Raw genomic sequence first — 72089 nt, forward strand, 5'->3', positions numbered from 1 at the left:
GTCACTTCGACTCAAAGGCCTTCTGTTTTCCTATTGCGCTTCTTTAGGTTGCAAGCTCCTCAGGCAGGGCTTCCCTTACTATGGGTGTACACAGGACTGAGCACAGTGGAGCTCTGATTTCTATAGGCACAAATAAAACTAATCTATCTGCTTGCATCCAGGACAGAAAACTATTCAAATGTCCTCTTGCCAGTTGGAGGTGTAAACGGTTCCTGCACACCTTCCCTTTGACAACATACTGCCACACAGGCCAGTTTGCCAAGTGGATGTTTGTATTTGGGGAACTGGTGGTTTGGGGTCAGGACAATTTTCCTATGTAAGTGGCAGCCGGGACACAGCAGTAGCTAGGGGAATGCATTCCAAAGGAATGGAGCGGGAAAGTGGGGCTTCTGGTGATAAAGAGCAACAGTGTCACATCAGCAACAAGTCAAAGACTGGAGGACTCTGTTGATGCTGACCTAAAAGTCCCGCAGGCAAGAGTCTGGTCATTAACCCCAGAAAAGAATGATCAAAGCAGGCCAGTGATTCCAGTGGGGAAGACCACCCCTGGCTAATGGTACCAAAGGGCATAGAATTCCATCCGCCACAGATCACAACCCTTTGCAATAGTGCAAACAAACAAAACATGCCCTTTACTAATAATTCAAGGGGGAGGCTAAAATTCAACAAAGGAAACATTTAGCCTGGTTTAAAACATCGGGCTCCAGGCTCAACAGAGGCCTTTAACCAGGGGAGAGGTATGGCAGTCTATTTCCCTCTTTTTCTTGAGCCACTCACTGAAGGTCAGAGATAGAGAAAATCATCTGTGATGTATGTCCTTAACCAGCTCCAGTTAGTCCAGACACTCCCTCTTGTCACCCTCCTCCATGGGGGGTTCATTTTATTTGCACAGACATTTGAGTGTCATTTCTCTGCACTTAATGGACACTTAACCGATTATTTTTTTGGTAACACTTTATTTCAGATTTCCCATCATTATGAATTCATTTAGCATGGGAAGCAATAGCCCTGCTCCTAATGAATTCATCAGATATTAACATGGCTTTCACAAGTGTGTCCATAGGTGCTCAGATGCAATTTAGCATTAGTTAAGCGAGAGTTAATGGACACTAAAAGTGCCACTTATTTTCTAAGTGGTCCATTAAAAAAAAAGGAAGGCAAAAGCCTGCCAGCACGTTCTTTTCATAAGATAATGTGAGGATTTGTTCTTTGCATGTAAAACGCACTGGAGACCAAGAGTGGCTTTAAAGAAGCAAGCAAGGTAGGTGGGCATTATAGGGAGACTGTATAAAGCAAGGGAGACTTTTTACTGAAGGCAGGAGACATTGGGCAAGGAGCCACAAAGACTGAGGGCATCTGGGAGAAGATAAATTCAGGCACCCTTGAAGGAAGAGGAGAATTAGGTGCCGGAAGGAAAGAAAAGAGGCTAAGAAGGTGAGAGATGGAGAGTACCTAGAGAACGGGGGGGGGGGGGGAGAAGGTCATAATTCAGTTTGATGGAAGATATCACTGAAAACAGTCTTTAGGTAGGACTGTTAGATGGGGCTGAACAGAGAGCATCTAACCTATCTTGAACAGCAGTAACTAAAGCTATTGTTTGGCACTTCCCTTGTTCAACTAACACTAAGTATCCGTTAGTAATGACCTACCCAAAACTGTGTTGTAACTGAGAACATATTGGATCATTAAGAATGATTATGCAATCATTTAATAAAGTTTTTGACCCAACAGCAGTATACCCTGTACTGCCTCTGCAGGGTCAGAAATGCAACTGGCAAGGTCACAAAGAGCTCTTGGGCAAGCCAGAAGCAGTTACCAATGTTGCCTGGTTGTCTGACAGAAGGGACTGTGCAAGGACAGGGGGGAAACACTGGAGCAAATGACATTGTGCTTCTAGGGAAGAAGGGTGAGGATGGCATCCCTTTTGTACATCAGAGAACAAGCACTGTGTTGCCGAGGTTAGAGAAAGCCATTTGTACCAGGGTAGCCCCCCAGGATCCCCAACCAAAATGAAGATGTTACTGAGATAAGCATTGTAAGAGACATTCCCGGCCCTACAGAGCTTACAGATTGTACCAACGAAGCCGACAATGAGTGAGATGTGTTATCATCCCTATTTTACAGGCTGGAAACAGATTCCCAGAGATCAAGTGACATATCCAGGTTTTCACAAAATGTAATAGAGCTAGACATTGAACCCAAATGGCCATCCCTCCTCCACAAGCATTTGGTCACCAAAGGGAAGGTGGGCAAAAGCAAATCACAGCCCATCTGCTGGAAGGGAATGTCCAAGAACACAATGGGGAAGAAGTGCAGGATCCAGGCAGCATTAAAGAAGTCCAAAGAACTCATCTGCTACCCTCAACTACCATCTTATATGGAGAGGCGTTCCCTTGGCTCCGACCTTGAGGGTACGTCTACACAGCAGGGCTAAAGTCAAAAGCTACGCAACTTCAGTTATGTCAACTGTATAGCTGAAGTCAAAATAGCTAAACTCTGCTTTTGGAGCTGTCTACAAGGCAGAAAGTCACAGGAAAAGCACTCTTCCTTCAACTTCCCTTACACCTCATGAAATGAGGGTTACAAGAGTTGCAGTAAGAAGTTCTCCAGCTTGACATTATTCTGAAGTAAAGGCTTGTAGTGTAGGCACGCTCTTTGTTATTTCAGAATAACTGACGTTATTCCGAAATAATGCTGCTGTGTAGACGTACCCTAAGGGTATCCCAGAAAAACTCTGCTGTGTCCAGGGAAGTTGTTTGCTCTTCCGCTTTTTTTTGTGCAAGAAAAAAAACGCTCTTTCAGAAGCCCTGTCTTCCTCGCTCTACGAGGAAGAAGGGATCTTCTTAAAGAGGAGGATTTTCCTAAATTTGGCCCAGTATAAATGGCCCAAATTTCAGAAAAGACTCTTACGAGAAAAAAAAATCCAAAAAAGGTATAGTGTAGACCTAGCCTGGGTGAGCTTCAGGTTAGGAACAGCAGGCACTCCACATTGGTGAGGAAAATATAAGCTCAGAGAACATCTAAAGAAACCAAAATTAAAGGGCTTGACCCTTAGCTGCAGTTGCAATCTTCTGTCTGACCTGAAGGGCTGGGTGCAAACAAAGGTACATTTAACATCACCATTTCTTACCCCCTCAGTAAGTCTGAGGCTTGCTGGGAACATCAGAGCCTCTCTCAGCTGTGCTTGGTTACTACAAGTTTTGCCCAACACTAGATCTGTGGACCTCAGAGGTATTATGATCATGCCCACTTTTCCATGGGAACACCTTATTGTGGAGACCAAAAGAAGTGAATATGCTGGATCCACAGCAGCCCCAAATTCCCTCACACTCTAGGACACCTGAGATGGCCAGGCCCACTGACGGAATGAGACAGAGCATCGGAACCAAGGAATCTAAATCACTAGAAGTTACGGGGCAATTGGTCAGCCGGGAGGGAGTACTGCTCTCTCCAGTGAGGCTGTTACAGATTTGGAAGTGCAGCCATGAGACTTGACAGAAATTTGTTCACTAGAGTTAAAATAAACCAGAGTTAGTGCAACAGCAGCCCAAATACGGTCCCGTTTGACATGGGTCTTTTCTCTCTCCGCCCCAGCCTCCCTCCCCCACGGCCGCCAGAGCCCTTTTCTCTCACCCCTCCAATCCATCCCTCCAGCTGCCAGGAGCATTTTCTCTGCCCCTCCAGCTCTTCCACCCCACCCACCAGGGTTGTTTTCTCACCCTCCGGCCCTCTCCTGCTGGCTGCCAGAGGCCGTTTTTTCCCCCACCCACCAACCACTCTAGCACTATGGCCAAGGGTTGGGAGGGGGAAAAGGGTCTGGAGCAGGGGGACAACTTACTGATGTGCTAGCAGACAAGATAATGAAACCCAAGCCCTGATGGCCACTTCCTGGTGGTACGGCTGTTCCCAGTGGACATTCTGCAGAATAGCTCTCCCTTGTGGGCTCATTGCCCCCAGGGACCACACTCATATCATTTCCCTCACAATAGCAGCCCCTCCCTTACCATGTTATAGAAAACTGTCCTTTTCCTGGAGCTTCTGGTTGTCCTGGCACAACCAAATCCGGACCTTGCTTTAAGTTAGGAGAAGAGGAAGCGGTGTATCAGTAGACTTCAGAGTTAACATGAATTGTGGCTAGATCACAGACAGTTACTGTTTTAGTCTGTTTGCAAACTCAAGGACAGCACTGTCTCCATTTGTTATCAGGTGCTTTCTTCCACAAGGATAAAGAGGCAAGGCAACGCATTCTCTTTTCAAAAGAAAATTTTAATTCCACAGAAAATGTATCAGCATCACTCTGAGGATCAATGTACCATCTTAATCCAACTCGTGCACCTAACTTTTCCAGCAAGAGGCACGTGCCAGAGATTGATACAAATCTGAGTGGTATGTAGATCCAGAGTTTCAGTGCAGTCCATATTAAAATCTAAAAGCCTTTGGGCCCCAATCCTACATTGGAATCTGCTACCCACCAGACACTCCTGCATTCACGAGCTCCCGCTGAAGTCAATGAAACTATGGGCTCCTAATGCAGGAACGAGACTTTATTTTGTCATGCATCGCTCAGAAGCGATCGGCAGCCTACTTCCATCTGGATGTGAGACACATGCCATGGTGGCAGTGTTTTTGCAACTCTGACAGGGCTGAAAGAGTTAAGCCACATAGCTAAAAGGGAGTCCGTCAACAAAAACACCCCCTAGCTGTTATACAGAGCTTTTCACCAGTCAGTCAATCTCAAAGCACTCTACAAAGGAGGTGAGGAATTTCCCCGATTTTACAGAAGAGGAAATGAAGGCATGGTGAGGTAAAGTAAGTTCCTTAGGTCAGTGGTCTCCAACCTTTTTAACCACAAGATCGCTGTTTCAATTTAAGATCTACCTCAAACCCAAATACCTTTGTCTGGCTTCCTTCCTCCCCTTCTCTGAGGCCCTGCCCCTATTCCACCCCTTCACCGAGGTCTAACTCTGCTCACTTCATCTCCCTTCCCCCAAATCTCACTCACTTTCACCAGGCTGGGGTAGGGAGTTGGAGTGCAGGCTCTGGTCTTAGGCCAAGGGATTTAGAGAGTGGGAGGGAACACCCTGAAGGTAGGGAGGTGGAGTGGGTTCTGGAGTAGTCTAGGGGATAAGGAATTTGCCTGAGTGACCACAGGGTTCGGGGCTTGAGCCCCACCCATCCTGGGAGCAGCCAGACAGCTGGCAGGATATGGGACCCAATGGAGGTAGAGAGGTGTGGTGGGCTCTGGAATGGATTAGGGGATAGGGCATTCCCCCAGGGAGCACAGGGGGCAGCCAGACAGTCAACACAGGCTTCCCAGGGATGGAGCTGGCTCCCACATAAGGAAGGCAAGCTAAGATTCCTGCTGGAAGTGGGGTGGCTTCTTGAGCAGACTAGGGGATAGGGCATTTTCCATGGGAGTGCAGACTTGGGGCCTAAGTCCTACTCACCCTATGAGCAGCTGGACCACCAAGATAGGCTACCCCATAAATGGATCTGTCTCCTTGATTGGCACAGGGGAGAGGGCATTGACCTCAAGGCGGCAGAGTGATGGGTTCAAGTCCCAGTCACCCTGGGAGTGGCTGGACAGTTGCCCCCAGGATGGAGTAATGGAGCCAAGGCAGGCCTCTGCTCATGCTCTGGCCCCACACCACCCCTGAAAGCAGCAGCATGTAGAGCAGTGGTTCCATGTGCTGCTCCCTATATATAATCACTAAGCCCACAGCTGCCACTGTTCCCCATTATTGATCAATGGGACCTGTAGGCAAGGACAGCATGTGGAGACCCCCCTGCACTGCCCTTCTCAGAGGCTGCAGGGAAATGCCAGCCCCTTCCAGGAGCACAGGTACCACAGGATAAAACTGCAGGCATTTTAGAACTCACTTCTCAAAGAATTAAATTTAAGCATGAGAGAATGAAAGTTATGAAACACACAGACCAGTTAGAAACTAAGAACCTCCCACTTTGCAAGCAGTAAAAGTAGTAACAACCCCCCAAGTTCATGCTGGGTCAGGAGATGAGAGGGAAGGACAGTGTGGGTGTGTGAGAATGAGAGCGACACACACCGTGTGTGAGAGTGACAGAGATTTGCATTGCCAAGCTCACGCCATCCCCTTCTCTCTGTGCGGAGACAGGGTATAGGAATGGGGGGAGGAGGCGTTAGGCTCCCTAGAGACAGCTCAAAGGCAGAGGGCAGGAGCAGCATGACAGTGGGTGGAGGGGCAACTGAAGTGCCAGCACTTGATAGCTTCCTGGCCAAACCAGTCAGGATCCTCTGTCAGAGGCTCCAAAATCTACTGGTAGATCCCGATCTACTGGTTTGTACTGGTTGGTGACCACTGCCCTAGGTATACCTTTGCCTCAACCAGGAATAGAATCTAGCTCACCTGAATCCTAGTCCACTGCTCTGGCCACTATGCCACACTGCCTAGCTGTCATTAGGACAACTGGCACAAGCATTCTAAAAAGCACTGCAAGTATCTTCAAAGTGCCTTACTGCAGAGATGATGATGGAGCAGTAAAAGTTGCTGCAAGGCGAACAGAGTGACAGCACTGAAACTCCTGACACAGAACAGCTTTCACAACGAGATAACACTTTCCATGTTTCCAAAATCACATTGTCAACAATGTTTCCAGGCCTTAAACTTAGCTGAAGTAATCAGGAGTTATTGGCAGGAAATGGCAGGCAGATTGTTGTTTCTCTTTTTATGAATGGTGGAACAATCTTTAGTGCCGAAACCCCACACCTCTAGATGCTATCAATTCCCTTTTCTGTACCCAAGGGGCAACCTTCCAAAAGTGATGCAAAGCCAAGGTCCTTAATCCTTCTGTTCATCTCACAATACCATACCACTTTCTGAGGCACAATCAGTTTACTTGCAATTGCCTATGTTCTTATGCAGATTTAGTATCCTCAGCTTTATTGCTTACAATTATTTACATCAGAAATGCAGACTCATGACAGAGAAGTTAATATAAATGTCTTCTCTAGCAGGATGAATTCCCCCTTGACTCCCATTTAAACTTTTCTTGCATGAAAAGTTTCTCATGTCCCTCATTCTGAAACCCTATCCCACTCTGTGACCCTTATTGTGCTGGAAGGTTGAGCGGCACACCAGCATTATTTAAGAGCATCAGTGCATTAGCCCTTGTATTATAATTGGAAATGGATCCTCTCAGACCTTACCCACCATCTGAATTTGCACAGGCTTTGATCCAGGTCACATCAGAACTTTGAGGCATCTACTCATCTCCAGTTAAAATACAGAATAAATAAGTCTCTTGCCCCAGTTCCTTTGATGCTTTAATTGGATATAATAGTCTCCTTCACTTCCCATTCATGCACTTTTATATAGTGTTACTGGGTAGATCTACATCAGTTATCACTTCACACCCTAGAGAACATTTTTCAAAATGTTCCATGTATCATGCATAGCTTATGTATCTGTACACTTAAGTCTGCCAGAAAAATGACAAAAAAGAAGCTGTATGTCCTGCATGAGTGTGCAATGATTTATTACACCACGTAGTGAGATGTTGTGGAATTTGAGGAAAAGATTAAAAAATAAATATTTTTTTTTAAAAAAAAATCAATATTCAAGTTCTCAGACCAAAAGAAGCATACTTAAGAGCAATTGACAGAGAAACCAGAAATCAGAAAATCTAAGGGGACAGGATGCATTTGATAAACTACAACACTACAGGCAGTCCCCGGGTTACGTACAAGATAGGGACTGTAGGTTTGTTCTTAAGTTGAATCTGTATGTAAGTCGGAACTGGCGTCCAGATTCAGCCGCTGCTGAAACTGATCAGTTTCAACAGTGGCTGAATCTGGACGCCAGTTCTGACTTACATACAGATTCAACTTAAGAACCCCAGGCATCCCCAAGTCAGCTGCTGCTGAAACTGATCAGCGGCTGATTCCAGAAAGCCCCGGGCAGGGGCTTCCTGTAGTCAGCCACTGGTCAGTTTCAGCAGCAGCTGATTTGGGGATGCCTGGGGAAGAGCAGCTGGGGTGCTGCTGGGTTGGTCCAGTAGCGCCACCGCTGGACTAACCCAGCAGCACCCAAGCTGCTCTGCCCCAGGCGTCCTGATTCAGCCGCTGCTGAAACTGACCAGCAGTGGCTGAATCAGGACACCTGGGGCAGAGCAGCTGGGGTGCTGCCGGGTTGGTCCCGTAGCGCCCAGAGCGGCGCTACGGGAATAACCGGCAGCGCCCCAGGTGCTGTACCACAGCCGCCCGGAGCAAAGCCGTGGAGCACGGGGGCAGCGGGACAGCCCAGACGCGCCATGGCTGTCCTGCTGCCCTCAGGCTCCGTGGCTTTGCCAGGGGGACGGGGAACAAAGCAGAGCAAAGCCCCTGAGCATGCGGGCAGTGGACAGCCCAGATGCTGGAGACCAGGGAGAGGGCCCCGTTCGTAAGTGCGGATCTGACATAAGTCGGATCCGCATAACTCAGGGACTGCCTGTACTCTATACCTACACCACATTTCCTCAGTGGCTGGAAAGATTATTTAATTAAACTTTGAGAGGTAAATTATCATTATCCTCTTTAGAGAGAGGGAATTGAGACAACTGAGGCAGGGAGAGATTAAATTACTTGCCTAAAGCAAAAATTAGTGGAAAAGTTAAGAATAGAACCCAAGAATCCTGACTCTCAAACCACTACTCCCAGCACTGGGTCATACTCCCTCTGCTTGAGTACCTTTAGAATAATCTCCCAATTTTTTACCTTCTCTTTAAAAACTGATCTTTAAAAATAATAGGTTAGGAAAAATTCACAATCCCATGTAGAGCCAGTATGAATATCTCTTCATTGAAATGTATGACTGATTTTGAAACATTTCTTTAAACTTCAGATGTAGTCTCTTTGCAACCACAATAAATAGCACCAATACCACTAAATAATATAAGCACCCGAATGTCAGCTGAATCAAGAGGCCAACAGACTCCTCCCATTTAAAAAAATTGGTACAATCATGTTCAAATGCTCATTATTTCTTGTTTGATTTCAGAATCTGGAATGAACAGTAAACTCAACAGGTATAGAAATCCTGCTTGGGGTTCATGTAAATGCCTGTCCTGATACAGATACTCTCTAAACCCTGGTTATTTGAGTCCTTTCATTTTCACTTGAGATTGTGCATTGATGGTTTTTCTGCATGGTCTCGGATTAAAGGATAAACTAGATAGGAGTTTTGATTTTAACTTCTGCTCATACAGGATCAAGCCCTTACTTCCTATACTCCAAACCAAATACTGCATTGAATTACAACTGAGCAATCCCATTACTTAAACTAAACATTTAAGATCAGTTGTAGAAGAGATCAATGGAGCTGCATGAAATATATGCCAGTTCACAACTGCCCCTACTTACAGGAGACAATTGCAGCCTTTTATATAGTGGAATGGTAACCACTACCAAATGATTATTAATGGTGACCACAAATAGCCCCTGAAATTAGGGTCAGTGTTTAACAGATAACATTTGTTTCAACCAGAATTTGCCTGTGGTCTAATCATTGTGCCTTATGAGTTTTGTTATGAATTTGTTCCTGTCGATATCAAAGCAGCATTAGATGGAACCATATTTTACCCCAATATGCAACTCCAATGGCAGAAAAGGACCACAGCTGCAGCAAGGGTAATGCTGTCAGTGATAAGTCATGTAGGAGTAATGTGATCAGCCCTCAAATTAGCGGTGCGTTGAGCACACGAGGGGATGAAACCAGACAAACCTGAACACCAATAACTCAGGCTCTCAAATTTGCCTGTAGGTAGCCATGTAACATTACTGTAAGATACTGTAACATTACTCAGCTTTGCTGAGGCTGCTCTGACCTATGCCAAGTCTGGAAGCAGCCCAGAAACCTGTTCTCAAAACATGTAGCACAGAATTAGATTCTTTATGTTTTATCATAGAAGTCAGAGCTGCATGATGACCCGGCAAGTATTTTCAGCTCTGTGGAATCTGGATCTTGTTATTTATCATCATTTATAGTATATTTGCTGGTTTTCAGATGAGTAAAGCATGATTGCATGGATTCTGGTTGTAGCAAATCATGGTCATTCACTTAAGAGATGATTTAGCTGCTATTCTTTTCTAGGCTTCACTAAGAAAATAATCATGACTGGCACACATCAGACCTAAGTAACTACACAATTATTACTGAATGACTGGTCCTCCTTCACCTTATCCCTGCTATTGTCTGCTGCTATTTCTTATTGTACCATATATAAGCTCAAATGCTCTTTGAGGGTATGTCTACACTACAAAGTTAATTCGAACTAACAGCCGTTAGTTCGAATTAACTTTAATAGGGGCTACACATACAAACCGCTAGTTCGAATTTAAATCGAACTAGCGGAGCGCTTAATTAGAACTAGGTAAACCTCATTTTACGAGGACTAACGCCTAGTTTGAATTAAGTAGTTCGAATTAAGGGCTGTGTAGCCACTTAATTTGAACTAGTGGGAGGCTAGCCCTTCCCAGGTTGCCCTGGTGGCCACTCTGGGCCAAACTAGGGAAACTCTTCTGCCCCCTCCCAGCGCCCTTAAAGGGGCATGATCTGGCTACAGTGCTTGTGTCAGTTGAAAGCCTGCCAGCACCCAGACAGCAGACCCTGCACCTGGCATGGCATGAACCAGCCACCCGCTGCCTCCCAGCCCTCCGCCTCTTCCCAGGACCAGGCTTCCCAGGAACTTGCCCGGGGTGGCAAGAGGCAGACAGCCACCTGGTCTAGTGTGGAGATCGTGGACCTCATCGAGGTTTGGGGGGAGGCTTCCAACATCCTCCGCACTAGGCACAGGAATGCATCTGTCTAGGGCAGGATAGCTGCCAGCCTGGCCACCCAAGGACACATGCGAACCCAGAAACAGGTTTTCATGAAAATCAAGTTGGTCCAGTGAGACCACCAACCCTGAGCCCTGAGCTCAGAGCATAAGAACATAAGAACGGCCGTACTGGGTCAGACCAAAGGTACATCTAGCCCAGTAGCTTGTCTGCCGACAGCGGCCAACACCAGGTACCCCGGAGGGGATGGACTGAAGACAATGACCAAGTGATTTGTCTCATGCCATCCATCTCCAGCCTTCCACAAACAGAGGTCAGGGACACCGTTCCTACCCCCTGGCTAATAGCACTTCATGGACCCGACCTCCATGAATTTATCTAACATCTCTTTAAACTCTGTTATAATTCTAGCCTTCACAGCCTCCTGTGGCAAGGAGTTCCACAGGTTGACTATGCACTGTATGAAGAAGAACTTTCTTTTATTAGTTTTAAGCCTGCTACCCATTAATTTCATTTGGTGTCCTCTAGTCCTTATATTATGGGAACTAATGAAGAACTTTTCTTTATTCACCCTTTCCTCACCACTCATGATTTTATATACCTCTATCATATCCCCCCTCAGTCTCCTCTTTTCTAAGCTGAAAAGTCCCAGTCTCTTTAGCCTCTCTTCATATGGAACTGTTCCAAACCCCCGATCATTTTAGTTGCCCTTTTCGGAACCCTTTCCAAGGCGAAAATATCTTTTTTGAGGTGAGGAGACCACATCTGTACACAGTACTGAAGATATGGTGTACCATAGTTTTATACTTCCCCTCCTCCTTCTTCCCTTGGCTTCCCCCTTCCAGCTCCCGCCTCCCAGGTTTCCACCTCCCCTGTCCCATCCTCTCTCTTCCCCTCTCCCACCTCCTTTTCCCAGTCTCCCCAGAGGTTAATCTCCCCCCACCCCCAATTTTGTTAAATAAAGAGAGTTTCTATTTTTGACCACACGTGTCCTTTATTTTTTACATCAGGAAGGGGGGCAAGGGAGGGGTAAGTGGAAGGAGGTGAGGGAGGAATGGGGCACGAGCCCCCAATGGGGAGGACTGGGGTGGCTCTGCGGGCTCCTTGAGATGGAAACTCTCCTGCAGGGTCTCCTGGATCCTGACAGCCCCCCGATTGACACCCCCCCCCCGGATGGCAGCCTGCGGCAAGTGCCACCAGGCTGATGGCTGAATGCTGTGATGTGCCGAGTGTGGGCACTCAGGGCACTCCAAGCCAGGACTGCTTTGCTGTCCCTTATCGAGGTAGACAAGCAAGCGGGGAACCCTGAGAACTGTCTGTCTGGGGTGAGGGTCGAGTCCCTTTAAGCACAGCCCTCGGCTAGCCTGAGGCAGCAGCTCCACACTCTAAGTCCTAACCTGATGCCCTGCCAGCACCTGTTCTGGCCAGCCTTAACTTCGGTTCAGGGTCCACTCAATGTGGACATGCTATTTCGAATAAACAAAACGCTAATTCAAATTAGTTTTTAGGTCTAGATGCACTAATTCGAATTAGCTTAGTTCGAATTAACTACTTCGAATTAAGTTAGTTTGAATTAGTGCTGTAGTGTAGACATACTCCGAGTTAGCCTCGGGGCTGCTTTAAAGTTGCTTCAGGGATAGAATCACACACATCTACACGCCCAAAATCAAGAGAGTGGAAATCCACTTAAGTCCCTTCCCTATCTCCAGGTACCTTAAGCACAGCTTAGACACACTTGTGAATCTAGCTCATTGCCTTTCTAAGCTAACACAGAAATGGAGCAGTCTTCAATTCAGAATTTGTGGAGGGGTGGGGCAGTAAAGGAGTGGTTTAACACAACCCATTGGTTTTCATTTTCACACATTATCTTTGTGGTCTAAGCAACATCATGTTCTCTGCATGGGCAGGAGTGGTTTGTGAATTGGATTATGTTTAACAAATAAAAGTCCATTTAGAAAGGAAAGATCCTGGAATATGCAGAGAGCAATGGAGTTACTGAAGCAAACTGCCGTCACTAAGCAAGATAAACTTTACCTCCCAACATCTCTGTGAGGCATGGCCAACCTATTACCCCATGATACAATGGGGAAACGGAGGCAAAGAGAAATTACGTGATCTGTACATAGGAAGTCTGTGGCATGGCAGAGAATCAAGCCCAAATCTCCCAAATCCTGTGCTAATTCCCTAACCACTGGTCAATCCTTCCTATAACTCACAAGCCCAGCCTCAAAAGAGTGGTGGTGTTTTTCTCTGCTTTCTGTTTTTTTCCAGTAGTCTTTGTGCTGATTTCTGCTCACATATTCAAAGTTCTCTGCAACCACCAGGGCTACAGATTCACATTTTGCAATGAAAGCTGAGATTCTCAGGAACACACACGGCTGTCGGAGCTCATACTCTCAGAGAAAGCACGTATTATGAGACTGACAAATTGCAAGAGTCAACAGCCCAGAGTATGTATTTCAGCAGTGACTAAAGGATTATGAAAGGTAACGTGCACGATAACCAGCAAGACCCAGACTGAGCAAAAGCATTTGAACATATGAGTCCCACCAACCTTAGTATCTTTAAGTTAATCAAGAGGACTGAAAGGGTATGTCTAGCCTACACGGCTCTGTTGCCAGAGCCATGTAGATTAGTTTACTAGACAGACCCAAATGAAGCAGCGATTTAAATAATCACCACTTCATTTAAATTTAAATGGCTGCCGCGCTGTGCCGATCAGCTGTTTGGTGGGACAGCTCTGTAGTCTGGATGCTGCACGGTCGACATCAAAGGCATTTGTCGACCTCCCCAGTATGCTTCGTGGATTAAGTAAGAGCATAAGTGTTTTGTTGGATTGGGGCCTGACTGAACAAGATAGCATTCAAAACATAGACAGGCCTAGACAAGCATGTGAGATCAAAACTCTCCCAAAGTCTACGGATATATTCTCACCTACATCCAAGCTTCCTTGCTCAGACCTCTCTAAAATAGCAAACAGCTCAGTTGTTGGATCCGTCTCTGACTTGGAATCCAAACCTCTTGGACTGGGCACAGCTGTACTTATCAAAGGTTGTTGGCATGTAGTTCTCTGAGCAAATGAAGGCTCAAGTGGTTCTTGAGTTTTTGAACTGCTTTCCCCCGTCCTTATGCCTAACATGTTCCTTTGTCCCTGCTGACAGTAGCTCAATTTCCTGATATACAGAACAGAGTGTTGCAGGTTTCCTGGATTAATAAACTTCTGTTCCTTTGTTTCTAGCGTGCACTGATCATACCTTGAACGCCTCAGCTCCTTCCTCTGCCAACGGCAGCCTTGGGTCTCACCTGAGGTAGTGTAGAGCTTTGCCATCTAAGTGAAATGGGCAAATTTTAACGGGACACTTGGGAAGCTAACAAAGTTTACCACATTGCAGACAGAAAGGAGGGGATCCAGGGTTCTAAAGAGAGGCACCTCTACCTTAACTATAGAAAGCAAGCAGGAGATCATCATTTATTTATAAAACTATTTCTCATCAAATACTTTGCACATTATCTAGGGGCAAGAGAAGCCACTCAGAAAAATGGTTCTGAAGGAATTGCCACATAGAGAGGTTCTGATTAATATGCAAAACATAGATTATAAATAGATTTATAAATAAATGATTATCTACGGCTGCTTCTTTATTTATCTATGGATTTATGGAAATTTCAAAGGCTGAATTCTGATTAAATGAAAAAGCACCATTTATGGTGGACTGGATGGCTCAAAGGGATTGGTAATGGAAAGTGACAATGAATTGTATTTACCTTTGAGTCCAAACTATCCCAAGTGCTTTGCTGTGTGGGTAAATAAGGGGTCACTTCATCTATCACTGAAATATAGCCACCTCCAAGGAAGACAGATAATACTTTACACCTATAGCAACCTTCACCCAAGGATTTCAAAGCATTTTACACACTAACTAGCCTCACAACAGTGCCACGTTATGCCCCTTGTACAGTATGCTCCAGGAAGCAACACTCAAGTATGGTAGATCTGGGAGCGGAAGCAAGGAGTCATCTTTGCAAATTGCCTGATGTAACCATTTTGCATTTCTAGGTCATGCGTTCTGATTTCAGCCCAGGTTATGAATGACAAAAAGTTGTTCCAGGGCAGTGCAGTAACCCAAACTAAGACTCAAGGTAAGGGATTCAAACTCCTAGTTCCCAGACTGACAGATCAGGCCCAGTTTCCTTTCTCTGACCCATTCTGCAGCAGACATGCACACAGAGGAAGAGTTAGGACCCTGGAAGTTCAAAGTGACACTAAAGGACAACTATCGAGACAGCAGTCTATGGACAATTGCCCACTGTCCCTGGAACAGAGCATCTTTGCCCTAATTAGATGTACCTGCTCCGCTCCTGTAGAAGCAGACGGGCGGTGTGGGAGGGACACAGCTGAGTGCCTGGGAGCAGATTCAGCCTCTCCCTTTACCTTTTCTTAGAAAAAAAGCTGAAGCATTTTCTCATATGGCCAAGCTGTGCTGCCAAGTCAGGTTTCACAGATGAACACTTCACAAGGTGCCAGTTCTGCAATTCAGGGCCTGGCTACTCTCCCCTGAGCATGATGGATAGCTTTAAAATGAAGGCGCTGCAAGATGTGCCAGCTGTCCAGGTACACACTCGGGATTAGCATGGCTGAACAGTCCCATCCCTCCTCCACCCGCCCCCCCCAATCCCTGCCTTTGAGGAAGAAACAGGAACGCACCCTGGCATTGCTCTGCAGGGAAGGCAAACTGCAGAGAGACAAGTTATCCCAGCAGAGACAAACTTGCTGCAAATTCCATTCTCCTATTAGCTGGCTGGGTCCCTGTGGCTCCCACGATGACATGAACACCTGGACTCAGATGGGAAGCAGCATGATTCCTCCCTAGTTCCTATTGCCACTTTGTTTCCTGACATCATCAACCCATCTGCACCACAAGGGTTAGCAAGGAATAGAGGCCAACTCTGACGAACCTGTGTCCCCTCTCCAAAAACCAAACCAGCAGTGGAAAGAGAGCCTTGTCCTTCTCCCATGCCAAACTCCTTCTTCATACCAAGTAAGGCAGTGGTCACCAACCAGTAGATCGGGATCTACCAGTAGATCTTGGAGCCTCTGACAGGGGATCCTGGCTGGTTTGGCCAGGAAGCTATCAAATGCCTGCACTTCAGTTGCCCCTCCACCCATTGTCATGCTGCTCCTGCCTTTTGCCTTGGAACTGCCCGTTGGGAGCCTCATTGCTTGCTGTGCAGGGGTATGAGAGGGAGAAGGGGGGGTGCTGATGTCAGGGTGGACCTCCCCCCACTCCTGTACCTTGTCTCCACACAGAGAGAAAGGGCTGGAGGGAGCTTGGCAATACACATCTCTGTCACACACACACACGGAGGGGTTGTTACTACTTGCAAAGTGGGTTCTTTTTAGTTTCTGACTGGTCTGTGTATTGCTTAAAATAAATGCTTTGAGTGGTGAGTTCTAAAATGCCTAACCTGTCATGACTGGAGTCATGATCCCTGTGGTAACTGTGCTCCTAGACGGGGCTGGCATTTCCCTGCAGCCCCTGAGAAGGTCAATGTGTGTGTGGAGGGGGGGGGTCTCCACATGCCTGCAGGCACACTCCTGTAGCTCCCATTGATCCGTAGAAGCTGTGGGGTTGGTGCTTGTATATGGTGGGCAGCACATGGAACCACTGCTGTACATGCCAGCTGCTTTCGGGGGTGGTGTGGGGCCAGAGCATGAGTAAGCTCCACTGCTCCATCCTCTGGGCAGTTGACCAGTCACTCCCAAGGAGGCTGGGACTTGAACCCAAAACCCTACCTTTTCCAGACCAATCCCCTATCCCCTGCTCCACTCAAGAACCCAGCCCTCTACCTTCAGAGGGTCCCTTATCCTGCCTTCCTAATACAGGAGCCAGCTCCATCCCTAGGACAACTGATGTTGGCTGCTAGGCTGCTGCCTTGGTGTGGGAAGGTGGGAACTTGAGCCCACCAACCTGTGCCCTAGACACTGATACTGTATATACCCTAGGCCACTCTAAAACCCACCCCACTTCCTAATATGGAACCTAGCTGGGTTTGCTGTCCCAGACTCAAGCCCACCACCCTGCATTTCCCCAGGAAAATGTCCTAGTCCACTCAAGAACCCACTCCACCTCCCTACCTTCAGGGTGTCCCCTCCCACACTCTAAATCCCTTGGAGCCTGCACTCCAACTCCCTACCCCAGCCTGGTGAGAGTGAATGAGGATCGGGGAGGAAGGGAAATGGAGTGAGCAGGGTGAGGCCTCGGCGAAGGGGTGGAACAGGAGTCGGCCTCAGAGAAGGAGGGGAAGGAAGCGGGGCAAGGGTATTTGGGTTTGAGGTAGACCTTACATTGCACTTAAATTGAAACGGTGATCTTGTGGTTAAAAAGGTCAGAGACCACTGAAATAAGGTATGAGCGCTGTCTGGGGACCCGCGGTGACTCCGCAGCACCCAGTCAATAGGGAACTTTAAAACAGAACACACATACCACCAGCTTCTGCATCCCAGACTGAACCAAGAGGAGATAAGCAAATAGCAAAAGCTAAAATGTTGGGCAATAGACCCCTCTCGGTCTCTAACTGGGAGTGCAGAGTCTAGGACTGAAATTTACCCCTGCACAGGGCTCATGAGATGATGGAACTTGTGGGATGGAGCCTGAATAATCACCCTGGCACAATCTAGGAAAGGTCCAAAGCATTATTTCGCCGTCAGGAGTTGGATATCCAGTGCTCTTTGTGCCTTTATAGCCTAAAGAGGAAGTCTTCCACGTGCTCTGGATGAAAGTCACTGTATAAATTACATGGTCCCATCTGCCTCACGGGGCCCCTAACACCGAATTCACTCCCCATGTAAATTAGCAATGCAGGCAAGTCATGGACTAATTCAGCAGACTCCATCAGACACAGCAGATAAACCTGTTCAGGGAGCAGATTACTGCCTCCTGTCCAGCTAGAATGCTGAATACGAGGAAATCTCTTTTGAATGAGCACTTGATAATCCTCAATATACATGTTAGAAAAAGTAACTGCAAATTAACTGCTCAGGAAGACTGAACCTCAGATTGCTCCCTGGTGCAGCCAAGAGTTGTTTCTGTTCAAAAATATTTCCCTTGCACCTTATTGTCTGGTCCTGCCAACTGTCCTCCCTAAACTTGAAAGCTAACTTGTCCCTTAGCACAGCCTTAAACTGGGATGCATGTAGCACACCAGTGGTTAGATAGACATCTATCAGGGATGGTCTAGATGGTACTGGGTCTGCCGTGAGGGCAGGGGACTGGACTCGATCACCTCTCAAGGTCCCTTCCAGTTCTAATGTTCTATGAATCTAACATTACCTGATCATCTTAGATATTAGAGAGGAGCAGGTACAGAGCTGTAAAAGGACATGCTTGTAAATAGGCAAGCTCCACAAAAACATCTCCAGATGGAGTACCACAAAGAGGTTTTCAAAGGTGTCTAGGAATAATCGGTAATCAAAGTGGGGAGGGTGCTCCACTAACAGGCCAGGGAGGAGCCTGAAAAAATGAGGAAGAACGGTTCTTGCGCAAGAGGGGGTTTTTGCACAAAAAGGAGCCATCCACACAACTCCTTTATGCGCAAAAGCCTCTTGCGCAAAAACGGCTCCTAATTAATTATGCAAATTAAGTGCAGCAATATGCTAATCCACACTTCATTTGCATAGGCTTTTGCGCAAGAGAGGTGCAGTGTAGACGTAGCCCTAATGTGGTTCACTGTCCCATGCAGTGGGACCTAGATCTCAGAAAGAGATAAAAACAAGAGACCTCTACAGCCCAGGCTGAGCACTTTATAGCTCAAGGTGTAGAGGTGCCTACACTAAGCTTCAGAGTTCCCAGGTTCAAATCTGCCTGGTAGCAGTCATACTAGTGTAAGCAACATATGCATCCTTTCTAAAAGTGGGGGAGGGGAGACATTGCAACAGGATGCCTGGTTGACACTGCAATACAACTGGAAGTTCAGTCTTCACTCTGCACACTGAGCTTTTCCACACAGGCAATGTTCCTAGTGAAAGGATTTGTGGAGAGGCCATGTGTTTGCCTCCACAAGGATGCCAGAAATGAGTATTTCTTAGTGCAGTTCCCTGCTCTGCACTCTTCCTCAGAGCCAGGTTCTTTGGGGGAAAAACTGCCTCTGAGAAACCTGGCCTGTGACTATAGAAAACACCACATCAATGCTCATCAGTGAGGGCAAGACCTTTATGTCAATGTTCATTTACAGAGCAAATGCTTGGAGGTATCCTCGGCGGAGTTGTAAATATCGTACTAATGCAGGAAGCACTGCAGCCCTATGCATCTGGTTGGTTTTAATAGGAATGCTAGATTCATGACAACAGAGACAACTCACTCCTTCTCCATAGGCAGGCAAGATTTCCAGAGACCCTAATCCCTCAACTATTACCCACATTGCCAGGTTACCACCAGACACACAGTGGCTTATAGAGCGTGTATTATGGCACTTCTCTTCAAGTGCTTCTCTTTCTTGCCCTGGGCACTAACTCATGAGGAATGTCATTGACAGAATTGCGTATTTCAGCAAGGCGGTGGAATGATCTATGACTGGACATTTTCTAATAGGATGGTAGAACATGCGCAAGCCACAGAGGAACTGCATCTTGAATTCTCCCCTTGTATTAACTCAAAGTTATGTTTCTTTTTAGTCTATAGAGCAGAACTGATGAGCACTCTTCCTCTGACTTCCCTTACTCCTCGTGAAATGAGGGTTACAGAAGTTGGAGTAAGAAGTCCTCCAGCTCGATATTATTTCAAAGTAATGACTTGCTGTATTTTGTTATTTTGAAATAACGTCAGTTTTTCCAAAAAAACGCTGCTGTGTATATGTACCCTAACTGTATAAAAAATGTATACTGATCCCAACAAGTGCAAAAGGTTTGGAGATTTCAAAGTTCTCTATTTTGCATTTTGACATTGACCCTTTTTTAATACTGATGATTGATGAATCAGCTTTTACATTTACTGAGGATATATTTTAAAAAGCAATTTTTGGCAATAAAAAAAGTATCCATCTATCCATGTTACAAAAAATTTAAACTGAAAAAAAATTCAAGTCAGTTATTTTGCAAAACTTTCCAATCAGAAAAACTCAACCAGCTTTAAAAATGCACCTCTCCTCCTATCTGTCTACACAAGCATAAACCCGTCAGTCACAGCCCTTAGGAAGTAGAATGCACCTGACGGAGTGGGTCTTTGCCCACAAAGGCTTATGCTCCAATAAATCTATCTATCACACCCTACCACTTCCCAGTAAGGAAAAGGAGCAATGAGGTAGCTCCACCATGTGCTTTCTATAAAGAAGGTGGTTTATTCCCACTATTTTCTTCCAGTTCTGGCGCGAGAAGGGTTGGTACCAGAAAGCAGCAGTAAGTAGCATCAGTAAGGAGTTTGCACCACACCATGTAGTCTGTGGTGTCCTGACACTTGCGTGCAACACAGAGCTCAACTGGCCATTTCAGCTCTGGCAGCTATTTCCGCCCTACATTTCATAATGGTTGCTGTGTTTCTTTCCACCAGCAGCTGCTCTAGTCTTGTATTGAGCCAGCCTGTAAACTGCACTTCAGGGACCTTGGCCACCCCCACTGCTTAATGCTACAGTGAGCAACCCTTGCAGTAATGGAAGAAGGCAATAAACAAGCATCCAGGCCATACTATTACTTCCTATCCCCCAGACTTTCGGGACACCAGCGACACCATCACAGGACCTAACCACATCAGCCGCACCATCATGGGCTCATTCACCTGCACATCTACCAAGGTAATATACGCCATCATGTGCCAGCAATGTCCCTCTGCTATATACATCGGCCAAACTGGACATTCCCTACATAAAAGAATAAATGGACATAAGTAACATACAAAAACCTGTACCTGAACACTTCAGTCTCCCTGGACACACAGTAGTAGATTTAAAAGTAGCCATCCTGCAACAAAAAAACTTCAAAAATAGACTTCAAAGAGAAACTGAAGAGCTACAATTCATTTGAAAATTTAACACTATCAAGTTAGGATTAAACAAGTCGTGCCTGGCCAATCTGATTAGCTTCTATGATGAGGTAACTGGTTCTGTGGATAAGGGCCAGAAAGTCAGCGGATGTGATATACCTTGACTTTAGCAAAGCTTTTGATATGGTCTCCCACAATATTCTTGCCAGCAAGCTAAGGATTGGATAAATGGACTGTAAGATGTATAGAAAGCTGGCTAGATTGTCAGGCCCAACGGGTAGCGATCAATGGCTCAGTGTCAGATTGGTAGTTGGTTTCTAGCGGAGTGCCCCAAGGATCAGTTCTAGGGCTGGTTTTGTTCAACATCTTTATTAATGACCTGGATGAGGGAATGAATTGCACCCTCAACAAGTTTGTGGATGACACTAAACTAGGGAGAGAGGTAGATACCGGAGGGCAGGGAGAGGGTCCAGAGTGACCTAGACAGATTAGAGGATTGGGCCAAAAGAAATCTGATAAGGTTCAACAAGGACAAGAGCAGTATCCTGCACTTGGAACAGAAGAATCCCAAGCATTGTTACGGGCTGGGGACTGAATGGCTAAGTAGCAGTTCTGCGGAAAAGGACCTGGGGATTACAGCGGATGAGAAGCTGGATATGAGACAACAGTGTGCCCTTGTAGCTAAGAATGCTAATGGTATATTAGGTTGCATTAGGAGGAGCATTGCCAGCAGGTCTAGGGAAGTGATTATTCCCCTTTATTCGGCTCTGGTGAGGCCATATCTGGAGTAGTGTGTCCAGTTCTGGGCCCCCCACTATAGAAAGGAAGTGGATGCACTGGAAAGGTTCCAGTGGAGGGCAACCAAAATGATTAGGGGGCTGAAGCACGTGACCTATGAGGAGAGGCTGAGGAATTTCGGCTTGTTTAGTTTGCAGAAGAGAAAAGTGAGGGGGGATTTGATAGCAGCCTTCAACATCCTGAAGGGAGGTTCCAAAGAGGATGGAGAGAGGCTGTTCTCAGTAGTGACAGTTGGCAGAACAAGGAGGAATGGTCTCAAGTTACAGTGGAGGAGGTTGAGGTTGGATATAAGGAAAATCTATTTCACTAGGAGGGTGGTAAAGCACTGGAATGGGTTACCTAGGGAAGTAGTGGAGTCTCCATCCCTAGAGGTGTTTAAGTCTCGGCTTGACAAAGCCCTGGCCGGGTTGATTTAGTTGGGATTGGTCCTGCTTTGGGCACGGAGCTGGACTTGATGACCTCCTGAGATCTCTTTCAGCTCTGTGATTCTATGAAAGACTGTGAATAGCTAGCCAACTACAAAAGCAGTTTCTCTTCTCTTGCTGTTCACACCTCCACATCAGCTGCTAGAAGTAGGCCTCATCCTCCCTGACTGAATTGACCTCATTATCTCTGGCCTTCCTCTTGATTAGTACTCCTTTCTTTTCATATGCCTGTATATTTATACCTGCCTCTGGAATTTCCACTACATGCATCTGACAAAGTGGGTCTTTGCCCACAAAAGCTTATGCTCCAATAAATCTGTTAATCTATAAGGTGCCACAGGACTTCTCGTTGTTTATACTATTGTAATGTATAGGAAGAGGGCAGTGGGGAAGGGTTGACTCATCAGTTCTGCACTCCCTTCTGGATGGGCATTGCAAAGCAACGCTTCTTTCTCCCACTTCCTGCCAATGGTCACGCCGCTCCTGTCTGCCTTTCCTCACAACTTGCCCCTCCAGTCAGGTCACGCTTTGGTCTCTCCCTTCCATAGTAACACATTATTCTCTCTCCCATAGTAACCCAGTCCAACGAGTAACAATCTGAGGTCCTTACAAAAGGTTTTCAGTCCCTGCAGCCCACACAGCCTTCCTTCAGGGCCCTCAGTCATTCTTATCCCATTCTCAGAGATCTCTTTCCCCATGGCTGGTAGGAGAATCCTGGCCTTCCCACTCTATGCTGATTTCAGTCCAGGGACTCAGTAACCAGCTGCCATGAGCTGCTCTGTCAGACTATCTGGTGATGCCTCCTTAGATTTCTTCCTACTGTAGTCTCTCAACTGGCCTCTCCCCTGGAGTCCCCCAATAAATCTCTTATGAAGACTATACATTTAATCCACTTCCATCCATGTCAGGATTGATCTGTCATGCCTCTTAGGTTCCCCTTGCTCTGTTCCTCCACTGAATGCCTCCTAGAGCTCTCTCCCTGGAAGTTCAGATCCTGCCCGTCCATCAGCTTCCTCACTGCAGAGCCTATTGCCCTCCTCGGGGCTGCTCTGTGTCTCTCCTAGCCTCTGGCCAGACCCTATATTCAGCAGAGGATCCTACGGCCAATTCTCCCCCCAGGTTACCTCCTTGACCCTCACAGTCCCAGATAGGGACTGCAGAGTTTTTCACTCTCCCTTTCACTCATGATTTTTCTCTTTGTCATCACCCAGTTCCTTCCTCAACTGGACTTTATCTTTCAGTAGGCCTGGCCATCGTCCAAGTGCAACCAGATAGCACAATCTGAGTCCTCAAATATGCAAGGCCTAGCTAGCTACATACTGCTTCTCTGGCTGGCTTCAGACTTTCTAAAACATGGTGAGCACTACTAAAGGATTCGAACTATTAAAAGCAATGCTATTCTACATACTTCAACTTTTAAAGGGTCACTCAAGCAAGGATCTGACAGCACTTATGAACATTCATGACTGAAGCCACCGCACATCTGCCTATGTGGTAGAGAAATAGCCCCCCTCCCATTTTTTGTGGAGAAAACTGAGTACAGAAAATGAAGAAAAAAGGAATTCTACTACAGCAAGGTCACAGCATAAAACTGACTGCTGTGATCTATCCACTAGCCGGACTAATGCAGGATATAGATTTAGGAAGCTGGTGGCAAAGCAGATTTCATTTGCAGCAATGCAGGGCAGTAAGTGGGAAGAAGTGAAAGAAGAAAAGACATGATAGCTTTGAGCCAAAACCGCGTTTTAAAAAATAAATAAAATAAAAAGCAAAGCTCAGTGAGTAATGAGGTCTCTGATGCTGGATGGCCCAGGTTTCCTAATTAGTCAGTGTTTATCCACATATCAGCCTTCTCCACTCCCAATCCCATGTTCAGAGAGTTACTGCTGATTGGATTCTTTTGCAATAGAGCAGTAAAAGGACAAACAGCACTAATTATGTCCTCAGGTTATGGGACCACTGGGTATTCCAGTGTTCTCGAGGTAGGCAGACAACACAGAAATGCGCATGCCAGGGCATTTCTGACAGCCTTAATTCTGGTGGGTCACTGGGTGCAGAAATCTCAACGGCTGTAGGATATATAGAAAAATATATGGACTGTAGCTGCTCTTCCAATTTGTTACTAACGTGGAAAAAGATTCATTCTATCTTGCTAAGCAAGCCAAGATACAGATGGTCTGGCACTGCACACCAGGGATAGATGCGCTAGTCTTGGTACTTCAAGCTTTCATAGCACACGACCTAGGATTGGAACTTGCACTAGAGTCCCTTCCTACATCTATATAGGAATGCGCTGGGGCTCTGTGTGCCACACTGCTCGACATGCAGTGGTGTGACCTATAATGGCACTAAGTCTGCTCCAACTCCCTGCATTATGCAAACAAAGGGAAATACAATGAGGCTTTGCTCTTGGGGCATCACATCTGTAGAAACAGGTACATTCCCCAAAATCTTATGTGATTTAAAACATCAAGATATTTTTAGACCACTTCCCTGACTAGAGAGATCTGGATAAGCACTCACATTTCCAGATACCAATTAACCGCCCATATTTTGGGAGGCCTAGTGCACAGAGTAATAGAGTTAGGAATCCTAGTCCCATCTGTGACACTGACTTGCTGAATGACGTTGGGCAAGTCATTTCTTATCTGACTGAGTTTTTCCATGTGTCAAGTGAGGAAGATGATACTTAACTCTTTTAACTGCTTGGAAATCTATTGATGAACACTGTTATATAAGAGCTAGGAGTTTAAATTCTAAGCCAGATTTTCCAAGATGGAGCAGTCCAGGTTCATATAGAAAAAAATAGAAAAGCATGCAAATTGCAGTCATCTTTTTCCTCCTATGGTTGATGCAGTTATTCATGTTGATTTAGTAAACAGGGTACAAATTGTTAATTACCAGCCTACATAGCCCATTGTCAGAGCTTTCACCCAGCTTACACATCCAATTGCAGCAATTTCAGAATGTGGTACTCCATCTCCATGGCAGGTAAATACAGAAATAACCAGAGCCATGATTGCTTGGTGTCATATCAGTTATGAATCTTGGACTTCAGAACCAGGAGCCATGAATGAGGGCATAAAATTGACCTGGACAATTACTCTAAGAATTGTTTTCCTCCAGTGATAAGCAATGCCTGGGTAGACAGCGAAAAAACTGTTGAGACATATGTAAGTTTCTGTAACTGTGGAGGGAACCAATGAAAAACGTCTAAGAACAGCAGCCTAGAAAGGTCTTCCTTCTGTCCCTGTTTAGTTCACTCAAATTGAAAATGAGGAGGACTGGAATTCCCAGGTAAATATTGCCACCATCCTGAGTTGGCTGTTACTGGCATATGGTCATTGGTTACCTATCTTGAGAAGTATAGTTATAATATAATAACATATGGAGATATACTTATCTCATAGAACTGCAAGGGACCTGGGGAGGTCATCAAGTCCAGTCCCCTGCCCTCATGGCAGGACCAAGTACCATCCCTGACCAAGTATCATCCTAAGGATTGAAAAAGCTGTTCCTACAGGATTCACACTGGAAACTGGATGTAACTGAACTCACTAGAAAGACAGTCCTCCATGTGATTTCTGGCCAAAATTTGCAGGCTCAATGGCTGTGTCTAGACTGGCCAGTTTTTCTGCAAAAGCAGCCGCTTTTCCGGAAAAACTTGCCAGCTGTCTACACTGGCCGCTTGAATTTGCGCAAAAGCACTGACTTCCTACTGTAAGAAATCAGTGCGTTTTGCGGAAATACTATGCTGCTCCCGTTCGGGCAAAAGTCCTTTTATGCAAAACTTTTGCACAAAAGGGCCAGTGTAGACAGCTGAGATTTGTTTTGCGCAAAAAAGCCTCGATTGCGAAAATGGCGATCAGGGCTTTTTTGCACAAAAGCATGTCTAGATTGGCCACGGGCGCTTTTCCGCAAAAAGTGCTTTTGCGGAAAAGCATCCGTGCCAATCTAGATGCTTTTTTCCGAAAATGCTTTTAACGAAAAACTTTTCCATTAAAAGCATTTCCGGAAAATCATGCCAGTCTAGACGTAGCCAATTGGTTCAGACAATGTTAAGCAGTATCTAGACTCTAAGCAGTATCTAGTATCTAAATTCAGCCTCTGAACTCTGAACCAAGAAACTAGGACCAAACACCTAGCTTCCAGGGATACTCAGATCCAGCCAGATTTGTAGCTCTACTCTGGAGGTTCCCTCACCATCTATAATGGTTACTTATCAAGACCCTCAATGGTAAAATCAGGAAGTGAAAGAAAAACATCCTCACCTGGAAATTATAAGAAAGTTGTGTTTAAGATGATAATTCAAAGTATTCCAAAGAGTGGCGCTTTCAGGATTTACCTTCAGACAGAAGGGGTCAGATTTGTTAGTTTAAGGCAGGCCTTTATGTACATACTTTAGTTGTGTGTTCTCCACACTGCATGCAAGGCTACCTGTTTTGTATGTGCACTCAGACTATGGCTATATAAACTTGTAAAAAAGTAGATCTGGGGTTGCCAGTTATTGCAGTAACATTCAGACGTCCCAGAAAAGATTAAAGTCCTGATGTGCTAGGCGCTGTACAAACACATAAGAATCCCCACTTGAAAGAGCTTACAATTTAAAGTCAAGTAGACAGACAAAAGGCAAGAGAGAGGAAGATGGGGAACTGAAGTACAGAGGTAATAGGTACATTACACTCACCATAGCAGCTAGATCTCACTACAGACACTGCCTTCCCAGCTAGCCTGGGTATAAGTAGTGGTGTAGATGGCAAGACTCTAATTAGGTAAATAAAATAGGGTAAGTGCTCTTCACACCTGAACCCAAGGGTACATATCCTGAAAGGGTTTTCTACACACCAAAGCAGTGCCTGCTACATCTCTACTGCTATTTTTAGCAGCATAATGACCCGCTGCCAGAGTCTTTCAGTGCAGCATGTAGCTGTGCATGTAGTACCAATACTCTCCATGCTGCTGTAAATATCAACGTAGCCTAAGTGACTTGCCCAGGACACACAGAAAGTCAGTGGCCAAGCTGAGTATGGAACTCATCTCTGCAGTCATCATTCAGTGCTTTGATAATACAGCCATCCTTTTGGGTACATCTACTCAAAATCAGCCATGGGTAGCTCAAATTGCGAATTGCATAACTTATTTCAAAATAGCTTATTTTGAAAATTGGTGCTGTCTATCCAGTGTTAATTTTGAAATAAATAGCTATTCCGGCATCTTCCTTAATCCTCGTGCAATGAGATTTACAGGAAGCCAGAATAAGAAGACTATTATTTCAAATGTATGTAAAGAGAGGGAATATTAATTGTGGAGATCATATTTGATGGTGGCAACAGTCCTGCCGACATTTAGTTGGGATTGGTCCTGCTTTTAGCAGGGGATTGGACTCGATGACTTCCTGAGGTATCTTCCAACCCTAGGTTTTTTATCATTCTATGTCAGGTGCAGAATCAAGGGGGGAATTATCCCGAGGCCCAGAGATTCAAAGGGGTCCGGAGCTCCCGGATGCCTCTACTGCTATTGTGATAGCAGCAGCATCCGGAGCCCCAGGCCTCTTTGAATTGTCCCCAGAGAGCTGCTCCATGTGGTTCTGAGGGCTGGATGGAGAGGCCCGCCATGGTCTGGGCAGTGCTAAGGGTTGACTGACCTTAGCTCCGCCCCTTCTACTCTCAGACTCACTGCCCCTCACACACATGCCTTCCCCGTAGCCTGTGGTGGCTGTCTGCACTTCTGGGTACCAATGATAGAATGGCAGCCCCTCGGGAAGTAGGTAAGATCCAATTCTTACACCCCCAGGGCAGTAAATTTACACCAAAATTCATGATGGAAGAAAGGAAACTGTAATGTAAAATAGCCCACGCTGAGCACATACAATCCACCTCGATTCCCCTTGGTTTGTTGTTCTTAAGCAACAATGTTCTCCAGGCCTAGCCTTCACACCAATCCTCTCCCGCTCTCTAGGAGTTTAAAGGCAAAATATCTGAACAAAACTGAGCTGGAAATGAACAAGTCACATTTCTGCTTGGCAAGTGAATTCTGGCCAAGAGTTTTCATCCAGCTGTTTAGGACATAGGGTTGGAAGATACCTCAGGAAGTCATCGAGTCCAATCCCCTGCTAAAAGCAGGACCAATCCCAACTAAATGTCGGCAGGACTGTTGCCACCATCAAATATGATCCAACTAGGAATCTAGGAAGGACCAAAGACCAGGACTGAACACTCTTGGTAGATGGGCCATGCTCTTGTTAAGCATCTTGGTCCTCCTCTTATCCAAAAATGGCACCTTACGCAGCACAGGTTCCTTCTGATGAAAATGTATGTTAATTAATGCCTTTAAAGAGATGGGTGATCTGCAAAGACTCAGGTTATACGCACAGCTTTGTGGCAGAAAGAACTCTACCTATTTTGAATCCTGTTCATTTTTGCCTTCCTACTCACAGAATGGTAGGTGGCACAAACAAAGTCTCCAGCACTTCTTGGTGTGTTAGCTTTACATGGGCAGCTGATGTGTCAACAGCATGTGAACATGGACCCCAGCAGGCAGAGAGGTGATGGCTCAGGACACCTTTAGCCCAACTCTCCGACAAGGCCAGGTGCTATGTCACAAAGAGCACAGTGTGCTGCAGACCCCATAAACAAACAACTTTTTAATGCACCTGCCATTTCAAATGTCAGGCCAGAGACAAGGTCAAGCTCGAAGCAAAATCAGCCTGTTCCCTTCTTGACCCATCATTCATCACTGAATTTATCCACACACCAAGCAAACCAGCTGGCTCACAGGGAAAAAAATAATCTGAGCTCTAAAACGGTCCTGTTTCTGTTCCAGTGAATTTATTAATAGCCTTCTAAGGAAACCAGCAGGGGTCCTTATGGACAGCACTGCACATACACAGTATTTAGAGAAGCTAAAAAAATTCCACATCCATGTACTTGGTTAGTAAACTGGAGGATCTGGATAGATTTCACCCAGGTGACCATTAGGTATAGCCAACAAATTGTAGTACGATTGCATCTGATGAGCCTCAGGAATCTGAATTCTGTTTGCTGGGGACACATTAACCATTATAATCTAATATCCATATTAGCACTTATAGTATCAAATAGAAGCCCTTCTTCAATCCCTGTGCAATGACCAGTATTGGGTTAGGAGGGTTTTTTTGTTTTGTTTTGTTTTTGTTTTTTATTTTCAAAGCTCCAACTCCTAGAGTCATGTTAATAAAAGACCATTTCAGTTTTATTTCAAAGATAAGTCTTTATCCTCCATGGTAATGGGAAAAGCTTAACAAAATGAAACTTAAAAAGCTCAAAAACCACAAAGCAAGTAACACAAATCCAGTTTGAGTTTAACATACTTAGGGAATGGCTAAACTAGGAAATTATTTCAAAATATTAACTCCTGAAATAACTATTTTGAAATAGTGTGTCCACACTATGGGGAAGCCTCAAAGTTAGTCCAAGGCAGGTTCCCTTAATGTGGATGCACTACCTCAACTTAGAGCCCTAGGAAGCACTGGGGAGTAACTACTTTGAATGACTCTGGGGTGTAGTTATTTCAAAAGAGCAGCAGTGGAGCATCCACATTAATGCTATTTTGAAATGAGTGTTATTCCTCATGGAAAGCAGGAGTTCTTATTTTGAAATAACCAGCCCCTTAAGTGGAAATAACGGGCTTGGTAGTGTGGATGCTCTGCTTGTTATTTCAAAATAAGGGAAGTTATTTCGAAATAACTCCCTAGTATAGACCAGGGCTAAGACAAAATTGTTATAAAATGTTAACATACATTCAAGCACCTGACTAAAGCGTCAATAACAGGAGAGATCACATTTAGCCAGAGTCTAGTTACTAAGGCTATGTCTACACTGTCCCCTCTTGCACAAAAAATATGCAAATGAGGAGAAACATGGAATATCACCATGCCTCATTTGCATAATTAATGAGACTCCAGTTTTGCACAAGAAGCTTTTAAGCCAAAAGGAGCCATCTACATGGCTCCTTTTTGCGCTAAAAACCCCTCTTGCACAAGAGCCATTCTTCCTCTTTTTTTCAGTTTTGTGCAAGGGGGGCAGTCTAGAAAAAAAGTTGCCGTTTTGTCATAAAACAGTAAAAAAGTTGCCGTTTTGTCATAAGATGAATCTCTAATAATATTCTCCTAAAACCCTCTAATTCCTGCACACAACATATTGCAACTATATTGCCCTTTCCCTGAAGTCCCTCCAACAAAGTGCTTCCCTGGGAGCAAAAAAGCATGATGCTGCAGTCATATGCCACCCACGTAACAATTGATAAAAGATTTAAGATTCAATTTAAGATATATAGCCTCTTTCCCAGATAGTATTACCACACCAAGGCTACATCTAGGCTACGTCTAGACTGGCATGAATTTCCGAAAATGCTTTTAACGGAAAAGCATTTTTTGCGGAAAAGCGTCTGTGGCCAATCTAGACGCGGTTTTCCGCAAAAAAGCCCAGATCGCCATTTTCACGATCGGGGCTTTTTTTGCAGAAAACAGTACAGTGCTGTCTACACTGGCCCTTTAGCGCAAAAATCTTTCAGAAAAAGACTTTTGCCCTAACGGGAGCAGCATAGTATATCCGGAAAAGCACTGATGATTTTACAGGAGATTGTCAGTGCTTTTCCAGAAATTCAAGTGGGCAGTGTAGACAGCTGGCAAGTTTTTCCGCAAAATCATGTGATTTTGCGGAAAAACTTGCCAGTCTAGACACACTGTAGGCTTCTTTCGGAAGAAGCTTTTCCGGAAGAGATCTTCCGAAAACTTCTTCCGAAAGAGAGCATCCACATTGCCAAAGCACATAAAAAAAGAGAGCTGCTTTTTTGAAAGAGAACATCACACTGAATAGATGCTACCTTGCATTAAGCTGTGACTACTATTGATGGAGTGGCCACCAGGGCACCTGTGCTTTCTTTTCTTTCCTTTTCTTCTGAAAGAACTCCCTTTTCCCCTCCACACGCACCTTTTTCTGAAAGAACTCTTTCAGAAAATGTCTTCTTCAACATAGAAAGAGGATTACCACTGTTGGAAAAACACCCCTGTTGTTTCGATTTTCTTTCAAAAGAACGCGATTGCAGTATGGACATAATTCAAGGGTTTTTTTTTTTTTAGGAAAAACAGCCATTTTTCTGAAAAAAACTCTGTAGTGTAGACATACCCCAAGTCTTCAAAATTAGTCAGGTCCCTGGGGGGGGGGGGTTCTCTGAGTAACCAAGGTAAAGTGACTAAACAGCGATCAAAATAACCTGTGTTTATGTCCATAGATATAAAGTTATGATGTCTTGTGTTGCATGTGGCCTTTAAGTTTTAGAATCCTTAAAAGAATTTTAAGAAGATTGCACTAAAAAGAAAGTCAGTCAAAAGTCAGAAAGTAAGGGGTAAGCTTACATGTATAATCTTAACTCTGACCTAATGCATTGGGGTGGCAACACCCTTAGTTATATGATCACAAACAATGAAAAGGGCATAACAAACTCCTGTACTATGTTATATGCACAGCAAAGATAACAGCTGACACCTCAGTCTACAAGTAAGCTAGTCATCTAGTCAACTAGCCATCTCTCAAATGCACTTAGTCTAATCTGTGCATATCCGTGAAGCTATATTATCTTTGTGCTTACGTTTTACTGCCCAAGAGATACTGTGATCACTTATAAGTGTCTTGTAATTTGTACACATAAGAAGGCAAAGTTGGATTATGCATGCATCTATAGCTTTTTTTTAGTTTTAGAGTTCCTCATTTTTGACTACCTAAAATGAACCCTAAGGTTGTACATATGATGCTGTTATTTATATTATGATGGATGGGATTTTTTAAGAAACCTTAAGAGAGAGTTAGGTGTCTGAATCTCACTCCGTTTGAATGGGAATTAAATGTCTAATTTGACAGACATCTTTAAAAATCCAAGCATGCACACTATATTTTATATATGTGTATTTATTCTCTCTCACATACACACTGAAGCATGTTTCCTCTTGGCCTCCAGTATCTCTTACCCAAAACCTTTAAACATTCTGCAGCTAAAAATCACATCATCTTTCTCCCTTTGCCGACTCAGCGGTCCCATTAGCACTCATTTGTTTCAATTGAGACTCACTTTTCTTTCTTGTTTCTTCAGCCTAACATTTTTGCTCAGTTCTTTTCTCCCTTCTCGGGGTGACAGCTATTTTATCACCTGAGCCTGAGTGCTGAGCCTGTTGTGCAGGCAAAACATTGCAGAGGAGGAGGGAGATATGTAGGAAGCCGTAGGAAATTGATAAGGCTGTAAAGTAGCTTTATAAAAGTGCCGACGAGCCTGTTCGGGGCACAGAGCACCTGCACCTCTGCCCCTGACAGCGCTTCCTTCAGATGCTCCTATTGTTTTCATTACTATTTGTGACTTGATCATTAATAAATTACTGTTTTTTCCTCATTGGCTCCAGCCACCAGGGGAGCCGGCAGGTGCACCATTCTTACAATTAGCCCTTCGTAATGCATGCTTGGCAAGAAAAGTTGTCCGCAAGCTGCAGAGTTTACTGTCTGAATTTCTACCTCATGGCTGCAACACTTGGCATAATTAAAAGGAGAACCTTTGGGGAAACTGCCTTAATTATTCTGTTCCTATGGCCAAGAACTCCAACAAGAGGATTGGATCCCAGGTTTAGGAACCTGCTCGTGATATTGGAGGCCAGCAGAGACCACAGAAATATGCTCAATCTACAGAGCAATGCAACTGAGTTCTGTTTTTATACAGCATGGATAATTAGTCCATATTTGAACTATGCAGTCTCATTCTGGTCATCCTGGTTGGGGAAAAAAACATTTTTATTTCAGCTGATGGGGAAAAGGTGAATGGAACAAGGTGAGACTAAATAATCCCAATTGTGTCAGTTTTGAGAGATGATTACTTAAGACTTGATCCTGGAAGATGTAGAGTATCTTTAATTTCTTTTACAACCACTAAGACGTAGCCTACACACAGAGTTTGCATTGGTGTGACTATTTCAGTTAAATGTCCGCATTTTTATCACCATAGTTAGAGCAATGTATTCCCACAATCCCTAGTGTCACAGTTACATTGGTATAAAATGTACCTAATATGAGCATAAATTATTCCATTTTCCATATGGTATAAACTATCTTTATTCTAATATAACGGCTGGGGTGTCGTGTACCACTTTAAATAATAGCTGTGTAATTAGACTGGTATAACCAAGCATCAAAAGTAGTTGGAAACTTGTGGAATGTGCTCAGAATCTTCCACCTCCGTTATGATCTTGGACCTCAAATGTAATACTGCAGCAGAAGTAGAGAAAATTAGTTACTACACAAAGCTACCTCTTACGATAAATATTCAGCAGGGATATATGCTAGAATAAAGTCATGCACCTGTTTGTCTTTGGGACACTTTTCCTTGTCTTCCTCAGAACTAGAGATGTGCCACCTACATATGCAAGACAATGTATTGAATGCCCAGCTGATTCCATGTTGGCCAACTAGCAGCCCATGGTCCGCATCCAAAGCATGGGATGATTCTACCCAGAACCATTTTGTAGAGCAAAATAATATCTACCCCACAGTGTGACTTCACATGTACCAAACACATCCGCCAGGGAGGACGCCATTTTGGACCAACTAAGGTGTGCCAGTGAGTTGTTGCATGCCTTACTACAACTGTTACAGCTCACCACTGTCATCAACTCATTCCTTTTGCACAAGTTTGGAGAATGAACATGTTGACTTTGATATAGATGCCAACTGAAAGTTCAAAGCTCCTAGAGGAAGAAAGAAGAAATGGAAAATAGGGTTGAGTGGAGGAGCAGACCCCATGTTTAAATCCTTTCACTTGTTCGTATTTGGAACACAAGAATTCCCTGACTGGTTCGGAACCATGTTCCATTCAGTCCAGAATTCTGTCTGACAATGGCAAATCCCAGATGCTTCAGAGAAGGAATCACCCCACAGTAGGTAGATTTGTGGCAATCTGGCCCATACATTATCATAGAATCATAGAATAATAGGACTGGAAGGGACCTCGAGAGGTCATCGAGTCCAGCCCCCTGCCCTCAAGGCAGGATCAAGCTCCGTCTACACCATCCCTGACAGATGTCTATCTAACCTGTTCTTAAATATCTCCAGAGAGGGAGATTCCACCACCTCCCTTGGCAATTTATTCCAATATTTGACCACCCTGACAGTTAGGAATTTTTTCCTAATGTCCAATCTAAACCTCCCCTGCTGCACTTTAAGCCCATTACTCCTTGTCCTGTCCTCAGAAACCAAGAGGAACAAATTTTCTCCTTCCTCCTTGTGACACCCTTTTAGATATTTGAAAACCGCTATCATGTCCCCCCTTAATCTTCTTTTTTCCAAACTAAACAAGCCCAGTTCATGAAGCCTGGCTTCATAGGTCATGTTCTCTAAACCTTTAATCATTCTTGTCGCTCTTCTCTGTACCCTTTCCAATTTCTCCACATGTTTCTTGAAATGTGGCACCCAGAACTGGACACAGTACTCCAGCTGAGGCCTAACTAGTGCAGAGTAGAGCGGCAGAATGACTTCACGAGTTTTGCTTACAACACACCTGTTGATACAACCTAGAATCATATTTGCTTTTTTTGCAACAGCATCACACTGTTGGCTCATATTCAACTTGTGGTCCACTATGACCCCTAGATCCCTTTCCGCCATGCTCCTTCCTAGACAGTCGCTTCCCATCTTGTATGTATGGAACTGATTGTTCCTTCCTAAGTGGAGCACTTTGCATTTCTCTTTATTAAACCTCATCCTGTTTACCTCTCACCATTTCTCTAACTTGCTAAGGTCATTTTGAATTATGTCCCTATCCTCCAAAGAAGTTGCAACCCCACCCAGTTTGGTATCATCTGCAAACTTAATAAGCGTACTCTCTATCCCAATATCTACATCATTGATGAAGATATTGAACAGTATGGGTCCCAAAACAGACCCTTGAGGAACTCCACTTGTTATCCCTTTCCAGCAGGATTTAGAACCATTAACAACAACTCTCTGACTACGGTTATCCAGCCAATTATGCACCCACCTTATCGTGGCCCTATCTAAGTTATATTTGCCTAGTTTATCAATAAGAATATCATGCGAGACCGTATCAAATGCCTTACTAAAGTCTAGGTATATGACATCCACCGCTTCTCCCTTATCCACAAGGCTCGTTATCTTATCAAAGAAAGCTATCAGATTAGTTTGGCATGACTTGTTCTTCACAAACCCATGCTGGCTATTCCCTATCACTTTATTACCTTCCAAGTGTTTGCATATGATTTCCTTAATTACCTGCTCCATTATCTTCCCTGGGACAGACGTTAAACTGACCGGTCTGTAGTTTCCTGGGTTGTTCTTATTCCCCTTTTTATAGATGGGCACAATATTTGCCCTTTTCCAGTCTTCTGGAATCTCCCCTGTCTGCCATGATTTTTCAAAGATCATAGCTAAAGGCTCAGATACCTCCTCTATCAGCTCCTTGAGTATCCTGGGATGCATTTCATCAGGACTCATCTTGACGTCTAATACACATTGGTTAAAACCTTGAAGCACAAATAATATCCCTTCCAAAATATCTTGAAGAATATCCAGAATTATATTTATAGCTATCCCTATCCATCCCTTTCTATCCATTTCTCCCTTGAATCTTTGAGAACTTCTCGTCCTCAGAGATTTCATGTGGCAATGAGTTCCATGGTCCAATAAGATGTTATGTGAAAAATTATTTACTTTTACCCGATGTGAATTTCCTATCCTCTAATTTAATTGAATGTATACTTGCTCTTGTGTTATGAGACATGGAGAACAGATTCTAATGATCTTCTTTGGATCATTCATATTTCAATAGAAAAATGGAATCCTAGGGTTGGAAGAGACCTCAGAAGTCATCAGTTCAACCCCCTGCCCAAAGCAAAACCAATCCCAGCTAAATCATTTTAGCCAGGGATTTGTCAAGCTGAGACTTAAAAACCTCTAGGGATGGAGATTCTACCACCTCTCTAGGTAACCCATTCCAGTGCTTCACTGCCTGTAGACTAAATAAGCTCAAATCCCTCAGTCTCACCTCCTAAGTAATGTGCTCCAGCCCCCTAATCATTTTTGTTGCCCTTTACTGGACTTTCTCTAATGTGTCCACATTTCTGTAATGGAGGACCCAGAACTGGATGCAATACCTCTCACTGGCACCAAATAAATGGGAATAATCACTTATTGCTAGATCTGCTAGCAATGCTCATCCTAATACACCCCAACATGCCATTAGCCTTCTTGGGCACAAGGGCACACGTTGATTCATATCCTGCTTCTCATCCACTCTAATCCTCAGGTCTTTTTCTGCTGAACTACTGCTTAGCCAGTCAGTCCCCAGCCCGTAACAATGCTTGGGATTCTTCCGTCCCTAGTGCTGGACTCTACACTTGGCTTTGTTGAAACTCATCAGATTTCTTTTAGCCCAATCCTCCAATTTGTCTAGGTCACTCTACACCCTATCCCTGCCCTCCAATGTATGTACCTCTCCCCCTAGCTTAGTGTCATCTGCAAACTTGCTGGGGGGCAATCCATCCCCTCATCCAGGTCATTAATACAGATGTTAATCAAAACCTTCCCCAGAACCAACTCTTGGGGTACTACACTTGAAACTATCAACCAGACATCAAGCTGTTGATCACTGTACATTGAGCCATGATATTCTTATTGATAAACTAGGCAAATATAACTTAGATAGGGCCACGATAAGGTGGGTGCATAATTGGCTGGATAACCATAGTCAGAGAGTTGTTGTTAACGGTGCTAAATCCTGCCGGAAAGGGATAACAAGTGGAGTTCCACAAGGGTCTGTTTTGGGACCCGTACTGTTCAGTATCTTCATCAATGATGTAGATATTGGGATAGAGAGTACGCTTATTAAGTTTGCAGATGATACCAAACTGGGTGGGGTTGCAACTTCTTTGGAGGATAGGGACATAATTCAAAATGACCTTAGCAAGTTAGAGAAATGGTCAGAGGTAAACAGGATGAAGTTTAATAAAGAGAAATGCAAAGTGCTCCACTTAGGAAGGAACAATCTGTTCCATACATACAAGATGGGAAGCGACTGTCTAGGAAGGAGCATGGCGGAAAGGAGCATGGCGGAAAGGGATCTAGGGGTCAGAGTGGACCACAAGTTGAATATGAGTCAACAGTGTGATGCTGCTGCAAAAAAAGCAAATATGATTCTAGGTTGTATCAACAGGTGTGTTGTAAGCAAAACTCGTGAAGTCATTCTGCCGCTCTGCTCTGCACTAGTTAGGCCTCAGCTGGAGTACTGTGTCCAGTTCTGGGTGCCACATTTCAAGAAACATGTGGAGAAATTGGAAAGGGTACAGAGAAGAGCGACAAGAATGATTAAAGGTCTAGAGAACATGACCTATGAAGCCAGGCTTCATGAACTGGGCTTGTTTAGTTTGGAAAAAAGAAGATTAAGGGGGGACATGATAGCGGTTTTCAAATATCCACAAGGGTGTCACAAGGAGGAAGGAGAAAATTTGTTCCTCTTGGTTTCTGAGGACAGGACAAGGAGTAATGGGCTTAAAGTGCAGCAAGGGAGGTTTAGATTGGACATTAGGAAAAAATTCCTAACTGTCAGGGTGGTCAAATATTGGAATAAATTGCCAAGGGAGGTGGTGGAATCTCCCTCTCTGGAGATATTTAAGAACAGGTTAGATAGACATCTGTCAGGGATGGTGTAGACAGAGCTTGGTCCTGCCTTGAGGGCAGGGGGCTAGACTCAATGACCTCTTGAGGTCCCTTCCAGTCCTATGATTCTATGATCTAGCCATCTTTCCCTCCTCCTTACAGTCCATGTATCCAATCCATACTACTTTAACTTGCTGGCAAAAATATTGTGGGAGACTGTGTCAAAAGCTTTGCTAAAGTCAAGGTATATCACATCCACTACCTTCCCCATGTCCACAGAGCCACTTACCTCGTCACAGAAAGCAATCAGGTTGGTCAGACTGACCAATATAGACTTACTTCCCCCTTCTTGGTCTTCTTTCTAAAGTATACAATTCTGGGTTTGGTTTGGTTGGGTTTTTTGGTCCACCTAACAGAACCCAGTGTGCACAATGTAGTACCACAATCATAAGAAACCTGGGGTCCAACCTCCATGGTGTGTTACAAGTAAGGATTAAGAAGGGAAGGCAGGGGAACTGAACAGTTCCCTGCCATAATTATTAGTGCATCAGCTTCAAGACTCCTACAGGCACAGAGAATTTTACAAGGAGAAAACTAAACCAAAACACTTCAAATTTCAGCCCTAATGAGTACCTGTTCAGTAGCTGCATGCACTTATATTGTAGGCTGTTTTCGCCAGTCATGGGACAAAAGACACACACTGGTCTTTACCAGACAGAGTCAAGACCTGGCTGAATGAGAGGACCATCCCCAAACTGAAGACTGCCACGGAGCTTTTAATGTTGCTTGTGCCTCCCCCCCCCCCAATAAATAAAATGCTTATTTAGTGGACAGAACAATCAACAGCAGGTGGGGAGAGGGAGAGGCAGCCTGTGTCTAGACAACCAGCATCACACAATTAACTTTGGCTGAGGTATCACATCTTGCTCAGAAAGAACCGTATTAGGGAAAAGGAAGCCAAAGCTTTAGATCATCCCATGAAATGGCCAAGAAAGGGAAATTCTCAAAAGGGGAATGATAGGGGATTTTAAAGCAAATCCAGAAGCGATCTCTTATTCAAAGCCCATGCATGGGCAATTTTTAAATTGAGTTCAGCCTAACACTTTTGGCATGACTGTGATATATTACAGTATTATCTCTCAGTTATTAAATGCCTCCTTAAAGGGAAGGAGTATAGTGAAAAGATGTTAAAGAATGGTGACTGTAATTCACCCCTTCACAACTCCCTCTCCAAATTCCCTGTTAATAGCCCCTGTTCACAAGCTCCCTGGTCACTGACTCACTCCTTTATAAAGCCCTGGACTGCCTGATAGCCCCTCCCCCAATTAAGTCTCAACCAATGAACAGAGGCTTCTAGATTTCAAACCCTGATTAGAAGCTCACAGTTTCTAACTGCTAGCCACAGCAAACACTGGTGAGGCGGGGGGAAGAGGAGGGGAAGAAAAAGAGAACAAAAAAACAAACAGCCAAACACAAGCTCAGCACACAGCAAGAAAACCACAAACACATGCTACAGACAGACCACTTCCCTCAAGGGTCCTGTGTTAGCTTCCTCCTTTATCTGGACAACTCCCTCTCCAAACTCCCTGTTAACAGCCCCTGTTTGCAAGGGCTTTGAAAGTTTACTTTCAAAAGGTTTTAAGGGGCCAAATATTACTTATAACAAGATGTAAGTTCTTCCAACCAGGGTTAAATAATTTTCTAGAAAACCCAAGAAAAGTTCTAGATAAAGTATCAAGCCACCCTTAAGGTCATAACAAGATCACACTTAAATCTGAATCATTAGGGTGTTGCAATTCTGATCCCAAACACGTCGACTTTGAAGCTCAGATGGGTGAGGAAATGAGGAGGAGGGGTTAAAAAGACCCAGTTTAGAACATTTCAAGTCAGTTCTTGTGCTAGTCACATGGGGTCCCCCAGTCGAATTCTTGGGACAATAAATAATGTACAGGGTTGTTCAGTAATTTTAAAAAATATATATGTCCCTGCCTCCATTCAGCAACCACAGATTTTTCAGTTTCTTCCAGTCCCCTTTAAAATGAACAAGGCTTTCTCTGCGTGCTTACTTCTTTACTTTGCTTTGTGCATCAGTCCAGCCTGGAAATGTATCATTTGTTAAAAGTGATGTAGCAGTACATGAGGTGTGCTTCTCTGAGTCTCTACCCCCTACCCCAGCACAGCAGCAAGCAGATCACTAGCAGCTGCAGCTATAATGTGTCTTGTTGAGGCTGCATATTGTTAAGCCATTAGAGTTTCTCTTGCCACCAATACACAAAAACCCTTTGCTCCTTCCTTTTACTTGACCTGAACCATAGGTTCTCTTAGCAGCAACTCAATCACTATACTTTCCAAGTCTGCTATTAAACCTTGGCTCTAACCATCCAAGAAATTAATCTCCAGTGCCCGGCCTCTCTCTCAGCCCCCGCTGCATGCCACAGCAGCTGTTCACAACCTTTGATCTCCAGCTGCATGGCTTCATCCATAAACCCAAGCACCTTGTGGTGTCCATTGAGTCCAGCCAGTCCCTTCCTAACATCAGCTGAAAAAACAAACCCAGAGTCTTTGGGGCTTTGGAGTTTCATATGCTCCTGCCAAACTATAACCTCCCCTCCCCCTTAGTAAAAAAAAATGCAATCAAGTCAGAACACATGGACTCTCAATCTTACTCTCATCAGGATTTTTTCCAGGGTGCAAGTATACACAATCTAATGATTTCACTGGAACCAAGAGATGCTGCACCATTTTCTCTAGTGGTCAAGAACAAAGACCACTATGCATGACAATAGTGCATGTTTCTCTTTTCTACCCAACTGGAAGGAAGGTGGCACTGTATAAAGAAAACAGTCCCCACCCTGAAGAGCTATCCATCTAAACAGATAGGAGGCAAAAGTATCCCCATTTAACAGAGGGGTAAATTGATTTGCCCAAGGCCACCCAAGCAGGTTGTGACAAAGCCAGGAATTGAACCATGATCTTGAATCCCAGCTTGTCACCTTACCCACCAAAGCAGCCTTCCTCCTGGACTTTTTAGGCATTGTTAAGGCACAAGGAAAGATTCAGGAGATGAGGGAGTTGCTGAAAGACAACGACTAGGGTTTAAAAAAGAAAAACCAAATAGATTTTGTCATGATCTTGAACACTGACCCCGTTTCTTGAAAAAAAATCACCATTCTCAATATATTTTCTTTGCAAGTGGATCCGTTTTTTGGTAAAAGTGCACATTTTAAGTGAATGGGACTCCTTCAAAGCCAAAAGTGAAATCAAAGCTGAGACAAAAGCCATTTTGTCAAATAGCACTGAAAAATTAAAGCTGGGGGTGAATAGTCTTCTGAAATGAAATAGCAAGCATTTATATGGAAAGTCGAGTGAGATGTCCACAATTATATTTTCATTGATGAAGCAAGTTTAAAAAAAATCTCTCATGTTACTGAATGTTTAATGCAAACAGTGGCAAATCTCTCACTATCTTGTAATACTTGCTCTCCTACTCCTGATTCCATCCCTGATATCCCTCTAGTGTTCTCAAATGAGCAAAAGCAATAATTTACTCAATGGCATGAGATAGAACAATCCCCAATTTGCTCACCTTTTCCATGCTACCAAGCTTCCTACAGCTCTGCTGGCTACATGAGTTTTGTCTGTGACATGAGACTATTTTTGGAAGCTTTAAAAATATCCAAGGGGCACATTCCCCTTGTACTCAGACACAGTCTTTTCATGTTTAATAAAGACTTTTTTTAAAAAAAATTATTTCTACCAAGCATCAAACTGGCTTCCTGTTAAAAATAAAAACAGCTGAGCTGGCAAAGACTTGGGCACAAGGAAACCCTATTTATAGAATCAATTACAACTGCTATCACAAGAGTGTACTGATCGCTCTGAGCCATATGCTCCTCTGATGAGCAGCGTGAAGAAGGACTAAGGCACAGAAGATGGCATAAGAGGAAAGCCACTTCCACCATTGCACAGCCATGAGTCTATTTGCTGTGGCATGTGCAGAGATGTGTCCTCAGGGATGTCCTGTGTGCAGAGATGTGTCCACTGAACTATGCACTTTCCCCTCCAAAAGATAACGCACCTACGAGTTGCGAAAGGCAGTCTAAGTCCCTGCGGCTCTGTGCAATGCTACTAACTGTGCAGCAAGCTGGGGGCAGTGAGGAGGCTATCTACAGCACTCCAACATGCCACAATCTATGTCAGTGGTGGGTAACCTGTGACCCATAGTCCACGTGGCCCATCAGGGTTTTCTGTGTAACCCTTGAAACATTTTGTTTACCGTTGCCCACATGCAGGGTTGCTAGATTCAACTGGTTTCCATCCACATTGTTTTTTTCCTACCAGATTTATGAAACTGACATGTACGTAAAGAAAAGGCATGTGAAGGGGGGCGCATGTTGACAACAACCAACATTAACTATGAGAGCCATGCACTCCCTCTGCATCCAATCAAAGCACTGCTACAGTTCAATTGGCACACACTGCAAAGCTCAGTGAGCAAAACTACCCTATCCCTGGAGCCTGTCTTGGTTACTACAATCTTGTGGCACACTGAGATGAGCACTGAAGTTGCCCTAGTGCACTCAGAGGCACAGAATTAGCAATACGTCAACACACACTATGGAACTTTTAGCGTACAGTAGTAGGGTCCACACAGACAATCTATGGCATGTTGGAATGCTGTATGTTCACACCCCAGTTTGCTGTGCAGTAAGCAGACATGTAGGCATGCCCTAAGGAAAAAAAATAGGGGAGAAATGGGGATAGAGTAGCTGATTAGCTTCTCTGATGAAGTAACTGGCTTTGTGGACATGGAGAAGTCAGTGGATGTGATATACCTTGACTTTAGCAAGGCTTTTGATACGGTCTCCCACAGTATTCTTGCCAGCAAGTTAAGGGATGATTTAGTTGAGTTGGTCTTACTTTGAGCAGTGGACTGGACTCAATGACTCCTGAGATCTCTTCCAGCCCTAGTATTCTATGATTCTAGAGTAATAAGATCATGCAGATGCCTAGGATAGTATTGTGGGCTTCGGAAGATCTGGATTCTTCTCCTTGCCCTGGCACCAACTTCTGTGTGACTTTGGCCAAGTCACTTGACAGTTTTGCACCCCAGTCTTCCCATCTGTAAGGCAATGTTTTTCTTCTTTTGTAAAACACTTAGGCTGTGTCTACACTGGCATCCCTTCCGGAAAAGGGATGCTAATGTAGGACTTTGGAATAGGCAAATCCACAGGGGATTTAAATATCCCCCGCGGTATTTGCATTAACATGGCTGCCGCTTTTTTCCGGCTTGGAGATAAGCCGGAGAAAAGCGCCAGTCTAGACGTGATTCTCCGGAAAATAAAACCTTTTCCGGAGGATCTCTTATTCCTACTTTCAAGTAGGAATAAGACATCCTCTGGAAAAGGTTTTATTTTCCGGACAATAACGTCTAGACTGGCGCTTTTCTCCAGCTTATCTCCAAGCCGGAAAAAAGCGGCAGCCATGTTAATGCAAATACCGCGGAGGATATTTAAATCCCCCACGGATTTGCCTATTCCAAAGTGCTACATTAGCATCCCTTTTCCGGAAGGGATGCCAGTGTAGACACAGCCTTAGAGCTATAGATCAAACACACTGTATAACTTAATGCCACTTAGCCGACTATGAATCAATGCAAACATTTCTATTTTTTATAAAATGGTATCAACTCACTGCAACTAACCACTGACCAAAACTCCCCTGGCAGGACTATCCATACCAATACTCAAAATATGCAGCTGCAGAGGCCACCCAAGAATTTGAGGCACCACAGGGTCCTCCCACTCATTTCTCCCTATCCCTGTTCTGTGGCTCTGCTTCCTCCAGATAGAACCTAGTTAACTTGCAAGTGACAAAGCCTGCAGAGCTATTAGCAGAACACTGGACCTGTGAAAGGGCCATTCAAATGGTAATGAAGCCATTTAAAAGGCATTTGCCAACCCCAGGTACGTACTGTCAGGTTCTGAATTTACTGTGTTAATTTACAGAACCTTACTTTAAAACTTGCTTTAATATATTTCATTAGTGTGTTGCTGAAGATTATAAAATTATATCTCTAAAAAATCATTCCCTTCCCCAGCAGCCATCAGGAATAGGGGCAGCAGTATAATAGTACTGTGTAGGGCCCCATAAATCCTAAGGACGACTCTGCCTCCCAGGGTATGGATATTAGGTGAAATCGGGCCGCACTACAGTTAATAGTAAAATTCCCATTGGACTTAGAGGATCAGGATTTTCTAGAGCAGGAGTGGGCAACATGGGGTCCACAGGCTAGAACCAGACTGCCAATCACTGGATCTGGCCCACGGCTGCCCTGCCACTCCCCCACCCCCAGGCCAACCAAGACCTGGGGACGAGGGAGTGTGCAAAGTCTCCTCCCCCAACCAGAGGTGCATGGCACCAGAGGAAACTGCCAGCCATTTTGAAGAGCTGGCGGATGCCTGTAGGCACCATGCACCCCTGTCAGGGTGAGGTGAAATGGGAGGGGGTGAGAGACTTTGCACGCTTCCCCACCCCCAAGCTCTGATTGGCCTTTTCCCCCTCCCAGCACTTGGCTGCAACAGCAGGAGTGGGGGAGAACAGGCCCTGAGCAGAATAGGGGATGACCTGGGGCAGGGAGAGAACGGGCCCTGGGCAGGCTAGGGGAGTGGTCTGGGGAGCCCCACACAGGTGAGGGGGTGGGCTGTGTGGGAAAGACACACACACACACACACCCTCAGGGCCCTGCCCTGAAGGACCTGGGTAAGTCAGCTAGTAGAATCAGGGTATGTCTACACTTGCACCCTCTTTCGAGAGAAGGATGCAAATGAAGACATTCAAAATTGCAAATGAAGCCATGATTTAAATATCCCGTGCTTCATTTGCATAATCGTGTTATGGCGCTATTTCTAAATACAAAACACGGTGTAGATGCGGTTATTTAGGGAGGACACCCTTCTTCCAAAATAACCCTTATTCCTCATAAAATGAGGTTTAACAGTTATTTTGGAAGAAGGGTGTTCTCCCAAAATAACCGCATCTGCATCGCATTTTGTATTTTGAAATAGCGCTATTTCGAAAGTGCGCCATAACGCAATTATGCAAATGAAGCACGGGATATTTAAATCACGGCTTCATTTGCGATTTCATATGTCTTCATTTGCATCCCTCTCTCAAAAGAGGGTATAAGTGTAGACATACCCTCATAGAATCATAGAATATTAGAAATGGAAGGGATCTCAAGAGTTCATTTAGTCCAGGTCCCTGCTCAAACACCATCTAGATCATCCCTGATAGATGTCTATCTAACCTGCTCTTAAATATCTCCAGAGATGGAGATTCCACAACCTCCCTAGGCAATTTATTCCAGTACTTAACCACCCTGACAGGAAGTTTTTCCTAATATCCAACCAAAACCTCCCTTGCTGCACTTTGAGCCTATTGCTTCTTGTCCGAACATCAGACATTAAGGAGAATAATTTTTCTCCCTCCTCCTCCTAAAGTTGAAAGCTCCTTGAAAGCTGTTACCATGTCCCCTCTCAGTCTTCTCTTTTTCAGACCAAACAATCCCAGTTCTTTCAGTCTTCCCTCATAGGTCATGTTTTCTAGCTCTTTAATCATTTTTTTGTTCTTTTCTGGACCTTCTCCAATTTCTCCACCTCCTTCCTGAAATGTAGGGCCCAGAACTGGACACAATACTCCAGTTGAGGCCTAACCAGTGCAGAGAAGAATGGAATAATGACTTCTCGTGTCTTGCTTACAACACACCTGTAAATGCAACCCAGAATCATGATTGCTTTTTTTGCAAGTGTCATACTGTTGAATCATGTTTAACTTGTGCTCCACTATGACCGCTAGATCCCTTTCTTCAGTGCTTCCTTCCCATTCTGTATATGTGAAACGGATTGTTCCTTCCTAAGTGGAGTACTTTGCATTTGTCCTTATTAAGCTTCATTCTATTTACCTCAGACCATTTTTCTAGTTTGTCCAGATCATTTTGAATTATGACCCTTCCTCCAAAGCACTTGCAATCCTCCCAGCTTGGTATCATCTGCAAACTTTATACGTGTACTCTCTATGCCATCACCTAAATCATAAAGCAAAGCAATTCTCAGATTTAGTGGCAGAGAAAGAACACCAGAAACCCAGAAACTCAATGGCACAAAGAACTGCAACTCACATTTCCGCAGGGTGCCAGTATTTTGGTGCCAAAGTGCCTCCTGGCGCCAGACTATCATTTGCACTGTAATTAAATTGACTCCACTTCCTGGCTTGGTTTTATCCCTGAACAATGCCACCATTTGAGTAATACATTCTCAGGGCACTAATACATCACCTGGGTGAACTCTGTCCATGATGTATTATGCCAATACATCATCACAGTGCACTCCTGCTGTAAGGATGTATGGGCATCATACATCATCCAGCTGAGATAGTGGTGATGTACTGCTCAGAAGATGGCACTTTTCAGCAGTGGACTAAGCCATGACCAAGAGCATAAAGGTTGGTATCACTATAAGCAGATTTCTTCATGCAGTAACACTGACACTGACTCACCTTCACTGAACAGGTGTCTAACTTTGACTCCTTAGCTCTTTATCCTGGCACATTGCATCATTGAAAGAGTCTCCCCAGATGCACCACTCCCACCAAGATCTCAAGGGACAGCAAGTACATAGTTCCCAGGAGTACATTCTTGTTTGGTGCATGAGGGGTTAGCCCATTAATACTAGCAGAAGTTGCCCAGCTAAAACGTAGTGTATCGAACAGAGAACACACACACCCTTTCAACATTCTCTGCCCAATCAAAGAGCACCTCCTAATGAGCTAACAACTAATACTTACACTGAAATGTCACAAACAACTTACCTGAAATGTCACAGACACTTACCTTCCTTTCTCTCCCCCCCCCCCCCCCGCATCCCCCTCCTGTTCTGAAATGTGATTTGTCCTTTTCATATGTGTTCATTTTTTTTAATTGTATCCTTTGGTATATATGGTTGTGACTATTTTCTTCCACTATTTGATCTGAGGAAGTGGGTCTGGCCCACGAAAGCTCATCATCTAATAAACCATCTTGTTAGTCTTTAAAGTGCTACATTGTCCTGCATTTTGCTTCAGCTACCCCAGACTAACACGGCTACATTTCTATCACTATGAAACAACTAGATTTTCAAGACAGTCATAAAATTGTTTATTGCTGGCCGTTGCTTTAACTGAGGACAAAATGACAGGCCATCATGCAAACTCATCCCTACAAAGAATTACCCCAAAGATCACCTTGGCAGTACTGTTGACCATAGTCTAAAAGCAAAAACTCCTGGAGGAAAGCCAAATTGCTTTTTGCCTACATCTCCACCCCGTTAAAGCAGTTTTACTTTCAAAGTAGCTGCACTGAAGTCAGTTGAGGTATATTGGTATAAAGCTGGGGGTAGTGAAAAAAATGAGAAAAGGGATGCAGCAATCTGAACAGGTGACACACAGAAGCGTTCAGAGCTTGACATTTTTATTGTGTTTTTTATTTTACAGATGTCCAAAATGTTAACAATTTCAGCCGTAAGGGAGACATCTACTCATGGGAGGAGACAATGCCAATATAGCCAGCTCCAAGTGGGGAGCCAAAACAGATGGGCTGTGTCTAGACTGGCCAGTTTTTCCGGAAAATCAGCCGCTTTTCCGGAAAAACTTGCCAGCTGTCTGCACTGTCCACTTGAATTTCTGCAAAAGCACTGACTTCCTACTGTAAGAAATCAGTGCTTCTTGCGGAAATACTATTCTGCTCCCGTTCAGGCAAAAGTCCCTTTTGCGCAAAGCTTTTGCGCAAAAGGACCAGTGTAGACAGCTAAGATTTGTTTTCCACAAAAAAGCCCCGATCGCGAAAATGGCTTTTTTGCGGGAAAGCGCATCTAGATTGGCACGGACGCTCTGTTCCGAAAACGCTTTTAACGGAAAACTTTTCTGTTAAAAGCATTTCCGGAAAATCATGCCAATCTAGACGCAGCCATGGAGTTTTAGGGAAAGCAGCCTCCCAGAGCTCCCCAGCACATGGGGGGGTGTTCGCCATCCTCAGGCTGGAGAACATCAGACGCTGAGTCTCAGTTAATCGGCTTCTGCAGTAGGAACAGGAATGAAGAGGGTAGCAACTGCTCCCCATGTGTTAAAGCATTCAGGAACCAACCCTGACCCTCATGACACATTAAAATGGGCTTAAAACCCCAGTAAGCAGACAACAACCACTGCCAGAACCCCTTCCCATGCCAACATGGCTGGGAACAGTGAAGGAAGTCTCTAGCTGGGTCAGGAGCTGTTCGCACCCTCTTTAAGGCAGCCTCACAATGCAGCGCAGCATAAAGAGACCCATGTAATAAAGACTCAGACCAAAGTGCATAAAGCCCCTTCACTACCTCCTTTACCCCTCCCCTGTGCACCTCAAGGGGGTATGACAACTGAGGACATGACCGGTTATCCAGTACTCCTAGTGCTGCATGCCCTCTCTTTATTAGAGGGATAATAATTGCTGCTTTGGGGATGTCTTTAGAGTACTGCATTTGCTTTTGTGTTGTGGAGAGAGGCCACCCTTAGGCTTTTCGTCACCACATAGCACCATTTTTGTCATCAGATTTCATGGCATCCATTGAAGCTATTCGAAAGAAGACCACAAGCTAAACGTGAGTCAACAGTGTGACATTGTTGCAAAAAAAGCAAACATGATTCTGGGTTGCAGTAACAGACGTGTTGTGAGCAAGACACGAGAAGTCATTCTTCCGCTCTACTCTGCACTGATTAGGCCTCAATTGGAGTATTGTGTCCAGTTCTGGGCACCACATTTCAAGAAAGATGTAGAGAAATTGGAGAAGGTCCAGAGAAGAGCAACAAAAACAATTAAAGGCCTAGAGAACATGAGCTATGGGGCAAGGCTGAAGGAACTGCGCTTGATTCATTTGGAAAAGAGAAGACTGAGAGGGGACATATTAGCCACCGTTTTCAGGTATCTAAAAGGGTGTCACAGGGAGGAGAGGGAAAAATTGTTCTACTTGGCCTCTGATGATAGGACAAGAAGCAATGGACTTAAACTGAAATAAGGGAGGTTTAGTCTGGACATTAGGAAAAACTTCCTGACTGTCAGGGGGGTTAAACACTGGAATAAATTGCCTAGGGAGGTTGTGGAATCTCCGTCTCTGGAGATATTTAAGAGCAGGTTAGACGAACATCTATCAGGGATGATCTAGATGGTACTTGGTCCTGCTAGGACGACAGGGGACTGGACTTGATGACCTCTTGAGGTCCCTTCCAGTTCTAGTGTTCTATGAAAAGCACGATTTGCTGTTTGGTAATGAGATGAGGAGGGCATTCCTATTAATTTCACACCACACATCTGGGAAACTACTGCATTGCATGTCCAAGAATGACAAGAGAACAGAACAACTCCCAATCAGTGTAGCGGAGTAAGAGCCTGAAAGAGCACAAACCTTGATACATACTGAGAACAGCTAGAACTGAATGATGGATATGAAGGAGCAAGGCTGCGGTAGAGCTGGGAAAGACTAACAGACAGACAGGAGTTGGGAGATTTGGTGTGTGTGACTTGGGCAAGTTGCACAACCTCCCTGTGCCTCCATTGTCTGTCTGAAGTGAGGAGAATACCACTTCCTTGCCTCATGGAAGAGGAGAAATACAGGGAAGTCTGCAAGGTGCCCAGACGCTACAGCCATGGGGGCCACAGAAGCACCTAAGGCCAATTAAAGTTGTCAAGTTCTGAAAAGAGAAAGTTGCCCTTTTTCCCAGAGGAATTAGACCTTTGCATCCTTATGGAGACAGGGAAAATAGGAACTGAATATGGCCAGTAGCCACAGAAGCTGAGGAAACAGAACAGCAAATTCCTATGTAGAGCTGCCAGACCCAGGTTGGCAGCAGGAGGGATTGAACCAGAGGTGTAACGAGGAGGGAGCCCTTCCACTCTCCTTGTCATCCCTCGGCTCACCTGTTCCAACTCCGCCTGTCGCTGCCGGCTGCAGTCTCCTCTCCACCCCCAGCCTGACCCTCCTCCATCTCTGCCGGCGGGTTAATACATGTGGGGGCCTGGCCCCAAACTGGAGTGGGCAGAGGAAAAATGGGGTACAAGCTTCCCCCTCCTCCCAGGGTCAGGCTCAGCCAAATGCCAGGTTTGGGGCCCCGCCACGCAGCAACAGAGGGCAGGGCACAAATTTTGCTTTTGCCTCCGGACACATAACACCCTCACTACACCTCTGGATTGAACCTGTGACCTTAGGGGCTAAAGTCATATGCTTCTACCACAGGAGTTAAAAGCCTCTCCACTAAGGCTATAGAGCAGATTTCACTGCCTCTTCTCAGTGCTCTCTGTGCCTCTGGTTACACATAGCTTAGCTGGCTGGCTGATACTTGCTGATAGAGCAAACCAGCTAAACACATATTGGGATCCCACTTCCCTTCAACTCAGTAGCACAACTGAGGAACCATATGGCCCAAAGGGAATAGTAGGGGAGACCTGAGCCAAGTAAACAGCAGTAGGGATATGGACAAGGGGTGCATCTACACTGCACTGTAACTCGAAATAAGATAAGGCAATTTGAACTATGCAAATTGCATATCTTATTTTGATGCTATTTTGAAATAGTGTATTTTGTCATTTAATGGCACTGTCTACACAGTACCAAATTTCAAAATAAAGCACTATGCCAAAACATCCCTTACTCCTCAAAGAATGAGGTTTACAGGGACGTTGGAATAGCAAGCCTGAAATAATGGGCTCGCTGTGAAGATGCGGGATAGCTATGTACATTAGTGGTTCCATTGGCTTTTCTTGGTAGAAATCAACATAAGATATGTCTATGCCACATGGCAAGGTGTGACTGACAGCTCACACATATATATATATATAGCCATGCTGGCTCTGACTGAGCACACACACAAGGGCTACGTGTACACTGGCACCCTTTTCCGGAAATTCTTAAAACGGAACAGTTTTCTGTTATAAGTATTTCCGGAAAAAGCGCGTCTACATTGGCAGGATGCTTTTCCGGAAAAGTAGATGCGCTTTTCCGGAAAAAAGCCCCGATCGTCATTTTTGCGATCAGGGCTTTTTTGCAGAAAAGACTACTGTGCTGTCTACACTGGCCCTTTTCCGGAATAGTTTTTCCGGAAAAGGACTTTTGCCCGAACGGGAGCAGCATAGTTTTTCTGGAAAAACACTGACAATTTTACAGTAGATCGTCATTGCTTTTCCGGAAAAGCAAGCGGCCAGTGTAGACAGCTGGCAAGTTATTCCGAAAAAGCGGCTGCTTTTCTGGAATAAGTGGCCCAGTGTAGACACAGCCAAGAAGTGTAGCCACGGCAGCATGAGTACTTTGTCAGTGAGCCCTTGCACTGTTACAGCTGCACTGCTATTAGCACACCAGCTCTCTCAGAGATAGTGCTCCTATGTCTACTCCAGGTGGTCATTACAACGCCAGCTGAAAGTGTAGATGTTCCTTTAGTTATACTGAGTAAAGAGGAAAAATAGAGACATGGTTTATGTTTAAGAATGTATGCTTATGAAGTTTGGAGTTTGTGGCAACAGATTATTTAGTTTAAACAAAATAGATTGAAATTTCAGGGAGGGATTATATTGTATTTTCTCTGATAAAGTCAGTTAATATTTGTCATTAAAAATTACATTAAGAATTCAGTCATCTTTTGATTAATTTCTTATTCTGGCTCAGTAATTTAAGTCATTAAAGTGTGAAAGAACAATTTCAGTTTTGCCTCTAGTGCTTTAACAATGGAGCTGCTGCAGACTTTGTCCAGTACCTCCAACTAGAGTAGGAAATTTCACACTAGGAAAATGAGCAAAAAATTGTGAAAGTAAATAAAAATGATATCCTGTTTGCCCTGGGAAGATATTTACCAGGCCTACTAAAAAAACTGACCGAGTGTTCCCACTGAAATTGGAATGTTCAGTCTGCTCTGTTTGGAACCGTTAACTACTATCAACTAGCTTTGGGCAAGATGCTACCTCCAGTATAGATCTCAAAGTCAGAACACTTGGGAAAATGACACATGCTCTCACACTTTTTTTTTTTGGGACAGAATGGTCTGTTGCCTGGATGCTACAGGTGTCATTCATACATTACCCTCCAAGAATATTTAGTTCAGCTAATTTGGATTTGTCTCCCCATGAACTTAATTATCAACAGCATTTTTTTAAAAAAAAAGGTTCCTTCTGCCAACACTAAATGACAGTTTAGACTACTAGATATTTACGTATTCATTTACATTGGAGAATTAAATTTCATCCCTTTGCTTAGTTCAAAGTTCTGAAGGTTTGTGGTGTGTGGCATACTGATGTTCCTAAATGACCACTAATTCATTCCAGTTTGAAATAAATCAAACATTTAACAGGAAGGAATCATTCAAAGTCAGCATTACAGAGAAAAATAAAGTCACAATACAATACCACCACTAGCAAAACCTTAAGAGTCAAACATTTCTCATATGCATTTACATTTTATATACAATTTAAAATATATAATTACTACTTCTTATGGATCAAAGATTTAATATCAGCCCCCAGATGTTGTGGATTGGTCACTTGGTATATCACATAGATATATCACATAGCCCACCATCAAGAGAGGCATTCCCATTGGTTTCAATGGAGCTAGGGTGATTTACACCAATGTCCTGGCCCACAGATTTTTAAACCATCTACATTTATGTGTCCCATCTCCCAAGGACAGAAGAACTCCAGAACCTGCCCATCTTTCCACAGCAAATTGCTTTTCCCCGATATTTGCCCACCCTCTTCTCAGTTCTCCTAATTCCTGATGGAAAAACATGTTTTTCTTCTAGGGTGGGGTGGTGTTTTTTTTCTTTTTGTTATTTTATTTTTGTACAGGGGGGTTAAAAAAAGGTTTGATTTTGCAGTTTAGCATGTTGAGGCCTCACAGTGCTCGCTGTCGGAGGGTGCTGATTACCCAGCTTCATTCATCAAAGTGTCACTTTTCTGACAGCCGCTAATAAATATACTGCCAGAGCCCCTCACACCTGGCAGCCATGGCACACTGCAACACGCCGCTAACCTAATTTGCTAATTGCTGCTTTCCCCATTAATTTTAGTCCTGTCTTGTTTGGTGTTGACATGGAGGGAAAAGAATTAAGACGGAAAAAGGAAAGAAGAAATATCTGGAGGATTTTTTGTTCTTCTCTCCTTTTAAAGTTACATGGGAATATGAACTTCTATTATCCTCCTCTTCACTTGAGTGTGGGAAACGTTCAACTTCTGCTGAGTGATTGTGAACAAAAGTCTTTCCCCCACCACACTTTTAATGTTGGTATTGATGAATTGAGTGCTTGTGAATGTGAAGGGTTATAACCCGCCTGGGTTTCGCCAGCATTAAGCATTTTCTACCTTTCCACCAGTTTTGCCAATTTGGTACACCTCATTCCGGATTGTCAGCATCATCTACTATTCCAACCATGACAACTTCAGAGACAGCTCAGTCAGTGTCTGCAACCCTGGGCAGCAATGTCCACTGATATTTCAGTCCTAGTTCTTCAGCCATCCATGTCCTGACCCATAGAAATCTTTTGTTCTTTCATTCCAAACATTTGCTTCAGCTGGGCACAGGGACTGCTAATGTTGCTAACTGAGACAGTTCTGTGAGGAGGAACCTCCTCAGGGCCTAGAAAGATAGCAGACCCTTTCGTGTGTGACTAAGCTGGATTGAAATGTTGGTATCCAGAGCAGAAGTAAATTAAGGACCAATGTGTGTCCACACAGCGAAATCTGTGCATAGGATGGACCACCCAATTTAGCTCACGTCCAGCTAGCACAGATAACAATCGCAGTGAAGACTGTACAACATAGATTTCCATGTCCTACATGAAAAAGGGGATTGAGCAGCCCAAGTCACTTTGATGCTCTTAAAGGGTTACTCTAGGTTACAGCTATGTTGACACTGCACCGTAGTTTGAAATAAGATATACTATTTGAGCTACACAAATTGCGTTGCCTATTTCGATCAGATTTTGAAATAGCTTATTTCGAAATTTGGCACTGTTTACACAGCACCAAATTTCGAAATAAAGTGCTATTCCAAAACGTCCAGTACTCCTCGTGGAATGAAATTTTCAGGAACGTCAGACTAGCTAGCCTGAAAAAACAGGCTTGCTGTGAAGATGTGGGGTAGCTATTTTGAGATACTCTGGTATCCCGAAATAGAGTTGCAGTGTAGATATAGCCTGGATCTGGATCTTACTGCTTGAGTCCATTCTCTAAGTGGAAATTGACCTCAACAAGTCCCTGTTCTCACTGTACAGGCAGTCCCCGGGTTACGTACAAGATAGGGACTGTAGGTTTGTTCTTAAGTTGAATTTGTATGTAAGTCAGAACTGGTACATATTGTAGGGGAAACTCTAGCCAAACATTTCTCCAGAGCTCAGTTTTATTCTCCCACACCTCACTTCCCTCAGTCCTTTATTCTCAAGCTGAGGTGTCTGCTGAGAAAAGCCGCCCCGCGTCTCCCTGGTCTGCTGGGGGGGGGACGCTAGCTTCACGTCTCCCTGGTCTGCTGGGGGGAAGCAGCTAGTGCGGGGTTGCCTCACCCCGTTTGTAAGTAGGGATCCGATGTAAGTCGGATCCATGTAACCCGGGGACTGCCTGTACTTGTGGCCACACCACAAACTAGCATTTCGCCCCAGGAAAAATTCCTCAATTCATCTTGAAAGATGCACTGCAGGGTTTAGCTACCATCCAGCTAGCCTAGGCCCCCAATGCCTTAGGACATTACCACCGCATATAGCCAAGTAAGAAATAGTACCTCAAGGACCTTCAGCTTCCAATGGCCATAGAGGAAAAAAATACTGTCCTGTTCCAAGTGAAGTTAAAAGGGCTCAATAATGAGTAACGGGGTTTCAGCTTTTAGCCAAAAGCTTTGATTCATAGCCCTTTAAGGTTAAATTTACTGCCTCCATTTAGTAGTGTTCCTGTAAAATCCCTATTGGCACAGAAAAACCTTGTGTGTGCCATTCAGCAATGCAACAACAAACAATGTATTTCATCCTTAGAATCTGTCTGTGCTTCTATCTGGCTTCATTCTGTATCTCTCTGCCTTCTCACCCATTTTGGTGCTTGCCGACACCAACCAATAAGGCAGCATGGGCTACAAGGCCCCAAATTCTACAGCACAGCCCCTCTGGCAATTGCCAGCTAGTGCTGAAGAATGTATGCAAGGGGCAAAACTAACACCATGCCGGGAGAGGGAAGGATACCACTTTATACAACTGTATTGGGTGTTTTGCCTGTCTTTGAGCCACCAGGAATATGTGGAAGACCTGATACAGAACTAGTAAATGATGTGTTCTAGCAGAGCATGACAGCTCCTACTGTTCAGAAGTCAAGGCTACTCCGGGGGTTCAACAGCCCTGTAGTGGCAGCCCTTCCAGTTAAGGATCCCATTCTTTTTCTCACAAAATTCTCATCTACCTCCTACCCAGCTGGTTATCTGCTATAGAAAAATGCAGCACATTTTATTAGATGTAGTAGTCCCAAGCCACAAACTTTGGAACCAGCTGTTGAAAGTGTTCCAGTGCACAAAAATTGCAGGTTCATCCCATTGGAGAGAAAGCAGCATAATATCAGATTAACATTTGGTCCTAGATTCTGGAACACCTGTCCCCCATACTCCAGTAAGTTTAGGACTATGGGAATGTAGATGCAGAGTTTTGCTTCAAATTCAGTATTTTACATTTGTTTGTTCTTTCTTGCATGAACAAAATACACTGCAAACATAGTGAGTACATTGCTCCAAACCCCAGGCATGTAGAACACTTGTACTCTTCAAACTTCAGTAACTGGAGGAAGTTAAGAAAGAGAAGCCTGTTTACTTAATCTCACCAGCTACATCTACACAACAAGTTTTCATAGCAAAAAAATGCTAATGAGGGAATCATTTGCATGCGTCGCAATCTCATTTGCATATTTTCTGCCAATCCGTTTTTGCACTAAAACAAGCAGTGTGGATGGGGTTTTTTTGCACAAAAAAAAACTTTTTCCGCAAGATCGGTATATCTCTGGATGTTTTCTTTTTGTGCAAAAAACCCTTTTTCCGCAAGATTCTTATGCCCCAAAAAAGGAGGTATACCGATCTTGCGGAAAAATGGGGTTTTTGCACACAGAAAGAAGTCCACACTGCTTGTTTTTGTGCAAAAACCCTAGTGCAAAAGCAGATTGGCAAAAAATATGGACATGAGATTGTGACTCATGCAAATTAGTCCCTTATTAGCATATTTTTGCCGAGAAAACTCGTAGTATAGATGTAGCCACCCTGATTGAGCTCTGCATGGCAAGACGTCGCTTGGAACTAGATGTCTTTTACAGAGACAAACCAGGCTTGGGAAGGAAACTGTTCCCCAGGTCTCTATCACCAAGTGTGCAAGATAATATCTTCTTTGGTATAGTGTACCAATTCTCTCACACATACACTATCACCATCACCACCCCACACACAAGCAAAACGTCAATCTCCCCAAGGTAAAGGGCAGCAGTGCCACAGGCATCAGTTCAGTATGTGACACAGGCTTGCACGTTCTCTGTTGTGCCATGAATATGTTGCCAAAGCAGCTAATTAGTTAAGCATTAGTCTCAAGTGAGTTGATCCTGAGGGTGTCTGATGCTAAGGAAAAAACTCCAGGTGCATCATACCTATACAATCCATTTAGTCACCTCATATTTTAAAATTCACTTTTCTCACCCCTGCCTGCTAATTACCCAAATTGTTTGTATGCACCCAGTTGTGTTTCTTCATCACCCACTCCCCATGGCTTATTTTAACACACTGTGAAGTCATTACCCTTAATGAACATTGTTATCAGAGTAACAGAATAGGATGTCAAAAACTCCAGGCTACGGCTACAGCCAGTGTGGTCCCATTAACGCCAATACAGCTATGCCAACTTACATCAGCTGAAGATTCAGCCTTCAGATTTTACTGTAGGCTCAGAGGAAAGCCAGACTATGAAGGAGAGAAGTCCATATTAAAATATATCTGTTTTCAGTCACAGCAAAAAGAATGCAGAAAAATATTGGCCAAGTCAGATAGCAGGGTTTTCCTCCTCTCCCTCGTGCTTTATTCTGAGCAACCCTACATACAATTTGGCAAGCCTGCGGCAGCTTCCCCACCCCCTTCTTCCATTCACACTCACCTAGCCTGATGGAGGCAACCTGGATTCCAGCTGGCAACAAACCAGGCCTCTTCTGAGCCTGGCACTGCTGCTGGGGTTGCCTGCTTTAGAGACCTGGCAGTCTATCTGGGTTGAGTCAGCGCGAAACTGCCGTGAGCCAACAGGGCAAGTGAGAGAAGGAAGATGAAGCCATGAACATCTGCTCTGCCTTCGAAGGGTGACCCTTGACAGGAGGAGTAGCTTGCTCCATCAGCCTCTTTTCTGAAGGCCACTGGGTCCTCAGCATGAAGACACACTGAAGAGTTCAGGGCCCCTCGGCAGCCTTGCAGCAAGCACCTTTTGTTCAAGGCTCAGAGCTGTTAATTAAAGGACTGGTGATTAATGATTAAACTCCACGTGGTTTCTAACTCAGGCTTAGAAAATCCTAGCAATGCTGACTTTGCTGAAGGCTTCAGTGTTAAGTTCTGGTACATGCAATAGCTATTTATAGACAAGTCCATCAGAGCCCTAAAAGGGAAGTGTCCCTTCTACATAATTAAGAAGAAAAATACCATTTCCAGAAAGTGTAAAGGTCAAATATTTATATTAAGTAAACAAGCTCTTGGGTTGTCATAGCCACAGCTAGAACGGAGTGAACAATTCCTAGTATGAGCCATTTATTCACAATATTCACCTATTTCTGTTCATGAGCAGCTTACGCTTTAATCAAGTGGATTAGCTATTAGAAATTATTCACCAAATAATTTCAGCAAGTCATTTCTAACTTGTAACCCAGTAAGTATAGGGTAATTTGAGTAGTGGCAGCTAGCTTTGATAATAAACATGGTTTGGGGAGGTTCATAAGAGCAGTAAAAAGTGTTCTTGGAGGAAACTTGTATACAAGGAGCATTCTCAACTGAGGTCCATGTACTTGGCTTGCAGTCGCACATTAGTACTTAAAGGCATATGGCTAGTTCTGTTTATGCATTAAGGTCTTCTGCAAGTTCTTGGAGTCCTAATGCTCCCATTGTGTGTGGGTTGCACAGGCTTTGGGGCAGTGCATGTTACATTTCTGGAATCCCTGGTGTGGCTCTGTGTGTTTTATTTTGCATAGTGCATTTTGATATGAAAGAACACTTTTGTGACACATTGCCCATGGGTGGTTTGCTGGCAGCAGAGATCAACTCAGACCCTCTGGATCCAAAATCATGAGTCTCTATTGTCTGAGCTGAAAGACCCAGGTCCTTTAGTACAAAACCTGTAGACAATTCAAATGCCAGCAAGCCACACCACATAGGAATGGGTTATATTGGTCCTTAGGAAACAAATGCAGTGTGAAGTCACAATGGCAAAGCTGTGTATGAGAAATGCCAGTGTCAAGGAGGTAGTGGGCCATGTTCTTCTATTTATACTGGAGCAAATCCAGAAGCTCCACAGAAGTCAATGGGGTTCTCTGGATTTACAATGGTATGGTGAAGAAAAAAGAGTTTTGCTTAGTGACTGAGCCAGGGGGCAGAGGGTCATGTGATGCCCAAGTTCTACTCCTAGTTCTGCTACTGAGTCACTATGTGAACCTGGACAAATCTGTGTCTAAACCTCAGTTATTGCCATATCACTGAAGTGGAAACACCTCATAACCTGAAAGCTCACATAAAATGCTTTGAGATTCTCTGCTGGGAAAGCTAGAACAGTGAAAATAATTTCCCTAGATTTGTCACTAGCTAAGTCTCTTAGCTCTCACTTTTCACAAGTATCAATATCTCATCTGTTGCTTAAGAAAAAGAAGACATTATGGCAACAATAGAAGATCAATGTATTCAGCATATACACCAGAGGAAGAGAATCAGAATGTGAATACAGGTACAGTGATAGGTCCATTCTGGAGTGGGAATAATTAGCCCTTTAATTAAACTTAACTTGCTGAGCATTGCTCTGTTGCTAGCAGCAACACCTGGCTTGGAACTTTCCTGTCTCAACAGACAACAGATGGAAAGCACAAACAAGATCCACCTCCCTCCTTCTATTGCCATGGTTGCCTATGCCAGTCATTAAGATCTGAGACCAAGACTGTGGTAGAATGAACTTTGCCAGCCATTTCCATACCCTATTCTCTTTCTTTTTGGAGTAGGACTTCTCTTGTTGGTGCACTGCTCAACAGGATTTCCTCCTTCACCTTTGCTTCCCACTCTCTTACACAGTTACACAATGTTCACTTTACCTTTGCCCGGGACAATACAAAAAAAAAAATCAGTCTTGGATCCTACATTGAGAACAATGCAGGAAAATCCAAGTGACTTTCAGTGAGACTCCAAGATATTAGAGATGGCTGAATAATATTAAATCCTGCTTCATGAATGTGTTCATAAGTAAAAGGGCCAGATTTGTGAGGTACTGATTATCATTGCTTGCAATTATTCCCATGACAGGGAGAAATGAAGCCTGAGGTTTCACCCATTTGGATGTAATTTGTATGAAGAATTCATAGCACAAGACTAGTTATTCTGCAGAAAGCCTCGTGTGAATTTGATGTCCAATAATATAATCCAAGTGACAAATGGTATTTTGGAAGGTAATCATTTGTGAATGGTTGAAAAGTCTGCCAAACGACAGCAATAATGAATATGTGCAGAGCAATCTGATCATTTTCATGCCCAAAGAGAGAAGAGGGCTACCTTAGTAACTAATAGTCACAATGAATACTTGACTCATTCATTTACGTTTCTGCTAGGTGCCAACGTTTCAGTGGTGCAAGGACATGCTGGCTGGTGAGAATGGTTTGGAGTTTCATCTGCTTTAAAAAAAAACATGTTAGAGTATTTTAGTTAGGGTCTGAAGGAACAAGCTCAGGCTAGAAGCCAGGAATAGCTGCATGGAGAGTTAGGAGAACAGCCAAAGAAGTAAAGATGAAGTTAGAGACGGAGGCTGCATGGCATGCAGGAATGCACTGGGCAGGCCTTCCTGGCACAGGGGATGGAACGGGACTGTTTGGCACTTTGAAAATGAAAATTGAGAATTTGTGTGTGACGGAGAAGGAGGAAATTGGGGACTGGGATTTAGCAGGGGATGATCAGCTTGGAGCTATGAGTGAGAAACACAATTTATTCTTCTGCGTGTTGGACAGATTTAAATGGGGAAAATCATGGAAGCCATATACAGAAGGAGGCTGCGGTAGTTAAACCAAAAGAAGGGACTAGATCTGGGCTTAACAGCAGGGATGGATGGTGGAGACTTTCTGTAGGGGTATCTGCCAACGTATTCGGCACTTCTCATAACCCCTAATCCCCTCTGCTCTTCAAAAGGGGTTCAATCTAGGAAGGGAAGGGAATCCCTTCACTGACCTGCCCAAGCACCCCCAAGATACATAAAGGGGAGAAACAAGGAGCCAACCTAAATAGAATAGTTACAGCTTGTCAGAGTCACATAGTCAGTTTTAGATTGCCTTCGCCTCGAGCCCTAACTTTGTAGCAGCAGGTGTGAATCATTGTCAGAACATATGTGAATAAGTGTCTAATAGAGACTGGAATGAGACCAAAGTGCAATGGGCCAGACACTGAGCTGGCATGAATTCGCACCGCGGCGTTGGCTTTGGGGTGGCTACAATTTCCACCAAGAATAGTCAACACAAAAATTGTACTTTCACTGGCTCAATATTTGTAACGGGGAGTACAAGTACTGAAGGCATCGCGGGGTGGAATTTAGATGATCTCATGATGCCGTCTGACCTTAAACTGCCCCAGTATTTGAATCAGCCACACAAGGGTGACCTGGCAGCGTGCTAGCACTCCAGTGCCATGCTCCTAATACCTGCTCTCCTGGACTTCAGGGCTGCAGAGTTTGTTTCCTGAATTTCAGCATGACCCATTGTGGAGTAAGTAGACCAAAGAGACACTTCGCCCGTAGCACCCACAGCTTGGGCATAACTAGAAACTCAAATTGCCCATTACATCTTTATTAATCTAGTCCAATTCTTTTTAATGCTATGAAAATTAATGGTATGAAAACACCTAATTCCACTGCTTTGGCTACTGGCCCCTAACATAACAAGTTACATGGGACTTGTCTCATCAAAATATCATCATGTCTAAATAGAGAATCTGTCTGAACCGCAGTGAAAATGAGTAATGATCACAATTATGGACCATATAACAGTCCAATAAAATCTAATTAAAATGATCCACGTCCCATCTGCTGGGGGAGAGGGGGAGAGAAGGGGGAGAGTAAATAAGACTGTCTCCGTTTTAAAAATACAAAATATTTCAGGATAAAAATGCTATTTACATTATATAACAGCTTCCAAACTGTGCTGGCAAGGCACTCCAGTGGCTACTAGCAACTCCTCAATTGCAGGGAAGTGTCAGGAGATGACCCCAGACAGGAAGAATGGCCCTGTGGTTGAAAGACCTGAGTGCAAGTACCTGCTCCAACACAGGCTTTCCATGATGCACTGGGCAAGCCAGTTGGGGTCCCATTTTCCAAAGTCCTATTTGCAAAAGAGGTTTATGCACGAAGGTGCCCATTGACTGTCAGTGACACTTATGCCCTTTTCAAAACAGGACTTAGGCATTTATGTCACTTAGGAGCCTTTGAAAACATTACCCAGGGCAGTAACCAGGTGGGGCAAATAGGGCAGCCACCCAGAGTTCAAAGCCACAGAGGCAGAAACATAGGTGACACATAAAGCCCCATGAAGCAGGGGTCATGATGTCAGGGCAGCCATCATGGCAGGAGTCGGGGAGAGAGTGCTATCTACACCCCGGACCCCTCTCACCGAGCCACCCGGACTGTCTTAGATGGGGGGAAGTGCAATCAAAGAATGTAGAGGTAGGAGAGCACATAACCATGCATACCCCACATCACCTCTGGGCAGAAGAATGATGAAAAATGGTAACGCTTACTCACCTTGAATGCTACAGCTCTGGTGCATAGCAATGGATTACATTGCTCTAGTTACAGCTCTGGTGCTACCCTTCATCTCAGTGCTTCAATTCATCACCTGCAAAATGGTGATAAGAGCACTTCCCTACCTTAGAGGTGTGTGGCAAGAGACGTGGGTTTTACCCACAAATGCTCATGATCTGATACATTTGTTAGTCTCTACGGTGCCCCAGGACTGCTCATTATTAAAGTCTGAAGTGTGTTGTGCTGTCTGGAGCAGTTTGTGGCTGAGCGCCAACCTCAGAATAGACTGCCTAGAAGCAGGGCACAGACCCCAAACTGGTCATGTGTCCGAGAATTATATTTCATCCACCCAGGAACAAGTGTGAGCTCCAACAGCACTGTAGTAGTTTTACATCACAGACAGGCCTCCTGGGCATTCCAGTCTGTCTTGCCACCCAAAAAAGCTGGGTTTAGTGATAATCCATTCCTGTGCACTAGCAGTTCTCAGACTGAGGCTTGGAACGCCAAAGTGGGCTGCAGCTCTGTTTTAATGGGGTTGCCAGGGCTGGGTTAGACTTGCTGTTGTCTAGGGTCAAAACTGAAGCCTGAACCCTACCACCAGTGGTGGAAACCTTAGAGTATCAACTCTGGGTGGTGAGGCTTGGGTTACAGGTCCCCTGCCTGGTTTCAGTCTCCCCCCTGACCCCCGTATGAGGTGGTGGGACCAAGCTTTGGCCTCAGCCCCCATCCTTGCTCACAACACTAAAGCAGGTTCAGGCTTTGGCTCCCCCTTATGGAGTGAAGTTGTAATTTTTGTTGCCAGAAGGGGGTCTTGGTGCAAAGAAGTTTGAGAATCCCACCTTTACACCAAAGATCACACAGTATTCAGGTTGCTTCCAGTCCCGAGAGACCAACCACTGACCCTAATCAGTTTGTACCTGAGATCTCTCAAAGACCATGTAACCAATCCTTCCATCAACTAACCAAAGGTTTATTAAGTAGGAAAAGGAAATTAAGGAGTTATTACAAGGATAAAGAATGTACACTAGAATTACAGTCTACCATTTTAACTGGTGACAATAGTAATAATCTGACGGGTCAAGTTCTTTTAGTGCTAAATTAGGATGGCCTTGGGGGATTTCTGCTTCTGTTTTGGAGCTCCAACCCTGAAAGAGTCCAACAAGAAAAGAGATTAAACATTTTCTTGTCAGATATTTTTATTTCCTTTCTACGGAAATCACACTGGTGAGACGAGCCATTATGTACACAACGTCTTCTGGGTGCAAAGGGGCAATTAAAAGTTTTTGTATTGTGAGGTATCACAATGGCCCATTTAGTTTTGATAGGCCTTGTTGGTTAAAAGGTGATCCCCCGACTTGGTTCACGTTTCAAAGTAAGTGTTATCTTTGGCATGCAATGAAGATACAGGTGAAATTAATGCATGCAGCACTTTACAAGCATTTTACCAAATCTGCACGCATTGGCATACATTAAATACCCATATTAACACATTGGTGGAACTAACTGGTTTCTTGCAATGAATGTGTCAGTGTGCAGCTGAGGCCTAAAACGTTGACAAGAGCTGGTCTCCAGAAAGCAGGAAGAATGAGAGTAGAACACTCAGTATCTCAGCACAGGCACTCACCACCACAGATAACTGAGCCCAAGCTTTCAAAACTCAACTAAAACAACTTCTTGCATCCCATTAGCCTGAGACGAAACAAATGGGAGACAGCTGGTATTTAATGTTTCTCACTGTAGCAAGTTCTTACCTCTCATCAGATACATGTGGCCTTCAGTCTCTTGCAGAAGCATACTCGGTTGAGGTTCAATGTTTATTGCCTTGACCTTCTAGCACAGGGGTGGGCAAAATACAGACCAAAGGTAAGACCAAAATACAGACAATCTTGCCCAATACAGCCCAGGGGAAGCCATGTTCTCTCTGTTCACTGCATTCTGGGGCAGACAGGGCTTCTTGCACTGTCCCCATCCCATCACAATCTTGCCCAATCAGACAGTGTACAGGAAGCATGTGTCTCCCACAACCGATTCCTTTGAGCAGCATGTGAGGGTGCAGCTGGTCGGGAATTGCCTAAGGCAAGCACCTTCCAGCCAGAACCTACACTTGGCACCTCAACCCTTCACACACTCCAATCCTCTGCCTTCCCTCCTGCACTCCTGTCCCAGGTCACAACCTAAACCCTCAGCATCCCTCGGTCCTGCTCCCATACCCCCCTCCTAGGACATGCAACCCAATCTCCTACCCTAGGTCACAACCCACACTCCTGCACTGCCTCCTGCATCTCTGCCCTTGGTCACAGCCCCTTCCCAGACTCTACACACCTCCCACAGGTCAGAATCTTCTCCAGCACTCCCAGACCCTGTACCCCTTTTACACTCCAGGACCACAGAAGTTTAACCTGTACCCTCCTCATTTTTCCTCTCCCCCCGACTCTCCATCAAAGAAATCAACAATCCAGATGCCAAATACAAAACACTGCATTTCACTCAATATTTTTTCCCATTTCTCAACAAAGTTTTCAAATTAAAAATGTCAGAGCCTGAAATTGCACCCAGCCAAAGATCAAATTTTGTACCAATATACACAAAAGTTTTAAGTATCCATGTGTTGTTGCCATTTGAGGGAAACTTCCCCAAAGACTCATTTCCTGGCCAGAATATGAATTAAAATAAAATTTCAAATTATTTTCTCCAGAATCTCAGATAAGAAATTACCCATACTGGCACCCCACTGCAGAGATAGCCCCACTTTTTAGCAAAATGGATGCCAAAGTGATATTTTCAAAAGCCGATTAGTTTTATAATCTTCAAATGTGTCATCATTTATTCATTACAAAGTGATGGGGACTTCTCTTGTCAACTTTCATACTACTAGATTGAGAAAACTAGTAGCACTTTGCCCTTAAAAGAAACACAAGGCTTCACAACTTAGACATGAAGCATTTATAGTGGTTGTTCCAAACTATGCTAACCTTTGACCCAGGAAGAAGTTCAAGAAGCATAAATGAAACAATCTCCAGCCTAAGTGTTATGATAAAATGAAGGGGAGGAAATACATATTATACACATCACCTCCAGAAAATAGTAATCATGAAAGTTATTAAACATTCTATCATGGGCTCTGCCGAAAACCTATCCCCTCCTGCTCAAGGTTTTTAGTAATAAAGGCAGCTTCCTAATGTTTGTCACTTGCAAATGCATAATTTACTACTGAAAAGGAGACGAAAATACATTGCATTTTCATAAAGGACTATGAAGTTGTCCAATTTTCCAGAGCTGCAGGAGGACTGAATCCTTGTGTTATAGCAGAGGTCTCTTTATGCATTATGGATACAGAGACTTTGCAATTCAAAGTGATAGCTCTCGGCTTTTTCGTTGCCCAGCATCACTGGATTATATTTTAAAGGGCTGTATAGTCATTTGAGATTGAAGCAAATATGCTTTATATGAAGGCAAAGGTACCTGAGAGGGCCTGGTACTGTTACTCCCTACTCCTACTGATGCACCAAGAGACTCTGGGGTATGCACTAGCAACTTTCTTTCCTCTGATTGTCATTATACCATCAATGCCATTAAAAAGTCAGCATTAAGGAACCTACTATAATCTCCATGCTTTCCGATGCACCAAGCAGGATTTTTTTTTACAGTACCATGGTCCCTGTGTAGTGACAAATGTCAACTCTTTACTGTAACAATGGACCAGATTCTGACTGCTCACAGTCAGGATTCCAACCATAAAGCTATATCACTGTTAGTGAGAAGAGGAAGAATACCCCTTCCTCCCAAGCAACATAAAGGCAATTTGCTACTACAGGTTGAACCTCTCTAGCCTGGCACCCTTGGGACCAGAGAATTTGCCAAACCATCAGGAGGTCAGTTTTTACCAACAATTCCACTGCTTACACTTCCACTGCTCTTAGGAGACATTTGGGGAAAATTAGAGCTAACTAACAGCACAGAACGCTGAGAGCCAGGACTGGTGGCTGTAAACAAATTGCGGAGAAACTTGGCCACACCCATGATAAGTGGACATCTGGCTAATTGAAATCATGCTGGGCATGAAAGTTGCCAGACTAGAGAGATTCAACCCTTAGCAAGAGGCATAAGTGACCCAGAAAAGTTACCTGTGGGTCTTTCACCAAACATACCAAAGTTGTAGAAATTGTGGGAGGAACCTGGAGTTCTGTTTTTCCCTCCCAGGTCTGTGTCTTATCTATACCAAACAGGTAACTCTAAGCCCCATCTTGTATGGACCAATTCAAAAGACTGTCTTTGCTGAAGTTTGGCTACCCCTCTTCCCATGGCAACAGGGAACATTCTATCTTGGAAAGAGTTTCCAAATTTGCCACCTTCAGCAGAGGAATTTTACTCTTTTCTAACTATTCCAATGAAACCTCACTCACCCACATCCTCCCGGAAATCACCTTTAGTTTGGGCATATAAAAACTAAACAGCTCATTTTGCCTTTACAAGTATGATATAGACACAGAGCCTAGTTCTCCCAACACAAGTGTAGCTTCTATTAGCTTCAAGAGAAATTACTCAATGCATGCTGGAGGAAAATAGGGCCCAGCATGTACACTCAGATTTGTACCTGCATGCCCGGCTTTGCTCACCCAGAGGAGAAATTCATGAGCTTCTTCTCAGAACCACAGTTTTTTCTAATCCATGCCTTACCTTCGCTCTATTTCGTGACACAGTTTTATTGCAACAAAATTCACTATACGTATGTCCAACCAATATAACCGCATGCAAGTGGACAACTACATATTAGATAAGTGACACTGTGTGGGTGGGTGTGCAGGCGTATTCATTCTTGTTCCAATGGAGGTTGGAGGTTCCCTACTAAAATGTTAATGGAGGACGGCTTCCCTGATCCCTTCATGGAAAAACATGGGAAAGTGATTGCCCCGGTCTGAAAAAGAGGAGGCAAACAGAGATTTACTATTAAACCAAATGCCACTCAAAACTAACATATCTCATTGCTATGGCCCTGAATCCAATACCCACCATGAGCCAGATAATGATATAATCAGTGGGAGGTCCTTCCAAGGGAAAATTCTAGTTATATTTTTATTTTATTCTTTTTTCCTTTCTCTTGAACTCGACAAAGGGAGGAGAAATTTGTCTTGTCTCTTTTTTCCTGATAGAAAAAAGAAAACCAATTTCATTGGTGTCACATACAAGTGACCAAAGACAGAAATTCATATGAAACTGGCATTTTATTCTGAGTTCCAGAACTAGGGCAGGCTAGAAAGAATAGAGGATGTAGTATCATGTGTTCCAAAGTAATGCACTGAAATGCAGTGTTAAAGTAACTGGGCCAAATCCGCAGCAAAAATCAATCAGCTAAAGCAATGTCTGATTTACATCTGGCCCAGTTCCAAACAGCTTTGCCGAACATGTCCACTGTGAACAGACATCCATATTGCATTGTCTGATACTCCTACTATGAGACTGTCCTGATGTCAAAGCAGAGGTGGATTACTCAGGTTCCCAAGATCTGGACAGGAACATGTAGGGGATTTTTTAGACATGAAAACAGAACTTTTTCTCACCCATCCAAGTCTCCCAAAATAACTTCTAGACAGGTTGTCCATGAACATGGTTTTGGAGAAAGAAATCCTGAATCACTGTGGTATTAATACCTCAGAAAGAGAGTAGCTACTGTATTATGTGCTAGATGATGAAGGACACCGACCAGCTACAGGGACTTCAGATGAGGGACAAGGTCAGGAAATGCTCTCATCACCTTCCCTGATGGTCCATAGACTCTGCTTCTTAAGGGCATCACCAAGTCACCCACTGGAGAGGGATGCAGCAGCCAGGGAAACCAACCACTTCTCCCCTCCCCGTCCCCGCCCGGCTTTGCTTTCCCCCACAGGTGCCAGAGGAGACTTTCAACAGAAGTTGACAGCCAACAAGACACACAACCAATGAATGGACCAGTGGAAATGCATCTGCCTTTCCTGACATGACCACAGAATCAGTCACTGAGGAAACCCACAAGGTCGTCCACCTGGGAGGAATGCAACTGGGAGCATCATCCACATTCTCCACCTATAGGGCTTCTTCTCTTTTTTCCTCCACAGGTGCTGCAGGAAACCATCGCTGAAGAAACCACCTAGGATGGATACAACCAGGGGCATCACCCTCATACTCCCCCTGTAGGGTTTCTTATTTTTTTTCCTCCGCAGGTGCTGCAAGAGACCATCACCAAAGGAATCCAAAGATCAGCTGAGACCACCAATGAGGGTTGTGACTGGAGAAAGCACCTGCCACCTTCCCTGAGGAATTTTTAGACTCTGTTATTTAACAAGGATGGTCATGGCCACCCACCTTGGAAGGACTGAGTCAGAGGTCCTCAAACTCTTCCTCCCAGGCTTGTTTTCTCTCCACAGGTGCCAGAAGAGACCCGCAACAAGGGACCCAGAGGACCATGACAGAGGGAAGGTGGAGACTACCTATGAGGAACAGGATCAGAGACAGCACCCCAGATGACCAACAACGGATTGGACCAAGGACAATACCCTGGACAACCAGCAACAACAGCACCAAGGACAGCACCCCAGAATGTCCCAGATGACAAAGGACCAGCACCAAAGACAGCACCCCAGACTATGCCAGACAGTGGAAAAGGGACAATGACAATCCGGACAACCAAGGAGGGATGAAGTCAAGAAGCATTGGCTTCTTTTATCTGATGGACTATGATCAGCTAGTTGCTGCACAAGGTAAACCACCGGACCGAAGAGAACACCGGACAGACCACAATGCGGGGCGCACTCCACCCATGGACTTATAAACTTTGTTAAGGACTACGACTCTGCCTTGTGGTATACATGGCACCCCCAAGGACATTTATTGACTGAGTTAAACACTCCCCAGACAGACAACGTGGGACAGCAATGCAGACGGATGACATGGACCAACAAGGGACTGAGTCAGGGGAAGCGCTGGCTTCTTTTAAATGACAGACTATGCTTATTAGGCAGACTTGCTAAATTTGGGGGGAGGGTTATTGCTGTTGTTGTTTTAGGTATTGGACCAGAAAAAAGATGATATAAGAAAGGACCACATCGTGGGCCCCCCTCCACCCATGGATTTATGATCTGTTATGAGAGACAGAGTCTATGTTACCTTATGGGTGGTGACCCCAAGAATTCATATTGTCTTACTTGTTGAATTTCCATTTCCTATATCTGTGACAAGGGGGGTTACGCCTACAGCTTGTTAACCTTGTTTGTTACTTGTTTTCTCTGCAACCCTCCCTTGACCCCCAGAGTTAATGTGTCCTAATTTGTTAAATTTGTCTTTGCTTTTAATTTATTTCAAACATTCACTAATAAATCATTTCATTGGCATTATTAGTCTGGGCTCAGCAACCATAGACTTGGTCACTTTGGCTATGTCTACACTGGCATGATTTTCCGGAAATGCTTTTAATGGAAAAGTTTTCCGTTAAAAGCATTTTTGGAAAAATCGCATCTAGATTGGCAGGACGCTTTTCCGCAAAAGCACTGTTTGTGGAAAAACATCCATGGCCAATGTAGACGCAGTTTTCAGCAAAAAAGCCCCGATCACCATTTTCGCAATCAGGGCTTTTTTGCAGAAAACAGTCCTGTGCTGTTTACACTGGCCCTCTTGCGCAAATGATTTGCACAAGAGGGCTTTTGCCCGAACGGGAGCAGCACAGTATTTCCGCAAGAACACTGATGATCTTACATGAGATCGTCAGTGTTCTTGAGGAAATTCAAGCGGCCAGTGTAGACAGCTGGCAAGTTTTTCTGCAAAATCAGATGGACTATGCCAGTCTAGACACAGCCTTTGAGTACACTGCCATAAACAACATGCAGCATAGCCACAACTGGCCTAAAATTTGCTATTCAGACCTTTGGGATTGGGCTGGAGCCTGGGTTCCAAGACCCACCCTTGTCACAGGGTTTCTGACCCTGGACACCAGCCTGAAGTCTATAAAAAGTCAGCTGAGCTAGGCTCTGAGACTTGGTGCCACAGCGTTTTATTGCCGTGTAGATGTACCCTTTAATGCTATTTTCATTTACCTGAGAATGGGAAATAGTATCAACTTACCTTAGGAGAAAGTAAGCACAAGTACATCAGCACATGCTGAAGCTGACCCTAGATTTGTTAGAGAACAGTAAGTCTCTTGTAGAGCATGGATAATGCAATTGTTTGAAAAGGAGAGCAGATTCTCTGCTCCAGAAATCCAGTGCACACAAGGATTTGGGGGGAAGGCCTCGTTTCTATAAATCTAAGGTTCCCCCTCTGCTGTAAGAAGATGCTGTGCGTGCCAAGCAAAACCTCTGAGACTTAAAGGTATCTAACTTCCACCCAATACAGCACTGCTCCTGCAAGGAGATTCTTGCACAGGTAGACTCTTGAACGATGCTGAGTCACATGCATTGAAATGGGGATTCACACAAGCATTTGATCATGTGTACCTAAGTGCAGGATCAAGGCCTATATATGATATGCAAATGAACGAGTTACCCCTGCAACTGCTTGGAATTCACTGCTTTTTCGGTAGATGGATCAAAGCTGCTGAGACTAGAAGGAAGAAAGCCTTCCAGGGAAGCTTCGCAGAGATGTTTTGCTGTTGGGTTCAGGTGAAAATACTAAGGTTCATGTAGACTCCTGTAAACACTCTTTTGCCCAGCTTGCAGCAAGCTGATCATTTTCTGAGAGTTACTCTACTGTTAGAGTCTAGCGTTAAGCCACACACAGGCACAACTTCTCTGGCGGTGCACACAACAACAAGAGCTGTTACAACCTTTTGGAGGGTAACAGCATGCTCCCCAGAATGTCACACTATCTCTGCTGATTGATGTGGACAACAATAGGGCAATTAACCTGGCCTGGCTGGTTTCCCCACTTGCTTCTTGCACCACACACTGGGTTGAACTGTCATTTAACCTCTGCAGCAGTTCTAAGGCAAAGGCCTGTCGAATATACATACGAATTGGGGAAGGAGTATATCATCCAGGTTTGTTACATGCTGAGCCTATCGCTTATGTGCCAATGTCATAGACTTTTGTTGAACAAAACTGCAGCTCATGTAATTTTTGCAAACATGCTCAGATTCACAAGTGAGTCACTGCTGAGACAGAAGTAGAGTGTAGTGGGAAGAGCTTTGCAGGGTAATAAAACTCCTAGGTTCTATGCCTCACTCTGACAATATAACCTTCAGCAAGTCACAGTCTATTCCCCCACACATATAGTTAGGATGCTGCTACATATCAGAGCTGACCAAATAGTGTCATTTAATTTATTCAGTGAATCCATTTCTCCAATGATTGGACCAGCTCTCTAAGTGAGATTAACAGTAATTTAGCAAGCACCGGATACTTCTTTGCATTAACAATCCAATTAAATGTGTTTTGATTACTACACAACAAGCTCTAATACATTAGTCTCACAACACATAGAAGGTACGTAATTTGCTCATCTCTGAGTTTTGGAGATAGACCATGTTATGGAAAAGTAAAATGACAATGTTCTGTGACCTGTAGCCAGACTTGAGATGTGGTTCCTACATATGACATTACTGCAGGTTTGCTTAATGCGCATTTGTTCCATGTTTCCTTTAAGAATGTTATCTGTTTACACTTTGTATTCCCAAAAAGCCATATTAGAATTGATAACGCTATGAGCTAAATCAGCACAAACATGCCTGTCTGATGTCACATCAATACTACTAGGACTTTTCATGTTGGCTGCTGCTCTATGGGAATTTTCAGACACTTGTGTATGTAGGATAAATATTTATATATAATGTGAGTGTCTGAATGTGTACATAGACAGAAACAGCCGGACCTAGTTAATCAGTCAGTTTGAAAACTTCATTTCTTTTAGATGGAGAAGAAAATCATATTAACATATCAATAGCATATACCTGCTGGGAGAGTGATTACCCTTTACATCTCTGGGATAGCAGAACACCCAGATAAACCAATGACACATTAACACTCTCTCTTAAATATTCTGTCTTGGCATCTCTCATTTGCTTTCATTCATCTTTTCTCTCCTCCGCTCTTTTCCCTTAATTCGTTTGTTTCTCCTTTTACGTTCATCGTTTTCCTGGCATTTTTTCCCTCCCCCGCCCCCCTCCCCATCAACACTTCTTTCTTTTCCTTCTCCCTCCAGCCCTCCTCTCCCTGCCCCCATTCCTCTAAGCTTGTTTCGCTTGAAATTTCCACCTTGTGGTTGCGTACTGCTGACTTCACATTTGCTGTGGTGTGAACTTCACATCTGTGAATGGATGACAGGAAAGATTAATAACCCCGCGTTCCCCTTGACTGTGGGCCTATCTAATGAATAAATAAATAAATAAATAAATAACAGAGCT

This window comes from Pelodiscus sinensis, chromosome 18, assembly GCF_049634645.1.
Source record: "Pelodiscus sinensis isolate JC-2024 chromosome 18, ASM4963464v1, whole genome shotgun sequence".
Taxonomy (NCBI): Eukaryota; Metazoa; Chordata; order Testudines; family Trionychidae; genus Pelodiscus; species Pelodiscus sinensis.